Source organism: Arachis hypogaea, chromosome 13 (assembly GCF_003086295.3).
Source record: "Arachis hypogaea cultivar Tifrunner chromosome 13, arahy.Tifrunner.gnm2.J5K5, whole genome shotgun sequence".
Lineage (NCBI taxonomy): Eukaryota > Viridiplantae > Streptophyta > Magnoliopsida > Fabales > Fabaceae > Arachis > Arachis hypogaea.
This window is the reverse complement of record NC_092048.1, coordinates 1533572-1605660: the sequence shown is the minus strand read 5'-3', so window position 1 is coordinate 1605660 and position 72089 is coordinate 1533572. Positions and strand designations below refer to the sequence as shown.

The 72089-nt window shown below is 29.4% G+C and overlaps 8 protein-coding genes across 9 annotated transcripts; 4 read left to right on the top strand and 4 right to left on the bottom strand.

Moving 5' to 3' along the window:
- The first annotated feature begins 810 nt into the window (after positions 1–810).
- On the top strand, positions 811–4469 carry LOC112736309 (phenylacetaldehyde oxime monooxygenase CYP71AN24). Its single transcript, XM_025785699.3, has 2 exons — positions 811–1834; positions 3460–4469. The coding sequence occupies exons 1-2, from the start codon at positions 872–874 to the stop codon at positions 4078–4080; spliced, it is 1584 nt and encodes a 527-aa protein (XP_025641484.1). The 5' UTR covers positions 811–871; the 3' UTR covers positions 4081–4469.
- Positions 4470–13149: 8680 nt separating this feature from the next.
- Positions 13150–15001, bottom strand: LOC112736308 (spermidine hydroxycinnamoyl transferase). The gene has a single exon (XM_025785698.3). It carries the CDS (start codon positions 14761–14763, stop codon positions 13357–13359), a length of 1407 nt encoding a protein of 468 aa, XP_025641483.1. The 5' UTR covers positions 14764–15001; the 3' UTR covers positions 13150–13356.
- A 4016-nt stretch (positions 15002–19017) lies between these two features.
- Positions 19018–22858, top strand: LOC112736307 (cytochrome P450 71A1). The gene is made up of 3 exons (XM_025785697.2): positions 19018–19545; positions 20130–20585; positions 22061–22858. Exons 1-3 carry the CDS (start codon positions 19039–19041, stop codon positions 22673–22675), a joined length of 1578 nt encoding a protein of 525 aa, XP_025641482.1. The 5' UTR covers positions 19018–19038; the 3' UTR covers positions 22676–22858.
- An 8198-nt stretch (positions 22859–31056) lies between these two features.
- On the top strand, positions 31057–34641 carry LOC112736305 (phenylacetaldehyde oxime monooxygenase CYP71AN24). The gene is made up of 2 exons (XM_025785696.2): positions 31057–32052; positions 33890–34641. The coding sequence occupies exons 1-2, from the start codon at positions 31075–31077 to the stop codon at positions 34511–34513; spliced, it is 1602 nt and encodes a 533-aa protein (XP_025641481.1). The 5' UTR covers positions 31057–31074; the 3' UTR covers positions 34514–34641.
- A 122-nt stretch (positions 34642–34763) lies between these two features.
- On the bottom strand, positions 34764–41830 carry LOC112736304 (protein POLLEN DEFECTIVE IN GUIDANCE 1). Its single transcript, XM_025785694.3, has 11 exons — positions 40604–41830; positions 39834–39985; positions 39475–39578; positions 38871–38959; positions 38681–38754; positions 37933–38083; positions 37578–37745; positions 36656–36753; positions 36425–36547; positions 35635–35703; positions 34764–35537 (listed from the first exon to the last, which is right to left on the bottom strand). The coding sequence occupies exons 1-11, from the start codon at positions 41238–41240 to the stop codon at positions 35337–35339; spliced, it is 1866 nt and encodes a 621-aa protein (XP_025641479.1). The 5' UTR covers positions 41241–41830; the 3' UTR covers positions 34764–35336.
- Positions 41831–42560: 730 nt separating this feature from the next.
- LOC112736302 (manganese-dependent ADP-ribose/CDP-alcohol diphosphatase) lies at positions 42561–44409 on the top strand. Of its 2 annotated transcripts, none has more exons than XM_025785691.3 (2): positions 42561–42791; positions 43091–44409. In XM_025785691.3, the coding sequence occupies exon 2, from the start codon at positions 43112–43114 to the stop codon at positions 44069–44071; it is 960 nt and encodes a 319-aa protein (XP_025641476.1). In that variant the 5' UTR covers positions 42561–42791; positions 43091–43111; the 3' UTR covers positions 44072–44409. The 2 variants fall into 2 exon arrangements, with proteins under 2 accessions (XP_025641476.1, XP_025641477.1); XM_025785692.3 differs by having other exon boundaries at positions 42601–42791; positions 42967–44409.
- LOC112736303 (high-affinity nitrate transporter 3.1) lies at positions 44361–45949 on the bottom strand. The gene is made up of 2 exons (XM_025785693.2): positions 45766–45949; positions 44361–45185 (listed from the first exon to the last, which is right to left on the bottom strand). The coding sequence occupies exons 1-2, from the start codon at positions 45893–45895 to the stop codon at positions 44686–44688; spliced, it is 630 nt and encodes a 209-aa protein (XP_025641478.1). The 5' UTR covers positions 45896–45949; the 3' UTR covers positions 44361–44685.
- Positions 45950–61860: 15911 nt separating this feature from the next.
- Positions 61861–64103, bottom strand: LOC112736301 (uncharacterized). The gene is made up of 2 exons (XM_025785690.3): positions 63209–64103; positions 61861–62675 (listed from the first exon to the last, which is right to left on the bottom strand). Exons 1-2 carry the CDS (start codon positions 63768–63770, stop codon positions 62164–62166), a joined length of 1074 nt encoding a protein of 357 aa, XP_025641475.1. The 5' UTR covers positions 63771–64103; the 3' UTR covers positions 61861–62163.
- Between the last annotated feature and the right edge of the window lie 7986 nt (positions 64104–72089).

The window sequence follows — 72089 nt, the reverse complement described above, 5'->3', positions numbered from 1 at the left end:
CTATATTTTTTTTTAAATTAGGTTCTTACACTTCTTTTTTAATTTTATAACTAGATCTTCGCCTGTATAAAAAAAATATTAGAATTAAAAAAAATATTTTTTCTCAAATTAAAAGTATCTATAATTAAAAATTTAATTAGATCTTTAATCATATATTTTTTGAAAAGAATATTTTATTAATTTTATTTTTTTTTATACGAAAAGGACCTAATTACAAAATTAAAAGTAGTGTAGAGATCTAATTAAAAAGAAAAAAAAAATAAAAATCTAATAAAAAAATTAGTAAAATTATAGAGACAAACAAAATAATTAATTTTTTTTATTTCACATATCCGATCCAAGTAATAATTTAACTAGGAGAAATGTTAGGGGACTATCTGGATTTATTATTTTTGGCCATCACTTAACCATCAACTCATTAATTTTTTTAGTCTAATTCTTTTAGTTTAATAATTCAAGAAGATACTTTATCTCATATTTTTAAAATTAATCTCGCTACATTACCAACAGTATATTTGCCAACTTCTACCAACTATTGTTTATAATTGTATTTAATAGAAGTGTCTTTGTAGATGTGTCTAATAAAAATATCTTTTTTATAATTGTGTCTAATAAAAATGTCTTTATATATATTTCTTAGATGTATCTTCTTATACATATATTTAAAATATAATAATTAATTATTGTTAGTAATAAGTTGATAGGTATTATATTAATACCCTATATTTTTCCTTTTAAAATTGATGCTAACCAATAACTAAAAAAAAATAAATTCTAATAACCCTTTAACATTATTCTTTAACTAGTGACAAATTGGTTATTTCAATACATAGATATCCTAAAAAATTTTGGAAGAAGTAGTGAAGGAAGAATGGCACCAATTGCATATGTTCTAAAGCAATTGCCATGTGAGCTTAACTCAACCCTTTACCTTTCAATTCTAGTTGGCACCATTAGCATCCTTCTTGTGCTTAATCTCATCATCACAAGAAAAAGAAACAAATCCATTAATCTTCCACCATCACCACCAAAGCTACCTTTCATTGGAAACCTTCACCAATTAGGAACCTTGACACACCGTTCTTTCAAAGAACTCTCCAACAAGCATGGCCCTCTCATGTTCCTTCAGCTAGGGCAAATCCCAACACTAGTGGTTTCGTCGGCGAAAATAGCCAAAGAAATCGTCAAAAACCAAGATATTATTTTTTCAAACCGTCCCCAAACTACGGCCGCAAACATCTTTCTTTATGGTTGTAAAGATCTAGGGTTTATGCCCTACGGCGAAGAATGGAGACAGAAAAGAAAAGTTTGTGTTCTCGAACTTCTAAGTCTCAAAAGGGTTAAATCCTTTCTCCCAATAAGAGATCAAGAAGTTGTAGAACTGGTTGATACTATTAGTAAAGCGTGTTCAAGAGACGACGAATCGCCGTCATCTTTTGTGATTAATCTTAGTGAGTTGATGATTGCTACATCAAACAACATTGTTTCAAGATGTGTTCTTGGACAAAAGTATGATATCCCAGATGGGAGTGGACATGGAAGCTTTGGAGAGCTTGGGAGGAAGGTGATGGGGCAACTCACTGAATTTTGTGTTGGTGATTTCTTTCCTACATTGGGTTGGATTGATGTTGTTAGAGGCTTGATTTCTGAATTTAATGCTACCTTTGTAGAATTAGATTCTTTCTTGAATGGGGTAATTGAAGAGCATAAGAACAATAAAAAGAATGATGGTGAGGATGATAATAAAGACTTTGTGGATATACTTCTTCATCTTCAAGACAAGGGTTTGCTTGAATTTGAACTCACTCTAGAAGATCTCAAAGCAATGCTAATGGTTTGTTCTTCTCTTCCCTTCTCGTGAATAATTATTAATTTTTTTTAAAGATTTTCTTATGAAAAATGAAAATAAAAAACGAAAATAAATCAAGAAAAATTAGAAGGTCAGTAGATTTTGTGATTTGTAATTATTAATTAGCTATTATAAGTATTTTTAATGGTGTGAGATTATATCTAATGGTATGAGATTATTCACTTTTTCTTACAGATTAAGGGTTGGCTAATTTTTAATAAAAGTATCGACCTCTAAACTTTTTTATAAAACAATTCATAATTAGTGCAGTTTCTATCGCTTTTAAGACTTTAATTAATGCCTTAATAATACTAGTAAGCAAACGTATTAAATCATTGCATATGTATAAAAAAAACATAGTTTTGTGGTAGCTAAGTTACCCTTATTTTTTAAAGTTTTTTGGTTGAATTTTAAATAAATTTAGGTTGATCTAATAATTAGTTATTAATTTATTTAAATAAATATTAAAAATTTAAATTTTATTTTGTGTATGTAACAATTTGTTGATACAACAAACTCTTAGTTAAATAAAGTTTAGTTTTATGATAAATTAATTTTTAATTTGTCAAATTAAAAAATACATCATTGCACATGTATGTGTACACTCCTAGATGTGTAAGTACACCTAGAAATTGGAGGAAGTAACATGCAATACACTTATGTAATTATGACATATTTTATAAAAACCTATTGTCTAAATGATTTGTTGAAGCTAAATAAAAGAAAAACTCCATATTAGATTTGCTGTTAATCTATTATTTACGCGTTGGTCATGATAACTGATATTTTTTTAACAGCCAATACATTTTTTTATTTTATTAATTAAAAATAATTTAAATACATAATTAATTAATAACAATTATTTTTTTATCAGTAGTGTCAAAATCAAATATTTGGTGTATGATCAGTATATATTATTATAACACTTTTTATATTTTGTTCCATTTTTCACTTTATTCTTTATTATTAAAAATCTATTTTTATTACCTTCAATAATTTAAATTATGTGTGGTGTTTAACTAACAACTACTTTAAATGTCAAATAACATCATTTTCTTTAATGAAAATATTTGGTAATAAAAATAAATTAACCAAAAATAATAAAATTTTATTTTATTTAATATTTATTAATTCTAACAATATTTTAGGGTAAAGTATACTTTTTGTCCCTAAAGTTTAATAAAAGTTTCAAAATTATCCCTAAGTTTTATTTTGTTTCAATTTTGTCCCAAAAGTTTTCGATTTGTATCAAATATGCCCTCGATGGCTAAATTTTCAAAAAATTTAAGACCAATCTAACAATAATGCATGAAAATTATGCTTGATTTGCTTGTATTGAGGGTTGTTCTTATGAAATTGTTGTTGAATTGATCTTAAATTTTTTTAAAAAATAACCGTTAGGGGTATATTTCATGCAAATCGAAAACTTTTGGGACAAAATTAAAACAAAATAAAACTTAGGGATATTTTTGAAACTTTTATAAAATTTCAGGGACAAAAAATATACTTTACCCTAATAAATATTAAACAAGACAAATTCTGTCTGTTGTTTTTTTTTTTTCTAATATTATGGTTTCTATAATTAATTTATTTCATTTTATTAATTGTAGGACATGTTTGTTGGAGGGAGTGATACTACTTCAACAAATTTGGAATGGATTTTTACTGAGCTCCTTAGGAACCCAAATACCATGAAGAAAGTTCAAGAAGAGATAAGGAGAATTGTTGGTAACAAATCAAAGGTAGATGAAAATGATATAAATGAAATGAAGTATTTGAAATGTGTGATCAAAGAAGGTCTTAGGTTACATCCACCTGTTCCTATCTTGGTTCCTAGACAAACAACATCAAATGCAAAAGTAAAAGGTTATGATATTCCTTCAAAAACAACTGTATATTATAATGTTTGGGCAATTCATAGGGACCCTGAATTATGGGAGAATCCTGAAGAGTTCATTCCTGAAAGATTTGAAAATATACAAATTGATTATAAAGGACAAGATTTCCAATTATTGCCATTTGGTACCGGAAGAAGGGGTTGTCCTGGAATTTCATTTGGAATTGCTTCCACTGAAATTATTCTTGCTAATCTTTTATATTGGTTTGATTGGAAGCTACCTACTAATGAAAATGGTGAACTAGTGCAAGACATAGACATGACTGAAATGTCTGGGATCACTGTTAGCAAGAAAGTGCCACTTCATCTTCATCCCATACCATTTTCTCTTTGATTAAAATCAAGATATGTTTGTGAGGGTCTTGATGATTTTTAAGACTTTGTTTTATCTTATTTATTGTGGAAATAACTTTGTTACATGTAATAGACTTTGTTTCTCGGTGGAAACTCAGGTACAGTCGACTTTACGTGAAGTTGATACCTGAGAGCCGTTAAATAATTTGACTGATTTGACTAAATTTTCATAACAGCTTTCAGGTATCAACTTCACATGAAGTCGACTTCAGCTGAGTTTTTACCTTGTTTCTCTTGTATGGTGGTGAAATTTATTATCGATAATGCTACAGAAAAATAAAAAAAAAACAGTTAAAACTTGTCTTATTTATATTTATTAATTGTTGTAGTAGTAATTAATGAATATTAAATAGAACAAGTTTTGGTTGATTTTGGTTAGTTAAATTTTTTTATTATCAAACATTTTCGCTTGTTATATATAAAACGAACGTGATATTTCATTTTTGTACCACTAATAAATGTTTAGTTTTGGTAACTCAAGGAAATAATAATTGCTTATTATTGGAGTAATTTATCATTTTCTTACCATGAAAGATTAATACGATGGTAATTCTAATAATGAAATATTAAAGTGTTCATGATTCTAACTAAAATATATATAAACTAATATTCTACTAATAAAAGATTAGGTTAGTTTGATAAAGCTACAAATGAATAATTACTCATATCTTTTTTTATAGATCTAGTTGGAGTTAACCAAAAGGTGTCAATTCATTTGTCTGTTAATACATTTTTGTTTTGAAGTTGTTAGATTTTCATCCATTTCAGTTATTTATGTATGTTATTATATGTGATATTAATTGCTTGAAAATAAGTGGTTCTATATGGTGAATTTTTTATGCAATAATTTGATTAAGGATAGTGGTTAACAATTTGTAATTAACTATGAACTTAGTATTGTCGATTTAGTGTACCCTTATGCAATTATCTTAACTTTAATTAATCATGTATAATTTATAGTAAAAAAAATAATACAAATTATTTTAGTTTATTATCAATTTAATTTTAATATCATGTAAAAAATTGCAGCAGTTTAAAATTGTCGTAATTTAAAAAAATAAATTGCAGCAATTTAAGATTACTGTAATTTTATTTTTTAAGACCAATAAAAAAATAGCAACAATTATACTACGAGTTGTTAGAAATCACTGCAAATTTGTTTGTCGGCATCTTGAAAGGTATTCATTTTTAAAGCACTACAAATTTATTTAGTGACGGTTTGAAACTGTTGTAAAATCTTAAAAAAATGTCATTAATGTCTTCTTTCTTGTAGTGACACTAATTAAAAAAAAATGAAGAAGGAATGAAGAAGAAGAGAAACTGAATTGTATGATTGTTCTTATTAGTTATTGTAAAAGAATGTTACAATGCAGTATATAAAGAACTAAGACGTTCGATGTTCCAATCTTCGATTAATTCATAGTTCCTGAATTTGATAGCCAAGACAACGGAGAAAAGTTACGTAAATCTGAGTTAGAATTCTCATTATGAAAACCAACAAAAGAGTTGGTAAGATATAAGAAAAAGATTTCTCAAATTGAAAGGAAGAGGATACCTATCTCTGAAGATTACTTCAACGAATTAGAATCGGATGAACAATCAATAAAGAGTTAGTTACCTTTTATTGGATGCCTTGCTGACTAAGTAACCGAATCTCTCTTATAACTAACCAAATCAGATTATGTTTTGGTAACACTCCCATCAATTATCAAAGTAGTAGTAGATACATGTTTTTTTCTGTATACATACTAATTAAGTTAATTAAACATAAAAATGGTAAAATTTTAAGGTGGAAATAAAACATATTCCCGAACATAGAATATTGTTAGCTTGAGCAATATTTAATATAATGTAATATTGTAATAAAAATTAAGGTCTTACAAGACAACGAATTATGTTAACTTAATTATCCACGTGCACACAACTAATAAAATGATCTACAAGTGAGTTGTACTAGATTATTAGCGACAATATATTGAAGAATTAATGAAGCAATTTTACGGTAAAATATCTGAGTTTTTATAATTTAAAGATCTAAAATTCAATTTTTGTTGATCTAAAAAAAATAATTTAGCATAAATAAATAAAAAAACATACATAAAAATTAAAATTCATACAAATTTAAAATAAAACTTTTATACGAAAAATTGTATTAAAAATATAAATATTTATGTACTTTTTTTTCTTTTAATTTAGACTTTTTGAAAAAATGACTTCATAACAAAGGAGAATTGAACTTGAGGGGTACTGTGTAGTTTTAGGAAGAAGATAATTAGTTATTAGGGTTTGTAGTTTTTATATTACTTTTGTTTCTTTTTTTAGTATGATTTTTATAAGAGATTTTTTAACAAAAAAAATTTTAATTCAGATGTAGAATATTTATCTAGAAATTTTCGTAACTCAATTATGTATGATAAAATCATCAAAGATTTAACCTTTTCGAATTCTGTCTGTAACTCTCTGTAGGCTCGAAAAACAAAAAAAAAATATGTGTACGAACGAGATATCCAACAACAAGAAAAAGGAAAAAAATTGAGAGTTCACCTTTTATTACTTGAAAATTTTTGTGAAACTTTATATTATTGAAGAAAATAGTATTTTGAAAGTTTTTTTTGTAATATGCATTTAGAAAATTAATCTGTTTATTTATTTATTTCGTTTTTCTCCCAAACTTTTTTTTCCAAACAAAATAATGGGTTTGGGAGGTTATTTTCTCAATTCAAATAATCTTTTTTGGTGTTTTTATGTGAGTTCTTGGGTGTTAGAAAAAATATTGCAATAAAGGTAGAAAGAATAAAAAATGTTGTGCAATTTATTTTTGAAGAAGCTATAATAATAGTAGAAGAGCTTGTCATTGTTACCATGAGTCAAATCTTGATACATTGGTCAACAAACAAAAACTTCAAGAATTGATATCTCAATTTTGAACAAAATAGATTGATAAACTTGATAAAAAGTCTTGAATCATTAAAAATTAAGTATGGAGTATTAAGAAATTTTAGCCACATAAATAAATAAGTGGAGAAGCATTGCAAGAGTATAAAAAACTATGAGAATATTAACATGGTATAATAATTTTTAATTTTATCAAAAAAAGATAGTATACATGGATGAAAATAAAAGAACGTAAACCAAGATTGTTATCTGCTATATGATATATAAAGTGAAATGTTTAACTCCTCTTAACTTGGAACTATGACTCTGGAATTAGATATACTATTTGGCAGAAGTGTATGGAATAATGGCTTATATATATAAGGAGAGGATATTGTTTGGTGTTAGCAAAGAAAATATGTCAATGAAGGATGTTAAGAGGAGATAATGCATTTGATGTGAATAACTTCTATTATTATGAGTGTTAATTTCTGCATGAAGATAAGATATGAATATTTGATTTAGTACTTATCATTGAAAGTCTATGAATTTTTTGAAAGATAAAAATCTTGCTATGTTAGTAGCTCAAAGGTAAATATTTAGTGTGTTTAAATTTAAGTGGGGATAAACTCTTTTTTATGTTTTAGTTGTTTTTTTTTTTTTGTGTTTTTGTAATTTTTTAAGTCTTGCTTTGATGTTGATGTAAGATGTTTTGTGTTTGACTTTGACTTGATTAGTTTTGATTGATTATTTATTTTTGATGATAATACTAAAAAAATTTTAATTAATTAAAGATCAGTTTCTTTTACGTTTCTTCTGTTTTTTAGTTGAAATTGTAACTTAATAGTAAAAAAAAAAATAATGAGATAAGACTAAGCCTAATCCACAACACCAACAAACGAACCTTACATATATAAGAGTAGGTGAGTTCTATGGTGTTTTTTATTATGGTGCTTAAATTATCTAATTTACTTTTAAAGATAAAAAATAAAATATTTAAAATAAAAAATAAAATATTTAAAATTTATTAAATATTATCTATTTGCTTTTTTTAATAAATTAGACATCATTTTAAAGGCATCATACCATTCACTATAAGAGAAATAGCATTATTGGAAGATACAAAATTCAAACTCTCTTCGCTTAATTGAATTAAACACAATAAAGAATAAACTACCTCTCTTTTTTTTTTTTGGTCGTTGAAAAGGATCATGGGGATCTTTGTTCTTTCTAACACGGTTTGCAGATTTTATAAAAATTTTAAAATATACTTTTAAAACACATTGACAAAACTTAAATTTTATTAAAACCCCTTAAGATAACATTTTTTACATTCCCGATCTCAACCCTGTCTTCCAAGTGTGGGAAGATCAAGGAGACCAAGGCCCACTTCCAAAGAAAATTAAATTTAAGAGAGGGCCAACAATGGGATTAAATTAAAGGATTTATCTATGGTATTCTAGAAGTATATATTAAATTTATAAATTAAAAAAAATATTATTAAAAATATAAAAATTTAAATTTTAATATATTTATTAAATAAAAGTATTTAAAAATTTTTATTAATAATAATCTAAGTAGATATCCTTAAAATACATATTAGCTAAATTCTAAATTAAATTAAGAAAGACAGTAAGTCTAACGAAACAGTAAAACTTAGGGTGTGGTTGGCAAATGCATTAGAGAAGAGAAAAATGCGTTTGAATTTCTTAAATACTTTATTTATATGTTTGGCAATTTTTTTATCATCTAAATACAGAAGTGATTCTATTCTTCAACTCACCTTTATCAAAAGCTACAAATTCTTACTCTTGTGTTCACTTTTTCATATTGGAGTGAAAAAAATTTTTATATACCAATTGTGTTTTTCATTATTCATATATTTATTACTGATTTTATGATTTTTTTTTTCAATACTCTTCCATGCATATTATTTTTTGTTTATATAAATTTTTTAATTGTTATTGTTTTTTTTTTTGTATGAAATATTTTTTTTGTTTTATATTATGATTTTATTAATTCTATTAGAGTAAAAAATACTGAGAATATTAAAAAAATATTAAAATTTATTTAAATATTTAAAATAAAATTATAAAATAATATAAAATAATTATTTAAATTTATGTCTTTTTTATAATTTTTTATCTAAAAATAATTTTAAATAATGTAATTCAAACAATAATATTTAATTTACTATAAACTATTTTAAATAAAAATTATCAAACATAAATTATATTAATATCAACTCACTTTTAATTAAAATTAATTTGACAAATTTAATTTTATACAAATTTTCATTTACAAACATAATTCAAACACACATTTATGGGGAGTTGGATTTAAATTAATGATCAGATTCGCAAGTTAATTATCTGAGCATATGGAACACGATCTAATATTCAATAAATTTAGCCGACAAACTAATTTTTAAACCAAGTTTAATTAAGTAAAGTTTGTTAAATGTAATTTTTTTTTTTCACACTACTTCTTCTTCTATGTAGTTTTTTTTAACAAAGTTGTTGACAATATTGTTGTTTTGTCTCCTTCTTCTTCTCTTATTTTTATTATAATTCATTCACATTCTTATTTTTATTATAAATAACACACCACATAAAAAAAAGTACAAGGACCTCCATGCTCCATGATCTTTTTCCATGCCAGCCCCATTAAACATTAATAATTAAACTCATTTTTATTTTTTGGTCAGTGGTAGTTAATTAATTTGATTCATCATTTGAGGCAATTTATTATGAAAGGTCCACCCTATGTGTCACTTTCATTTTAATGAATCCAACATGTCTGTCTATAGGTGTCGCCTAAAAAACGTAGCCACTAGAGACGTGGCTTTATATATATATATTATAACCCAATCATTATCATTTACGTTTTTCATGAGAAAAAAAATAGTAAAATAAAATATTCAACGTTTTTCTTTTGCTATATAAAAAAATGTGCCAATATTTGAGCACAGGGTCAAAAGATGAAAAAGAGATTGTTAAGTTTACATTTTATTGTGATCCCACATACACTTTTTAATTTAGACATTGGAGGGGGAAGGTATAGAACGTAAATATGAAATGTACAGGTGTTTTACGTAATTATGGTGTTAGGAACAAAAATTGGATCGTCCGATTTTTTAGTACACAAATCGGATTCTTCAATTACCTTCATCAAAATTTAAATTTCCTCTTCTACACTAATCGGATTGTCCGATTAGTAAGTTTTTTTTTTTTTTTTACAAAAAAATCAAATGATCCGATTTCTTCATCCTGTTTTAGAAAAAATTGTTCCCACGTCCATGTCTAACACTCACATTTTCCACAATAATACACAACACACACATGTTTCTCATATTCAAAAAAATGATCCAACCAACTCAAGTAGATTATTACAAGCTTTTTAAAAAAATAAATTAATTAAATTTTATATTTATACTTATACATTTTTTAAATTGTTAATATATTTATATTATATTATTTATCTCATTATCACTGTAAATAAAATAATTATATATTATTTATTTATTTATTTATTTATTTACAGTATGTACTATATATATAAAAAATAAATAATACAGTACAAAAGTATATATAATTTTAAAAAATATATAAGTATAAATATAAATTTTAATTTATTATTTAAAGAAAAGTCCTGTAGATTACACCTAACCTCTTTCTTAAATTTATACAAACACTATATATATGCTTATTATTATATATAAAAGATGTGTTGCCTTGCTTATAATATGTACAAATTAAACAGTATAAGCCATAGACGGCACGGGCTCTTTACACTAGTAATGCCATGTGATTGTGAAGTTCCAAATATATCTATTTTAAAATATCAATTCCCAAGCACAACAACTATGAAAACAAGGAAATGATGATATTAAAAAAAGAAAAAAAAAGGGTCATGTATGTACACGCCAAGTGGCTAATTTTTTTTATGAAAGTAAAATTTGTGATATACTTTAACATTGTATTTTTTTTGTTGTTTTTTAAGATTGTGGAAAGTACACAAATTTTTAGGTCTGATTTCTGTACTTAAAATTTTTTAATTTTTTTTAACATAAATCGGACGGTCCGATTTATGTATCTCTACAAATCAGACGGTCCGATTTGTGTATCTCTAAAAATCAGACGGTTCGATTTCTGTACCTCTAATAAATCGGACGGTCCGATTTCTATTTCTCTAGTTAAATGATTCCACATTTGAGTATAACATCCCAACAATCTACATTTAAAAAAAACATCACTACCATTCCAATATTAAAAATAAAAAGTTCTCGTGTTAGTAGGGAAATTTTTTTCTTTTAACTAATAGTAAGTCTAATAAAGTAAAAATGAGTGTAGATTAAATGAAGTGAAAAATTTAAAGAAAAAAAATAGTAGTTCATTATTAGCTTAAAATATTAGTTCATAATTTTTTTTCCTTGCTCGAATTCGTAAAAATTCTTAGAAAATTGATCGAGCATGGCTTGATTTCGTACGTAACCAAATCAAGTTAAAGATACACAAAGTCATAAGTCATTAAAATAAAAAAAGGTTAACAAATTAATATGGTAATAATATGTGTTTTTAGGACACATGATAAATTTATTATTAATAAATAATTTTTAATATTTTTAATAAAAAAATTTTAATTTATAAAATTAATGTGTTATTAAAATACAAAATAAATAAATTTTAATATTTTCTATCAATAATATTAATTGATATTTTAAATTTATATTTTATTTTTATATTATTAAAATTATTTAAAATTAAGAATTTATGTTTTAAAATAATTCAACTTTGTGCGATAAATTAAGATGCATAGTTTTATTAGAAATAACATGGGATATATGCGGATACGCAAATTTTAATTTTTTATAAGATATATGAGGATATAACTTATATATAAATATAGAGTATTTTTTATATCAATTATAATAATATTTTAATATTTTTTAATTATATAAAATAAATTTTTAATTGATAATAAATAATAATATATATTATTTTTAATTTTATTTTAAAAATATAAATTAAAAATAAAATTAGATACGATTAATATATAATATTATTGAAATATGTTTAAAGGTATATGAAAAAATATATGTATCAAATAAATATTAAATAAATATTATATCTAAAATATGGTGAATTATATGGTAAAGATGTAAGTTTATAGATTTTTTTTTGTATGAAATGAAAGAGAAATTAAAAAAAGTTAGGATCTATATTTTGAATAATAATAAAATAATAAAAAATAATTATAAAAAAATTATATTTTCTCTATACAACTTTAATCTATATAATAGAGTGTCTCCTAAAATATTCTTAATATACAAACACATTAATTCAAGGAAGCATCCTGCTGCATAAGTTGTTAGGTTTCGTATGGAATAAAGCAAGGTATATACGCATCGAAAAGTGCGAAAACTTATATCAGTGCCCCACCTCTGTGATCATACTGGAAAACGATTATTAGTCTATTAATTACACGACATAGACATAAGTGATCTGCATAGCGTCACAGTCATTAAATTCATATCTTACGCCCATACCAAACTGCGTACTGAATACTCTAGGGTAAGTTTGTGTTTATGTGCATTTAATCGAGAATGGAGTGGGTAACATAATTGGAGCTTCACACAAAACAACGATCACTGCTAGGCAAGACAGGGAAAGAAATTAAGAATAATTATGTGTGGGCCACATTTTTTTTTTTGTTTTATTATAATTAATTATGTGACACTACCCTAGCTAGGAAATATTATTTTATTTTTTCTGCTTCCTAAGCCGTACACGTTCTTTTTCTTCCATTCCATTTTATTTTATTTTATTTATTATGGCCTTTATGTATCATTGTATCAGAACAAACTATACAAAGTTGAACTACATTATTTGCTTTACCCATAATATCCTCAAATTAAATATAAGGCATGGAAATAGACCATTTATTCTTTAATATGCTTGCAAGTGTCATAAATACAGATCCATCTCAATTTATTTAATCTAAAACATCTATCAACTCTAGCAGACAACTATCAATGAGATGACAACCTGGCAAAATCAAATAAGAAAAAAGAAAAGGTCACTTTTTTACATCTTTATTTGGAAAAGAAAAAGTTCCCTAGCACAAGTCAAATAGAAGAAGGAAGAGGGAGAGGCACATATACTATAACAATTAATTTCAACCACAAATATAATATGAAATGCATTAATAATAAACTTTATTTTGTTAAATTTGAATATCGAATATTTGTTTCCGTTGGAAATACAAAAGTGCATGAAAATAATAACATAACTCAATTCTAGAAAACTGAATTTTATCACACTAGCTAGTGAATCAATAGGTAGATTAAATTATTTTGAAAGAGCTAGCTATCTCTTAATTTTCAAATATCTTCCCAAAAGTACTTGATGAAATCTTTCATGTGTTCCACCTGAAAATGCATGTACACCACCACAGCATATCCATTATCACCATCTTCATCTGGCATTAGAGCAATAACAGCTCTATCATAAGGGCACACACCACCAGGACCAAAATAAAACGGTTTCCCCAACCCAAAATCAGCTTCATAAAACGGCATACTCATCCAACTTCCAAGTATAATATTAGGATTCCCAAAGAAAGGCACATCAGCTCTATACTCACCTTTCTCCAAGTACGGTGTCCTAATCAGATCCCAACGGTTTTCAAACCCTGCCACGTAATCCATTTGTGATTTAACAAACTCGTGATTCGACACTTTCTTAACGGCTTCTCTTATTTTCTGCGCCGCGTAACTAATCGGTTGAGTGGTGATTTCTTTGAGGTAGCAAGTTGGCGTAACCGTCGGACCCAACGCGTTTCCGAAGTAGTTTTGAGGAAGTGGCGGATTCATTCTGTTTCGTATATCGACGTTGAATTTAACCACCGTTGGTTGATTCTCTTTAAGATTACGAGCTTTGCAAGCGCATCTCCATATATGCGCGCTGATAACTTCGAATCTGCTGTACGGTCTCTGAGATTCGTTATGAGGACCGTTACCGTTACCGTTTCCGTTTGCGGTTACGATTGCATTCTTTTTGAGCTTCTGGACGTGTTCTGATGTGAGTTTTAACAACGCGAAGGTCGTCTTCTTCTTTTGCTCTTCGATATTGTCGGTTCTTCCGAGGATGAGCGGGAGAGGCTTGAACTCCCGGTGGTCGAACCGGGGTGGAGTTAATAGCTCAGTTGATTTGAGCGCCGTTCGGTCGAGAAACGGAAGCTCACTTGGATCTAACTTGGCTCCTCGAGTGAGCTTCGCCCATGAGTTGATGAAGCGAATGGCGGCCAGGCCGTCGCCTAACGGATGAGACCAGAGGATTCCGACTGCGAAACCGCCATTGCCGCCGTGGAACTTCGTCACCTGTGCCAAGAACAAAGGAAGCTCGTTCATTTGACGAGAGTAATCAACGGCTGGGATGAGTTCTTTGATGCCGGGTTCGTTTGGTGTGAAGTCTCCGTATTCCGCCATTGATTTCGTGGATTCGGCCTCGAGAAGCAAGGCTCCCTTTGCGTTGCAATCGAGTTCCAAACGACCGCCGGCCGTCCAGTTGAGCCTCCCGGCCAACGGATAGTAATGAACGAGAATCTCGCTGAGAGAATCTCGCATTCTCTCAACGAGGACAGTGTTGTTGTTCTGTTTTGACTTGTAAACGTAGATTGAAGGTGTATGACTCCATCGCCAGAGTTGGTCGTTGTCTGATAGCCATAGAAGACCCTTTGGAGTTTCTTCTTTTGGGATCACTGTATGAGTACCTAAGATTGTTACCATGGTTTCAGTCTCTCTGTGCCTAAAACCTTGGTTGATTGCTATATCACACTATGATAGCCCTGAATATATACACACAATATTTTTAAGAGAACAACTAGGGAACCAAAAGCATATCAGCCAAAAACCAGCCAAAATGTGTCTGGGCTCTATAAAAATTAGGTTTTGGTTTGTGATCCGTAATCCTAGGAGCAGTTTTCAAACATATTATTCAAAAAGTGATTATAATTAAACGGTTTTATTTACTTTTTGGCTGATCACCTTTTGGTTCCATATACTTTTCCTATTTTTAATATATACATCATAATATGATGTATATTTTTATATAAAAAATATTTTATTATTACTTTTTTATTCATGATTAATTTTTAATATAATTTATATATTTAGGAAAAAGAGAAAATTATTCAACTTTTTTTATCCGGCGAGAACAACAAAATAAATGAATATGGAGATAATAATAAAAAATTATTTAATCTTTTAATATATTTAAATAAATTATTTAATATTTTATGTATTGTCATGCATGGTGTGTTACTTTGATATATGTCCACGTGATAGTCACCTTTTTCATTAAAAAATATAAACATTCTCACTTTCTTTTCATTATTAACCTACCTACCCCAGTTGTAACCATGTGCAATTGTGCCTTTGAGTCAATGACTAAAACGCCCCCTTAAAATAAGGGTTTCTGCCATGCAGTATATAAATATGTAATGATGCCCCTCAGATCTCTGAAAGAGAAATAATATTTATACCCCTTTTTTTTTGCGTATACTATTTATATATTATTTTCATATTTTGTGATAATAAAAAAATATTTTTTTATTTTTTATTAATTACATTCAATGTAAAAAGTAAAAAGTTAAAAAAAAAATTTATATGCCATGATGTTTATATGTTGTGTGGCGGTGATAATTTTAATATTTTTAAATTTTAAAAATAAAAAAAAATTGTTATTCAAATATAAAAAAATATAATTTTAATTTTAATAATATTTATATAATTATTTTAGCTATTATTATCATAGATACTATAGATTTCACTTATATGACACATTCCTCTAGAAGAACTAGAATTTTAAACATATTATTATAAATGGTCGCTTTTGTTAATTAAGTTTTTTAATGACGTTCCTTATTTCCTTGATAGCAATTTTTTCATAATTTAATATTGAACGTGTAACACATTGTATGTTGACTAGGAAATTTCCTCTTTGATTTTGGTGGCTTTCACAAGATGATACACTTAATCATATATAAGACAATATAATGTACGAGAAATAATCAAAATCAATTTATTACAATGTCGTCTTCTTCTGTTTTCCATAATCAATGGCCTAACCAAGGAATCATACTGATAGTGATGGAAACTTAGAATATATTCTGCAGCGTGGATTCGTTAGCTAGTGGGTTCTAGCGAGATCCATCCCCTTTCTCTCATTTTTGGATTTTATAGTCCTTTTTTTTTTCTGATAATTCATAATTTGTTAGGTTCTCGATCTCTAGAGAAAAAGTTCAATTCGCACATAATGCAAAAAGCAACAAATAATACAGTTAAATTACAGTTTATACACCTCATCTAAACACTAATTCAAAACAATTGATAGTGTATCTAGATTATTATTTTATTCTAAACAATCAAGTAAAGTTTTTGCACTACTTGTAAAATAGGAATACCATTCTGAAATAAAATAAAAAAGTTTTCCGAAACAATTAAAACTTTTGTTTTTGGACGGGCAATTAAAACTTAAAAGCGCATTATCTATAAATATCCAACCTCGTTTTTGGATGGAATAAAAACCAGCCCAAGAAAAGCCCATTTATGAAAAGTTGGATAGAATCGGAATCAGCCCAATAAGATCCCATTGTCAATTTGTCATGAAAGATCAATATTTTACTTGACCCTTTGGACTATTCTAGCTTTGTTGTGTAATTTTGGACTCTCGTAATATTTTGTGTCCCAAAACAGAAGAATTTTTGAGACTTTGACCTAACATAACAGAACAAGAAATAAAACACTGAAAACAAGGTATAAATGATAGAAATATAAAATTTAATATTTTTATATTTTATTTAATAATAAAATAGAATAAATTATAAAAATTTAATTTATTATTAATTTTTTTTATTTAAAAGTTTAAAAAAATATAATACTAAAAAATATAATTACAAAAAATATAATTATAAAAATATAACATTCAATATTTTTTTATCAACTAACACAAAATTTCTAATTCAAATTCACAACAATGGATACCTTAACACTAAAAAATAAATAAAAAATATTTTATTCACTGCATGTTTAGGGGACTTCACGAGGAAGCTTTGCTCCTTCTTTTACCGATTTTGAGCCAACGATGAGCAGGTTTCGATAGTCTCCAATTTGCGTCACCACAAAATCCCTCATCAGGACTAGCGAATCCCAGTGTATGGGACTTTCAGTTCGAACGAGATGAAGAAGATGAAGTAACAAAGTGATCTCTTTAAATATGGGTTTTTTTTTTGTGACAAATATGGGGGTTTTAATTAACTTTTGGTAACTCCTTCCTACTTGAAACGGCGTTGTTTTCTTATTTTAACGCTAAAACTTAATACGACGTCGTTTTTCATTGTCTAGCGTGGCAAAAATTTGTCACATTACTGCTGCTGGAAAGGAGTTTGGACGGAAAAAGGAAAAAGGATCAACTAAGTGTATTTTTTTCAATGTCAAGAATATAAATAATGCAATTGAAAAATCAAAGATTAAATTAATGTATTTTTTAAATTTCAAACACTACTTTAAGGTTTAACTCAGTTGAAATGGAAAAGTAATTATCGAAATTAAGGTGACAATATTACGGATAAAATTGGGTCTAATAGAAAATAATGAAAATTGTGTTTAGACAAAAATATAGTATTATTTGAATTTAAAATATTTATTTAAATAATTTAATCCGGATAAGCATGCTTGAATTCTTTGTGCATTATTATTATAAGGCTACATCTATGATAATTATATTTTATTTTAGGTGACTAAAAATAGTTAAATTTTGACCGATGAATAGACAGACAACACATGACATTACTTAAAGTTGTGACTAAGTGTGAATTATAATGATTAGACAGAAGATTTTATGTCTTAGTAGGGAAGAGAAGAGTAATTTCACTTTCCTTTGTTTTATTAAACAATTTTTTCGACATTGTCATCAAAATTGATTACAAAACAAGTAAATACATAATCCAACAAACAAGAGCTATTTTTTTTTTTGTTGAGTAAAGATTTAAAAAAAAACTACAGATATTTTGATTAAAACACTGTCTCTTTCGACCACACAACATACTAGAGATTTCGATTAAAGCACCATATATCTCCTGCTCCTTTCAAGGGATGTAAAAGCAAGTTTGGCTTTCTGAATCTCTGCCTTTATCAATAATAATTCCAACAGACAAGTAGTCAAACTAATATAAAAAATATTATTTATATATTAAAATTAATTATTAATATATATATATATATATATATAATTTAATTTATTTTTAATATATATTTATATTTTAATATATATTTTATATTAGTAACCGATTCATTTTAGTATATACATAACGTAATCGAAAAATATCTATTATTGAAATCCAGTCATATACACCTGCCATTTTAGACTCGTAATACGAAAATAACTTATGAAGACTAAAGCATCGGGGTTATCATACTTAGTATACATTATTAAAAATTTTATGATACATTCCAAATTTAAAATCAATTTTTATACCTTTTTAAGAAAACCAACTATAATTATTTAGTTGTGGCGAGACTGCATAATCAAAATGTGATAAATTACTACTCGATGACAATTTTCTAAAGTGCTTTGAGAAAATACTTTAGGATTTTGAATTTATTAAATAAAATTTTATGCAAAATTATTTTGTATTGATTTTAAAAAAATTTTATCATTAGAATTGATATTGGTTAAAATTATAATTTTTTATCAATAAATTCATAAAATTATTTATTATAATTTAGCTATACTTTTTAAGTGCAGGTAAAATTATTCATAAACACCATAAACGCCGTAATTATATAAAGACATCTAGAAATTACACATGTTTATGTGTACATTTATTAAAATTAGTTATTAAAATTAGTTATTAATATAAAATATATATTAAAAATAAATAAACAATATATATTTATATACAAATATATAATGTACTAATTTTGGAATATAAATAATATTTTTATTATGTATATATATTACCTCGTTGCACCATAATACTTGCCACATGAAGTTGAGAAATAATGGAACTTGTCTCAGTTCTAAAGCAATTGTCAAATGAGGAAAACTCAACTCTTTACGTATCAATATTATTTGGCATCGTTATCATCACTATCTTCTTGTTTCTTAATTTCACAAGGAAAAAAAACAATCAAAACCTTCCTCCATGCCCACCAAAGCTACCTTTCATTGGAAATCTTCATCAACTAGGAACACTTCCACACCGTTCCTTCCATGAGCTCTCCAAAAAGCATGGCCCTCTAATGTTGTTGGAGTTGGGACAAGTCCCAACTCTAGTGGTTTCGTCTGCAGACGTGGCCAAAGAAATCATCAAGAATCATGATGTTGTTTTCTCCGATAGGCCCCAAACTACGGCTGCAAATATTTTTACCTATGGATGTAAGGATGTGGGTTTTGCACCGTATGGTGAAGAGTGGAGACAAAAAAGAAAAATTTGTGTTCTTGAACTTTTAAGCGTCAAAAGAGTTTGTTCTTTTTGCTTTGTTCGTGAACAAGAGGTTGCCGAACTGGTTAGTAGACAAATAATTATATTTTTAACATATTTCCTCGTGTAAAATTATTTTTTTAGCATAAAATGTAATTTATGTTTAGATTAATAAAGATCATTTTAAATTTTTATACACATATTCATGTTAGTCATCATTAGTAGAATTTTTTATTTTGCAAATTAATAAATTCAACTATAATTAACATATTTCTGTCACCAGTGATTATATTTATATATTTATATACCTCTAAAAGGTTGTTTTTAGTGAATTTTCGTTGTTTGAATAATTAAAATAAAAATTATATTTTATATGTATATATTTACTTTTAGAAAAAAAAATGAAAACTAGCAATTTTGATTTATATTGGTCAATATTTTCCAGTAGTCCAATACTTTTAATCCGACAGCCTAATACTATACTTTAAGTCAATATTTTTAAATATTATTAATTAATTACTGATAAAAAATAATAAATTATGTTAATTTTATTATATTATTTTTAAATATATATATATTACCATAGTTAGCTTGTATCCAACATTTTTATGTATATTATTTGACCGTATTTAATTTAATACATTTACATGTTTCGATACAACATATTAGGTGGGTGGAATACGTGAATCATATGTAAGAAACAAGGGATCTTGTGTGAATCTAAGTGAGTTGCTAATTTCAACATCAAACAACATAGTATCAAGATGTATTCTTGGACAAAAGTATAATCCTCCAAAAGATTGTAACGACAAAAATTTCGGAGAGCTTGGAAGAAAATTGATGAGACAATTTTCGTCTTTCAGTGTGAAAGATTTCTTCCCTTCATTTGGTTGGATTGATTCTGTTAGAGGTTTGATATCAGAAATGAATGCTACTTCTATAGCATTTGATTCTTTCTTAGAAGATGTAATTGAAGAACACATCATCAGGAGAAGGAATAAAGAGAAGAAGAAAGGTGATGATCATTTTGAGAAGAAAGACTTTGTTGATATACTTCTTGAACTTCAAGAGAATAATATGCTTCAGTTTGAGGACTCTCAAGATAACTTGAAAGCAATCTTAGTGGTATCTCTTTCTCTCTCTCCCCCATTTATTTTTATAATTTTATTATTACATGAGCTTTACTACTAGGGAAAGTCTCGAGGGCTAGCAATTTTTTAAAAAATTGGTCAGTACTTAACCATCAAAAGAAAATTGAATGATTTTCCACCATTGGATTTAATCTCCCACCATTAAAAACACTATTGATAACTAATTGATAGTTACAAAACACAAAAATTATTGACCCCTAGCACTCCTCTTACTACTACATGAGTTTTATCGTAGTAATTCTAGAACTAATATGTACAACAAACTTTAATTTCTAAAAGAATATATTTATTAGAAAAAAGATTAATGCAGGTTTTTCTTATTATTTTGATAGTTTATAATAGAGTAAAGTAATAAATAAACCTTTGAGAATTTATATTTTGAATATATTAGTCTGTAAAAAAAATAAGGTTAAAGTATATTTATTATCCCTGAAGTTTGACAAAAGTTTTAAAAATACTCCTAAGTTTTATTTTGTTTCAATTTTGTCCCAAAAATTTTTTATTTGCATTAAATATACCCTTAACAGCTAAATTTTCAAAAATATTAAGTCCAATCTAACAATAATGCATAAAAATTATGCTTGATTTGCTTGTGTTGAGGGTTGTTCTTATGAAATTGTTATTGAATTGGTATTAAATTTTTTGAAAAATTAGCCGTCAGGGGTATATTTGATGCAAATCGAAAATTTTTGGGACAAAATTGAAACAAAATAAAATTTAGGAATATTTTTAAAACTTTTGTCAAACTTTAAGAGCAAAAAATATACTTTACCCAAAAAATAAGTATCAATAAAGTCCTTTAAAATAATAAATGTAGGCATAATATCCTTAAATTATCTCCTATAATTAGAGTGAAAAGTTATAATTTAAACTAACTTATCTACATTTATTATCTTAAAAAATTTTATTAATATTTTTTTTTAAAGACTAATCTATTCAAAATAAAAATTCTCAAGAATTTATTTTTCATTTTATTTGTTATAATAACTCGTTGTATTGCACTATTTTTATGCTAGCTGTGTATAATTCAATTTGAGAGTGCTAGAGGCAGCACTTTTGTTAAATTCTGGCCAACACTTAAAGAAAATTGAATGATTCTACATCATTAGATGCAATCTCACACCATTAAAAACATTATTGATAGCTAATTGATAGCTAAAAATCACAAAATCTACTGCCCCTAGACTTTCTCATTCAAATTTATGTTCAATCAATTTTTAATAGTACGATAGTGACCTACCATAATAATAACATGTGACAGAATTTTTTTTATTAATATCAGTAATTTTTTTAAATTTAATTTTTATTCTAAATTCTAAACTTTCTAAAAGATAAGAGTTAAAAAAGTTATTTTATTATTATAATACAAATTTAATTAATACTAACTAATTAAAAATTAATTATTTTATTGATGATTATACAAATTAAAAGTTTTTCTAATAATTTCAGGACATGTTTGTTGGAGGAAGTGATACTACCTCAACAACTCTAGAATGGACTTTTGCTGAGCTCCTCAAGAATCCAAAAGCCATGAAGAAAGCTCAAGAAGAGGTAAGGAGAATTGTGGGGAGAAAATCAAAAGTGGAAGAAAATGATGTGAATCAAATGAACTATTTGAATTGTGTGATCAAAGAAACTCTAAGATTGCATCCTCCAGTTCCTCTCTTAGTTCCTAGGCAAACAACTTCAAGTGTGAAAGTACAAAGTTTCAATATTCCTCCAAAAACTAGAGTGTTTATAAATGCTTGGGCGATTCAAAGAGACCCAAAATTGTGGGAGGAGGCTGAAGAGTTCATTCCTGAGAGATTTGAAAACAACCAAGTTGATATAAAAGGGTTGGATTTTCAATTAATACCATTTGGTGTTGGGAGAAGAGGTTGTCCTGGAATTTCTTTTGGGCTTGTTTCTACCGGATATGTTCTTGCTAATCTTCTATATTGGTTTGATTGGAAGCTGCATGGTGAAGATGAAGGTGACATAGACATGGATGAAATGTGTGGACTCACTGTTAGTAAGAAAGTCTCACTCCATCTTCAACCCATACCATACTCTCTTAGTTCTTAGACTTAATGTGTTGTAACGATAAGAGGCGTAAAATATCGTTTTTGTCCCTAATATTTGGGGTAAGTTTTATTTGTGTCCTTAATGTCTAAATCGTTCTATTTGTATCCCTAACGTTTGTAAGAGTGATTCAGTGTTATTTTGCTATCAATTACACATCATGAGGTTTAGTTGGAGTTCTAAAAATCTCTTCTTGAAGTTAGAATACAAATGTGTAGGTCAAAACCGATGATCCACTTCAAATAATAACTCATTAAAAGTTGAATCTAATTCCTGCAACATTTACATAATTTACTTTTTAAGGGACATAATTGAACCTGAACATAAATTTTGGGTACAATATTAAAATCGAACACATTCAAGTGAGACTTAATTGAAAATGAATACATCCAAGTAAGAATAATTGATAAATACAATCTAATTTATTAGTATACTTGACGGCAGGATAACAATGAATTATTTTTATAAACGTTATATAAGGATACAAATAAGACGATTTAAACGTTAGGGATATAAATAGAACTTATCCCAAACATTGAAGACAAAAACAATACTTAAGAGTAGATACTTAAAAAAAATATTTTTAGTGACAATATCTATTACTTTTAGCGACAATAAAAATAATCGTTAATATATTATTTATTGACAACTATATATTGTTTGCCTTATTTTTTATTGTTAAAAATATTGTTTGTCTTATAATTTGTTATTATGATAACATATAATAATAAAATCAAATATATATGAATACCACAAAATAATAAATTAATTAAAAGAAACAGTGACCATATATATATGTTATTATAATGTCATTACTATTGTTAAAAATTTGTCACAACCTAATTTCTTTTGTAGTGTATGTAATAATGGATATGTTATTTGTAATTATTTTTATTACATGATAAAGAGATGAATGTGAAATTAATTAGTGTATAAATAATATTTTCATTCTTTTCATATACTTGGTAGATATTTCATTCTCCAACGTCTTATTCCTTTTGATATTTTCACGAGAAACAAACAAGGGACACCGATTAAACCTCATCACATGCATTCCACTATAGCAATTAGCATGCACCTTGCTTGTCAAATGTCATTTTCCAATTTCATTCATAACATTACAATTATTGGACTATATATACTATTTGGATTTTTTATTATATACAACAACTTGTTTATTAGAGAGACCTAGGAATTTTGATGTCAATTACTAAACGATTATGACTATATATATCGGGTAAGCCAGTCGTATATTTAATGCTATTCAGATAGGTTTCTAAGTGCGATAACTGTTTTCCATTTTAAATAAAGTAGGTTTTTCATAAAGAAGATTTAGCTCAGCATGTTCTATTCGATACGGATAGGAGAAGAACCCAATTCGATATTCTTTTCTTAAAAAAAAAACTCAATTTTATTTTTTATCAGTTTTATTTATCTTTATTTTCACTTCTTACACTACAAGAAAAAAGGCTTATGGCCACGCTTTTTTCTTGCCACGCTTCAAAAGCGTGGCCAAAAATGGTCAATGACCACGCTTTTATGAGGGTGGCGATTAAATAGAGATTTGGCCACGTTTTTTCTTGCTACGCTTTAAAAGCGTGGTGAAAGAGGTCAACGGCTACGCTTTTATGAGGGTGGCAACTGATTCGAAATTTGGCCACGTTTTTTTTGTCACGCTTGAAAAGCGTAGCCAAAGAAAGAAACAGGCACGCTTTCAAAGCCTGGCAATAGGGTTTTGTTATAGGAGCGTTTTAAAAGCGTGGCCGTTTCCTGTAAATCTTTTGGCACGCTTCAAAAGCGTGGCCAAAAGGTTAAAAAAAAAGCTTTCCTTCGTATATGAACAAAAAAGCTTTCGTTCTCTTAATCATTTATGACATCCCTAATCCCTAGTCCCTAATCCCTAATACTCCTAATAACAAACCCCTAACCCTAAGTGACTCACGCAGCGCCTCCTTCAGTCTCTAACCCCTGTTCTGAAATCTCCATCCTCCTCAATAGCGCCCCCTCCATCCGTAGAATCGTAGACCGTAGCGCGTCTCTACCTCCTCCTCCATCCGCGGCGCCCTTCTCCTTCCCCGCCATCCTACTCACGCAATCTGCGGCGGTGGTGCGTTCCTCGTCGCCAAGTCACGAGTCCCTACCGCGGCGCTCTTCTCCGTCGTAGAGAGCGCCATTGTCCAAGAATCCCTCACCGTCACCAAGCACCTCTCCGCGGCCAAGAGGACCGCCGTCACCAAGCACCTCCTTTGTCTCTGTCACCAAGCAGCCCTCTCCGTCACCAAGAAAGACTGTAAGCACTTTATATTCAGTTGCCATTTTGCAATTGTTGTGGTTGAGTTTGTTATCTAAAGATTGTAAGCACTTTATTTTCTAAAGTTCTCTAGTATTCTCTTGGTTGCTATTCTTGATTCTTGATTTTCGTTATGATTTTTTACTGCTTCTATCTTTTCTTGTTTTGTACTTGATTTTTAGTTCTTGATTTTTCCCTGCATCTATTTTTCATTGCTCGTTTCTGTTCTTGATTTTTGTTCTTGTATTTTGTCTACATCTATTTTTCACTGCCAGTTTCTGTTCTGTTCTTGATTCTTGATTTTTGTTGATTTTGAATTTGTTCTCTAACTTTTGTGGTTGCAGTTTTTTAATTATTTGATTTTAATTTGTTGTTTGGTGTTCTCATGTCAATTTTGGTTTAGTGCTCTCTGTTCTTATTTTATTTTATTTTATTTTGATCACTCAGACTCAGGTTTTGATCCCAGAATTGTAGAATGGAATAGGTGATAAGCTTCCTAAATTTTATTATTCTGTAGGTGGTCGTACTGCTGAGATGCTTAATCTATTGGCAGCGTTACAGAAAGATAAGTTCAATCCCAGATTCTATGTTGCTGCTGCTACTGATAATATGAGTCTTCAAAAGGCTCAGTTGCTGGAGAATTCCTTGGTAGATCAGGTGAATTTTTGTTTGACTCTAGAACCTCTGTTTATTTTATTTTATTTTTTGTGAACTTTGTTTCAGTTGTGCCATGTGTGTGTTCCGAGTTTTGGTTAACTTTTTCTTTTTTTGATGGGTGAGGGTTTTGGAATTGTTCAATGTATATTATGTGTTTAGTCAAATTGAATTGCTGATATATGCAGAAAGTGTGCTATCCTGCAATACTAGATGGCCAATCTTTGGTGCCTTTAGATTTTAGTGCTAAATTTGTCGAACTTACAAAAGATAAATATTAAATATTTAAAAATATTTTTTTATATTTCTTAAATTAAATATTAATTTTTTTTAACCTTTTTTGCAAATTAGGCACTAAACTTTAGACAGCATAGTGATCAGCTTCCACAATTTGTGACTTTGTGCACCTTTGTTGTTGTTTTCTAATTGTATGTTTTAAATATTAATGGACCAAAAGAGAAGATTCCAAAAGACTAAGAACTGAGAGAGTTTTATCCCAAGTTAGTTTTTATACTTTTATACATGTTAAAAGTTTTTTCTTCTTTTCTAAACAAAAAATTCTCTCTTAATTCATGTGATGGTAATGTGTCTTTGTAAGGAAATTCTAGCTCACATATGCTTTTTCTTTCTTTGGATGCATGTAGTATTTTTACTTCTATGTTAAAATGTGATATATATGTTGAAATGCAGTATTCTTTTTTTGGAGGCAATATTGGAAGAGATGGGTCGTGCTACCCGACTGTTAGGGGTTGAGCTGCCAATAGTGCAAGCAAATATTCTCAGTCCCAGTGCTACCCGACTGTTAAGGGATAGATTACTTCATTGAACTTGAGATTTATTTTGTATTTGAGTATTAATTTTTTAATGTATAAAACAATTATAGTAAAAATTATATATGTCACTAATTACTGTTTAAGTTGTCTTGTAATCAAAATTGCATACTATATTTATCGGTTTGGTAATAAAAAAGGACTAAATTTATATTGTGCAGTGATGAAGGTAAAATAAAAAAAAATGAATTTTTTTTTTAAATTTAATAAGGCCATCGCCACGCTTTAAAAGCGTGGCCATATCTCTCTCCATTGCCACACTTCAAAAGCGTGGCCATATCTCTCATATACGGCCATGCTTTTAAGCGTGGAAATATGTAAAAAGCATGGCGATAGGTCACAAAAAACGTGGCGATAGAGCAACTGCCACGCTAGCAGTTGTGACCCTTTCAAAAATGTGGTGTAGCTCAAAAAGCGTGGCAAAAAGTTATCGCCACGCTTTTTTCAGCTTTTCGCCACGCTTTAAAAGCGTGACAATAGAAGTATTTTCTTGTAGTGTTAAAAGCTTTTTTTTGGGTCAAATTTATTAATTTTATATTAAAGTTACAAATTATTAATTAAAAATCATCTCATGTTTCATTTTGATATATGCATTTGTGTAAATTTTATGAAAATTAGTTCTGGATATTATTGCAAGTAATTATTACTACTAATTTATATATTAATTTTGTTTTAAAATTTAGTTTTATTTATTTATTATTATTGTTTTTGTTAAACAATTTCAACAAAAAGTAATTGTTTTATATTTGGTTACATTATTGGTCTACTAAAGACATATAACTATATACATATCCTTTCAATAAATTAAAAATAAGTAAGCAGTCAAAGATATTGAAAATAAAAATTGCTTTTCAAATCAGACCACGTCATTATAATGTTCTAATTGAGAGTGACAAATGAATACGACCTTCATAGAGTTGGATAGATCGATAGATCTAGGTATGTGTGTACCACGCATAATAGAACATGATTACAAATATTCAATAAGAAAATTGATATCCCAAACTAATAATATCCACTTAAGAGAAAAAGTTTTTCGTTGCAAATTAATTAATAGTATCGTATATCTTATTATAACATCTTTTTATGTGTTTTCTATTATGTTTTTTTCTCTCAAAGTATTTGCAGGTTGTAGATTCTATTTAATTGATCTATTTTTTCGTTTATTCTTAAATTTTAGTTGTTTTTACATTTCTAATTCTAATATATTATGTTTTATTTAAAAAAAAAAGTTATTTAACACGTCAATATATGATCTACTGTCAATCAATTATACAAATTGAATTGAACAAATACAAAAATTATAATATTTATGTAATAAATAATTAGAAATTGAAAAAGACTTTTACTCTTAAATAAATTAGTGCTTATTAATGCAACTCTAGCTAGTTCAACATAATATGAATGACGCTTTCAATGTGACTCTTAAATTGTATTTGATATTTATAATCACCAAAAAAAATCTGTATAAAAATATCATTATTCTTTTTATAGTTATCATAAGCGGCATGGCACTACTCTTGAATTCTCTTTCTTAATTCCAATAAGGTACGTATCAATGCAAGTTTTTCTAATTTTCTCTTTAAGCTGCCGAATTCTATAATATTTAATCATTAACGGAGAAAGAGATGCAGATGAAGATAGTGATCCCTAATTTTGTCTTTTTATTTTCTTGGATAAAATAATATATATATATATATATATATATATATATATATATATGATCCCGAAAGAAAGGGGGTGTATTGGACGTCATCCACACGACTCTTGAAACATATGTAATTAATAATTCAACAAGGTGAATTCTACCCAACCCCTCTAAAATAATATGTAAGTTACCTTTTATGATATGTCACATTTTAATTGGTCATTATTTAACTATAGTTGGGTTATTTTGTAATTTATTATTTGAGATGAGTAATTGTATAATTTCTTAAAATATTAAAATTTTTCCCTGTTAATTAAAGCACGTTCTCACGCAATCTCTTTCTACATTGCATCATTTCTTAAAGTTGAATTTCCATGGCTCGTAACTTCCCTGTTCTTCCCAGTATAGCCAGCGCCGACTTCATTGCTATCTCTTGTCCTCTCACTCAATCTCTTTTTTTTTTTTTTTTTTTTTTTTTGCCATGAATCACTCCTTACCAACATCAACATTATTAATGGTTAGTTCAGTTATTAAATTTTTTCATTAAAAAATATATCTTTATTTAATTACAAGATGGAATATATATTCATATTTAAAATATAATATAATAAAATAAATCTATTTAAAATACTTAAAAGTATAATTAAAATCATGAATATATAAATATAATAATAAAATTTATACTCTAAACAAGTAAACATATTTTTTATCATACATAAATTATTTAAAAAATAAATATATTATTAAAATTAATAATACAAATTTAAAATAATAAAATTCAACTTTTTTAACGTATTTTTTATAATATTTTTATTCTTTTAATTTACAAATTATTAGTACTTTATTATTTAATTAATGATTAAATAAATTATTTTTATAAAAAATTATTTTTTGTATTATCTTATAGAAGAGATTAATATAGTAGTTTAAAAAATAAAGTAAAAATAAAATTTTAAATAAAAAATATTTAATATTAAAATTTTTAAATACAAAAATAATTTGTATAAATATTTAAAAGATAAATATAAAATATATGCTTAAAATAAATAAAACAAATAAAATGGGAATACTCATAAAAAATAAATAATTATTTTTGTCTCCTTTATTTATTTTAAACATGTATTTCATATTTATATCCTGAATATCTATATAATTTATTTTTGTATTTAAAAATTTTAATATTAACTATTTTTTATTTAAAATATCATTTTTACATTAATTTTTAAATTGGTATATTGGTCTCTTCTTTAAGATTATACAAAAAATATTTCTCATGAAAATAATTTGTTTAATCATTAATTAAATAATAAAATATTAATAAATTAAAAATTAAAAGAATAAAAATACTATAAAAATTACTTGTAAGAAAGTTGAATTTTATCATTTTAAATTTGTGTTATTAATTTTAACAATTTATATTTTTTTTAAATAATTTATGTATGATAAAAGATATGTTTACTTGTTTAGAGTACAAATTTTATTATTATATTTGTATATTTCTGATTTTAATTATACTTTTAAGTACTCTGAATAAATTTATTATATTATATTATATTATATTTTACATATGAATATATATTCCATATATTATTTTTAATGAAAAAAATTTAATGACCAAACTAACCATTAATTATATTGGTAAGGAGTGATCCATGGCAAAAAAAAAAAAAAAAAAAAAAAGATTGAGTGACTATACTGGGGAAGAACGAAGAAGTTACAAGCCATGGGAATTCAACGACTCGTTAAGGAATGATGCACTGTAGAAAGAGATTGCGTGAAAGGCGGGTAGAATTTTAATATTTTAAGAAATTATACAATTACCCATCTCAAATAATAAATTGCAAAATAACCCAACTATAGTTAAGATAATAACCAATTAAAGTGTGATACATCATGAAGGGTAACTTACATGTTATTTTAGAGGGGGTAAGATAGAATTCACCATGCTAGAAATCGAGAGGGTATCAGCAAAAAACCAGCTAAATATTTTTGGGTAAATCCAAAATTTCTACGTGGATGATGTTTATGTTAGATATTAGGATGTTTTTTTTACTAAGTATCAAAATGTTTTTTTTTTCATGTTAAATGGATTTTTTTATATATTTTATAAATTTTTTTATATACTAAGAATCGGAATTGTTGGAAGTTCCGTGATTCCCACTCCTATTTCTCCAACGTATCATTCAGAATTTTAATTTGGGGTGAGAAATAATTAATATCAAATATTATAAATTAAAAATAAATAAAATTAATTAAATATAATTATAAATTAATTAAATTATTTACTTTTTGGCTGATCACCTCTTGATTCCATATACTTTTCCTTAATAATTTATGAACCTCAACAGAAAAATCATCAGATACACAAGAATAAGTAAACACATACATCAAAGCAAAATAATTAATTAACCTAATCAATCATGTTTAAAAATATGAAATCAATATTCGTATGCATCTATGTATATTTGGCGGATCTTAAATGACAGATAATTTAATATTTTTAAATTAAATTCTTGTTGTGACGAAATAGTTTAAGCAAATGTCTACTTCCATTTCTCTACATTAAATAGATAACATATTTTATAAATATTTATAAAAAATATTTTCATCAATACTAAAAATTAAATACACAATCATTTTGTATTTATTTATATATATTTATTAGAGATATAACTATTTATATTATCATCTTCTATTAATTTAAATTTTTAAAAGAGTGATGTCATAACATGATATTAAAATTTTATATCTAAAAAAATTAGAATTCAATCGTATCATCTAAAATTAAAAGAAAAATGATATCATAACGAGAGTATATATTTTACATAATTTTTAACAAAGTGGCAACTATTAAAATAATTAAATTTTTATCAAAATATAAATATATAATTACTTATTTTATATTCATGTGTAGTTATATAAATAATTAATTTTTTATTTACACCTAAAATAACTCTTTATATATATATAGCAACAAATTATGAAAAGCTTTGAAGGAAGAATGGCATCTTCATTCTCAGTTCTAAAGCAATTGCCATATGAAAAGTCCTCAACTCTTTACCTTTTATCAACAATTGGCGTCATTAGCATCTTTCTTTTGCTTAAACTCACAAGAACAAGAAGAAACAAATCCAATAATCTTCCACCATCTCCACCAAAGCTTCCCTTAATTGGAAACCTTCATCAACTAGGAAGATTGCCACACCGCTCCTTCCATGAGCTCTCAAAGAAGTATGGCTCTCTCATGTTCCTTCAATTAGGGCAAATTCCAACCTTAGTTATTTCTTCGGCCGACACGGCCAAAGAAATAACCAAAAATCATGATATTATTTTCTCAAGCAGACCTCAGGTAACAGCGGCGAAAATCTTTGTATATAGATGCAAAGATGTGGCGTTTTCGCCCTACAGCGAAGAATGGAGACAGAAAAGAAAAATTTGTGTTCTTGAACTTTTAAGTCTCAAGAGAGTAAAATCGTTTCAATCCATTAGACAAGAAGAGGTAGTCGAATTGGTTAACTCGATTCGCGAATCTTGCGCTACAAGTAAAGTAGGGAGTGTGATCAATCTTAGTGAGATGATGATTGCAGCATCGAACAATATAGTATCAAGATGTGTTCTTGGACAAAAATATGATGCCCCAAAAGATGGAAGAAGCAACAACTTTGGAGATCTTGGAAGGAAATTGATGAAACATTTTGCTGATTTTTGTGTTGGTGATTTTTACCCTAATTTGGGTTGGGTTGATGTTCTTAGAGGGCTTATTCCTGAATTCAAGACCACCTTTGCTGGATTAGAGGCATGTTTTGATGAGTTGATTGAAGAACATAAGAGGATGAAGAAAAATAATGAAGAACCATTATCTATTAAAAAAGATTTTGTTGAGATATTGCTTCAAGTTCAAGAAGATAGTGTTCTTGATTTTCAGCTCACTGGAGAAGCCATCAAAGCAATCCTAGCGGTTTGTGTTTCTCTCTCTCATATCCTTTTTTCCTTAGTTAAATTATTTATCTTTTTTAATTAAATGCCTTTAGAATATTTAGTTAAGGATATTGTTATTTGCATATAGTGATTAGCGTCTTATTATAATCCTTTAACGTTATGTTTTACTTCATAAGAGTTTTCTTAAGTTTCTAAATATTCAATACATTTGAAATTTAAAATATTTCAGTGTAAAGTCTTTTTTACTCTGAAATTAAGGAGTATATATATTTCAGCATTTTTATGGCTGGGTCTATGTCTTTTTTTTTTTTTTTTTTCCCTAAATCGTAATGTTACATGATTACATGAATATACCATTTAATCATATTTTTAGTGAACATATTTTTCATTTTCTTAAATACTTTTATATATATATATATATATATATATATATCAATTTAATGGTTAAAAAAATTGTAGCTTATAGTCACCGATATGTTCAAATGAAGCTTTCCCTTTTCTCAAATTATTAAAATTATATAAGTGAAAAATACTTTTTGATGAAGAATATCCAAAAACAAATATTTTGATCAAACAAGACAAACTATTTTCAAGGAAGGATCTCGACGATACCTCTCTAGTTGGCTCCATGTGAATTTTATCTCCATCCACCCAATATACAGCGCATGCATTTAAGTATATTGTCAGAACTACATGTGTTCATATATAAATGAGAGCTAGGAAGTAACATCATAAAGCATTTAATGACATAGTTTAAATAAATTTTTTGGAAAAAAAAAATCTTTTAGAAGGAAGGGATTAATAAAATAAAAATGAACATTTAGTCCCAATTAATTTTATAATTTTTATTAGGGTAAAATATAGTTTTTATTTTTGAAGTTTGTTAAAAATTTAAAAATATGTCTAAGTTTTATTTTGTTTTAATTTTGTTCTAAATTTTTTTTATTGCATCAAATGTACTCCTAACGACTAATTTCTCAAAAAAATTAAGACCAATTCAATAACAATTTTTAATATAAGCAAACCAGAGATAATTGTCATGTATTATTGCTGGATTAGTCCTAAATTTTTGAAAATTCAGCTATCAGAAATATATTTGATATAAATAAAAAATTTTAGAATAAAATTAAAACAAAATAAAATTAAAAATATTTTAAAGATTTTTGACAAACTTTAAAGATAAAAAAATATACTTTATCTATTTTATTATGTGAATTTTACTAAATTGATTTGAGTGGGACTAAATCCTATTTTTTCACTTTAGTAATTTTTTATTTTAGAAGCGTTTGATCCAATCATTTATTTTGATAAATAATTTTGGTTAAAAAGTTATAATTATGTATATAAACTAATAGTAGCTTAAGTTTAGATACATCGAAATGAGTATATAAAATTACTCTTATTTAAATATTTTATTGTTTTTACTTATTCTCTTTATCATTTATCTCTTTTATGAATAAGGTTACTAGCAGACAAAAATTAATCAACATTGTTTAGTTTTCCAAATTGAATTTTCAAAATGAACAATTAATTTGAACACAAAAGAGTCATGCTATTTAAACATCTCTAAAAATAAATATTTGTGGAGGAATGCTTAACAAAGTCTAATCATTTTTCCAATAAATATTTATAGATGAGTTAAGATTTCTAATAATTTTTCTTGCATGATTAATGGTAGAGCATATTATACTAGGTTTTGCATTAAGACATTTGTTAAAAAATAAATAATTCATTTTATTAAAAATTAAGAATTTCAAAATTATAATGGACTTTTTATTGATAACCTATTCACAAATATTCATTTTTATATTCTTAACTAAATGCCTGTTATTATTAACTCATTTTTATGATTCCAGGACATGTTTGTTGGAGGAAGTGATACTACTTCAACAACTCTAGAATGGACTTTTGCTGAGCTCCTCAAGAACCCAAATGTCATGAAGAAAGCCCAAGAAGAAGTAAGAAGAGTTGTGGGGAGAAAGTCAAAAGTGGAAGAAAATGATGTGAATCAAATGAACTATTTGCATTGTGTGATCAAAGAAAGTCTTAGATTACATCCACCTCTCCCTCTTTTAGTTCCTCGAGAAACATTATCAGGTGTGGAAGTAAAAGGGTACGATATTCCTCCAAAAACAAGGGTATTTTTTAATGTATGGGGAATTCAAAGGGACCCTGAGTTATGGGAAAATCCTGAAGATTTTCTTCCTGAGAGATTTGAAAATAACCAAGTTGATTTCAAAGGACAAGATTTCCAGTTCCTCCCATTTGGTACTGGAAGAAGGGGATGTCCTGGAATTTCATTTGGACTTACTTCTACTGAATATATTCTTGCTAATCTTCTATATTGGTTTGATTGGAAGCTATGTGATAAGAATGGTCAACTATTACATGACGTAGACATGAGTGAACTTTGTGGGCTCACTGTCACTAAAAAAGTACCACTTCATGTTCAACCCATACCATACTACTCTGTTATTTAGGATTACTTGATGTGTAAGATTCTTGGTTTCTCTCTTATTTGTGATAAGTTTCAAATTTGCATGTAATAAACTTTCTCCACTAAGGTTATCCTATTGCCTCCTAGTACCTTAAGCTTTGTTTAATGAAATTCAGTACTTCACTTTCAAAAACTAAAAGGACACCATGATCACTATCAGTTAAATGCATCTTCCACGCCAACTTCCATGGTAAACATTACTATCACCAATTCACCACACTAGATGCAGGAAGTACAAAAACTCTGACTTCTTATGAACCCACCTGGGGATTTTGACATTGCGCCTATAGTAAGCATAATTAAAGTAGAAATTTTTACATTTTATAAGAACGAATAGCACTGCATGTATGTTGCTTCTGTGAATTTGTGTATATCTGGCATATGGAAAGAGGCCAAAATAAGAAGTGTGAAACTAAATTTTCTTTGAAGGCAATTGGTATGGTCCAATATGGCAATGTATGAATTGGAGGGGTATAGAACTATAGAAACTCTGCTGCAGGTTAAAGGGATGGGATCATGCAGCCTATACTACAACCTTGTATCGTTATTCTGTATTCATCAAACTATGCCTCATCCTGGTATCAAAATTGCAAGGTGAAACCATTCATAGGCTCGTCTTAAGTTCGAAAAACCAAGAGATTGAACAAGAATTTTCTCCTGTATGTGCTAGTTATCAATGATGATTTGAGAATTGACTTCTCAAATCATCTCCCTGTGGTCATCTCATAGATGATCGGCGGGCACATGCATGGAGGCCTTCATGGCGAAGCACCTTGACTTGAGACACAAACTTTTTCCCTTTTAACCTAATCTGCATGAAGATGGTGCTTCCTCCTCCGGTTAACATACCAAGTGGCGTGTTTCTGCAGGCCCAAGCCAACAAGGACCTTAAGGCTTGTAAGCATAACATAAGTTATTGCTGTAAAAAGCAGAATCCAGAAAAGCCTCCATGGAAGGGGATTGGGAGGAATGTTTACAGAAAAAACTGGAGTCAGCACTCGAATAACCTGAGAACAAGCAATAAAGAAGTACATAGACATTAAATTAGCAACAAATAGCAAATTAGCAGATAAGAAATGCAGCATTTAAAACATTTATGATTACCACAGATGCTGGAGCAAGGGGGACAAAAGTAAGGTTTTTCTTCACACCCTCAGTTTGCATATTTAAAGTCTACAGATAAGAAAAAGAGTCAAGTGTCAGGCTTGTATTCTTAGGGAAAGTTCCATCATAGAATCAGCTAAAGCAATGTCATTGTCAAACAAAGTGTAAACCGACTTAAAGTTGCAGAATTATACATCATTCTTTATGCAGTAATAGTTGGCTTTCTCAAGTCTCAACTAAATAGCATATTCTTGCTTTCCAACAGGAAACACCATATGCAAATGCCTATTTATATAAAAAAAACCTTCCACATGGTAAAAGTATTCTCATTTTCTTTTTCTTTTATTACTTTTGGTAAAATATGGTAAACGTGTCCACTTATAAACTGAACTCACCGGAATTAAATTATAAATCAAAGAAACAATAATAAAAGAAATCAAAGTGACAAAATCAATTGAGAAGAAAAATGACCAAGTTATTTAGAGAGATTAAACCATATTGCTAGAAAGGATACAAAGGCATATAAAACCATATTGGATTCAATATCACAGTAAAGGAAAACATATTACAACAGAAAATCACAAAAGGAATTTGGAAATTGAATTATGGAAGGCTGTGGTACTTTCAGTGTATTATTGCTCATAAAGCCACTCAAATTCTCCACCCAATGAGGGATTTGAAACATATGCAAATTAACTATGCACAGCCAGCTGTTTAATACCTTTTTAATCAGAATAAACAACCAATAAGAGTACATGGATGATATGCACATAAAATCAGATGAAAATACCTGTTTACAGAGGTCTTCAAGGAACTCAGAGTATGTAGTGGGTTTGATGTCATTGAATTTAGCAATGAATGAATGCTTGATGATATCAATGATCATTTCACATACATAAACCAATAGAACATTCTGCACCATCCAAAATGTGTTAGGAGCAAGTCTCTGTCAAGAAAGAAAACTGATTCCCATATGACGAACTTAATAAATATCATGAGCTAAAATACTTTGAAAGCTTACACTAAGAAAACTCTCAAACCAGGGACCCTCTGCCTCCAGAATATTTTGAGCCAAAACAAATAAGATAAATGCCGAAATATGGAATCTCTCTATAGAATCTGCTCATCACCACAAGTAAAAGGGAAAAGAGAAGATCAGCAAAATAAATATGAAATCTAAAGAGAAAAAATGGTCATAGTGTGAATTTCAAATCCAGAACGAATCCTAGTCAAATATAAACAGTTAATATTTGAAATGCTTTCAGTCTATTACTATACACAACGTTTTTGTTATTGCCATTCTTGCAAAAATTATTTTGATACGAATGTGATAAGGGTATTATGGGGAATTAGGAGGTAGTTATTTAGTGAGTGGGAGTTATAGGACTATGGGTATAAATAAGGGACTATCACTATTTTAATACACAAGTGAAGAATAGAATTCAGTGAATGAACCTTGGTTTATTGTGGAGTCTATCTCCTAGGACTCAAGTCTCGAAGGATAAGGAATTTCAGATTCTGACAATCAACACAATACATCATACACCATTTCTAGATTTCTATTGTTAAAATATTCGTAGTCCCTTATTTATACTCATATTCCCATAATTCTCACTCACTAACTAATTACCTCCTAATTCCCCATAATACCCTTATCACATTCATATCATATTTCATTAAAGGTTCAAAACCCATACATAAAATATTCATTAGTGTTTGACCAACTTGACCCATTAAGTCCTAACAAAATTAGAATTTAAATCAAAGGGTAATCATGGACTTCAACACCAGAACTAACTTTTATTTTGCTTAAAAAGTGAGTTTTATTCATCATATTGTAAAACTGTTTGCATAATTTTCTACTTAGCATAGGAACTAATCATCAATATACCAAATAAGCAGAAATCAAGGGAAAAGAAACTCTAGTAGGCACAATAACTTACCAAAGTAAACCAAACTGTGTACATTATCCCTGCTGTACCGCTTAAACACATTGCTTTTTATCTCAGCAAAATTATTTGATACCAGCAAAGCGAACAATGCATTATTGTGAGCAACTATACAGGTTGATAGAGTGATTGCCTGAGCTAATAAGATAAAAGAATGAACAAGTAAGACTAGTCAAGGAACCAACAACCTCTGTTTCTTACTTTTGCTTACAAAGAATAAGATAGTTAACAAAACATCTGTGACTTTTCTCTTTTTTTTTTTTTTTTTTTTTCTTTTTGTCTTGGGGGGGGGGGGTGGAGACCAAAGAATATGAGAAACCATAAAAGTAATTCCAAAGAGGAAGGATATTTGAAGCAGCAATAGCTAAAGATTCATCGGCAATAAATCTCCATATCCAGAATCTCATACTTTCTGGTGGACAACTTGCAAGTCCTTCAGCTGAATGAAAGAACGTTTGCAGTACATCCCCATTAAAACTTTGACATAATTTATCAAAAATCTGCAAGATCAGTCACAAACTTCCAGTGTAAGTTTCAAAGTGAATCACATTGATTTACAGCATTTAATCAATCAACACAAAGAAAAAGCAGTAGCAGATTTGATTATAATTCCAGTAGCTTTTGACTGGATGGTTAAATGACCAAAGGCCACCGATCCATGTTATATAACTATTACTCGTGTATTCCATTATAGAACATACATCCTGCTCTTTTTAGTTACATTTTCAATTTGCATAGCCCAAATTGGACCTAAGCCGAGGCAACACTATTATTTTTCCACATCCCTTCTTGCATATAAATTTTGAGCTTCCTGCCAATTGTCACTAATTCAGGTTTGCTACAAACAATGGTGTATGTACTTCTTTGGAAAGAGCAGGAATACTGCCACTCAAATTTGTGTTTATGAAAAATAAAAACATAGAGATAGCATAGCATATTGTCACTGATTTCTGACTTGAATTAGTTCCCTTCCATTGTCAAGCCAAGATCTTTCTCACATGAACATTCATCTTGATTGAAAATTGACAATATGGATCGACATATGGAGAACTACCTATTCCCTATAACTGAGATTTATGTATTACGAAAATGCTCACCTCTAAAACATTGTAGACCACATATAATTTGATTGTTCCTTGACCACGGATCATATGATATATTAAGCTGATATCTGAGGCAGCATGATTTTAAGGATGAATAGAACAAATTCAGTATATAGCATTATAGCTGATCAACACAAAAATTAATGATATAACATATGATCATAGGAGCAGAGAATCAGAAGACCTGTCTGCTGCAGAAGAATGACTCCACAACTCATAATAAGAAAGCAGCCAAAATCTGATAATTCCACAGCAGACAACCTCTTGAACTGCCTGCCACAAGCATGATAAGGTCAAATTATAATACTAAAATTGATGGACTATAACATGTTTTAAACTGAACACAAGAATTGGGATGAACAAGAGGATACTAATCAAAGTACAAGAACAAGTTGATTTTGTAGTAACAGAGATTGGTCTTATATTCAGCTGAAAGAGTCAGCGACTAAGACAGTCTAGATAAAGTTCAAAAATTCAGGGCCAATACCATATCCACTGTCTAACTGGATTTGGACCAACTGCTTAATCTAGGATGACACGGTTCACACATTCATTTCGTACTCATCATTCAAAGATCTACAGATATTTAAAGGCATTAGTAAGATTGTAATAGGATGGATTCTATCCAAAAAAAGATGATTGTAACAGATGGACACTGCCTAAATCACTAACTCAAATTGAAGAAATAAATGCTGCAGAATTTTGAATTTTCTATAACCTAAAATCCCACATGCATGCCCAACTAACATTTAATTTTGAGGGAAGAAAATTTTGTAAAGGTGACAAACCTTGTCTTTAGAAGCTTCCAAACGGTCAGCATGATTCTTGTTGGCATGATAGTTAATAATGAAAGAAATGAATCGAAGCAGACAAAGCAGCCAACATCAATAAGCTGCAATTACATTCTGTGTTTGAGTTGCCACAACAGAAAATGCACTAGTAGAATATGCTACTATATGTTAGCAAGGGTAAGGGAAGGTTTAATGTTTTTCATTTTTCCCTGAAACTTCTGAGTTTATTCCAACTATTGTGAAGGTAATATAGGCAGCTAAACCAGGAACACATATCCATAAACGACAACACAAAACTATAACTAGAGTCATTTCAAATTATCTTCCCATTTTCAATCGAGAAAAAGGAAGTGTACCAATTCGCATCTCCATGGCAAGCGAAAGATAGTGTCATAGACTCTCTCTCGTTCTTTTTCATTTCCAAGTGTTGTTGTACTCCGTAAAGAATTTCCGTTGTGCATTTCTTCCAAGAAGTACGATAGAGGAGATTTATCCACCAAAAATACATCTGACTTAACAAAATAAAACAGTTTTAAACAAAATATCACCACATGTTATTAATTAAGCCAAAGAGAAGACACAGTATTCAGCAAAGGAAAGCAAATATTGCTTCACATTAAGAACTGTCACACGGACTGCCAGATTAGTTTCAATACATAAATAACCAGCTAAAGTATAATAATAGAACAGACATAAAAATATTTATCAATGTCAAAATAATTTACTCTCATATACAGATATCAGTCAACGCTCAAATGGCACTGCATTAGCCATTCCATCGATCAACTGTATGTACCCTTTGGAAGCCAATGCAAAGTTTAGTTGTATTGTAACAAAAATCACAAACGAAATTGATTCAGACATGTAATATTATACATTGGTTTGGATTCAGTTTGAGCTCCACCATAATTGAAACTGCATGAAATTTGTCATCTAGTATTTTCCATTTTTTGTCTGCTTAACACCTCATATTATAATCATGCATGCAAAAGTTTTTTAAACCCTGTTTCATTGAAAATACAATTTTCATGGTCCTCATTTCCTTCAAATTGAAAATTCAATCCATATCATGAAATATAACAGATGCGACAATGCATGCAGAAGATCAAGCAACAATCTCACTCACAATTCGGATCTTCTACCATGACATGCCTCCAATCCAACGATTCCACAGTCTCCAACTTAGCAACACCACCGTTCCGATCATTCTCATTCGTCAGCTTTGGCTTCTCAGTCGGACTCGCCTTCGCACCACCATCATCCTTCCCTCCGCCGTCAACCGCCACAGCAGCTGAATTCGCTAAATCCTCAGAGCTACCACTGTTCACAGCTCTCTGCCTCAGTTCACCAAAATTAAACCCCGTCGCCGGACCAGTACAAACGCTCGCCGCACTCTCCTCTTCCTCCACCAACGTTACGCTACCGGTGGAGTAAAACTTCCGAGCCACGAGCTCGAGCTCGAATCCGTTGCAAGCGCTTCCATTCTGAAGCGGAAAATGCGGATCGGATGTAACGGAATCCGAATTAAGAGTTCTGGAATCCTCAACGAAGGAACACGGATCAGCACCCTTTACAAAAGAAGATTCTAGAAGCTTCTGGTCCTTCTTCTTCTTATTCCTTCTCTGCTTGCGGCTCTTCTGCGTCGTCGTCGTTTGCATCGGGTCTGATTCTGCTCTGTTGATCGGAACAGCAGCGTCGTCGTCGTCGTCACGGTGGCGGAGAACATCGAAGGAGAGTTTTCTGCCAGCGGTTCTCAACGCCATCGGAATCTACGAGAAGCGTTGGTGAATGAATGGGGGTAAATTAGGAATTTTGTAATTTGCATGTGAATTGAATTTTGAAGTCTTTATTATGGTTTGGGAAGAAGAATCGCGTTGGTAGCGTGTGTGATAGTTTATGAATTATGATATGATGAATTGATTGGTGTGTGAAGGAAACAGAGACGCTCTGTTTTTCGTTTGTTCACTTGTTTTGTTCCTTTGCTCCAAAGCAGAGTCCAGCAGGACTCGTTTCATTCGCGCTTTCCCATTCCTCTGCTTTTGTGTGTGAGCGTTTTCTTTTTGGGTAAGTATGAGGAGCCAATGGAATATTTATACAATACAATGGAAGTTTAGAGAGTATTAGAAATATAATTATTAATGTTACCTTTTCTCATCAGTTGAAGCTTTTGGGATGAATGATATCATGCATGGTATTAGAGCGCTAAATTCGAAAGATCAAGAGTTCGAGCCTTGGTGAATCCCAAAATCAGTTTAAGCTTTTATTATTGCTAGTACTCGGATGGTTATTCTAGATAGTATGAGAGATGTTCATTTTGTAACTCAATAGCCCATTGTACAAATAATCCATTGTCTCCCTAGCAAGATCCTTTCTTTTTTAAATTTTGATTTACTCTTATTGTTTTATAAGAAATGAAAATTAAACATTCATGAATTCGTATTATAAATTATTTTGATTTTTTATGTACCGATAATATACATTATTTAAAAATAAAAAATATTATGTATATACTAAACAATTTTACATTCATATAAAAATATAATTATTATAGAATAATTATATATTTAAATTATTATTATTAATTAACAAAATAAAAAATAAATATTTAATTTTTAGAAAAATATTAATATCAAAATAGTATTTATTAAAAAATATATAATATTATTAGAATTGTTTAAAAATTATGCTACGTATTATATAAAAAATAAATTATTATTTAAAATATAAAATATACATTAAAAACATTTAAATACATAGTAATTAATTTGTATTTAATGAGTCAAACATGAGTTAATTTTTATTAGTTATTTAATATTATTTTTTTGTTATACATTTAATTCGTATTGTGAAGTTAATTGAATCACACTTATTTTATATTGGATTTATTTTGACCCTATAGAATGCCCAAAAACTAAAAAAATTTATAAACATAAAAATAGAGATTAAATTGAATATTATTTTATTTATTCCATAATATCTATATATTTCTTAAATTTTATAATATTTATTTTATTATAATATTTAATTAATATTAATTCCTTATAAAATTTATTTATAAAGTTATGTAATTTTGGAAAGAAAATAAATATATATTTTTAAAGCATTTTTCTTCTATGAACAAATGTGAACCAAAACTAAACTAAAACAAGTGGCGCTCAATAATTGATGCAAAGTGAGTCGAGAGAAAGAGAAAGAACTAGTCACAACTCGCAACTCAGAACTCAGTAACAAAAGAAGAATCACGTGATTCTCCCGAATTCCAAAATCCAAACCCTGACGAAACGAAATCCAATTCATGCGTTCATCTTCTTCGTGTAAGTTCCAATTCTTCATTCCTCTCTTTCTAATTTCTATATTTAAAATCTTATTTGCAATATTCTTCTGTAGCTGCCTCATTTCAGTAGAAAAAAACGGAACCCTGTTCTAGTTTTACGATAATTTAGGGACAATTGAGCTAAAATCGTTAATTAGAACTGTATTCTGTGTTAGTTTATGTTCTATTTTTAGCTCGGGAAGCTTCATCTTGAATTTGGAGGGTAAATTTTAAGCATTAGTAATGAAGACCATGGTTCTGAAAATTGGAATGGCTTTGTTCTTGTTGTATGCATAATAGGAGCTTGCAGAGAGGTCTACCATGGGATCTCCTAGTGGACTAGCCACAGTGCAAGGGAGACAACCTCTATTTTCTTTTGGATTGATTTCCGATGTCCAGTATGCTGACATCCCCGATGGTCGCTCGTTCCATGGGGTTCCGCGGTATTATAGGCATAGTATTCTTGTTTTGCAGAGAGCAGTTAAAGAATGGAATGCTCTTCAGAAGCATAAGTTTGTGATGAACTTTGGAGATATAGTTGATGGGAATTGTCCAAAAGATCAGTCTCTAAATGCTGTAAAGAAGGTTGTCGATGAATTTGCGAGGTTCAGGGGACCCGTATATCATATGATTGGCAATCACTGCCTGTACAATCTTCCTCGCAGCAAGTTACTTCCAATATTGGAGATCCAAAGTATTGATGATGGATGTGCTTACTATGATTTCTCGCCAGTACCAGAATATAGATTTGTAGTTCTGGATGCCTTTGACATCAGTGCCGTTGGTTGGCCTAAAGACCATCCAAGAACATTGGAGGCCTTGAAGTTTCTGAGGGAGAGGAATCCGAATAAAGATAAGAACAGTCCAAGAGGGTTGGTGGGCCTTGAAAGAAGGTTCCTTATGTTCAATGGAGGCATTGGAAAGGAACAAATGGAATGGTTGGACAGGGTTCTTCAGGATGCAATGAAATTGAAACAGAAGGTGGTGATATGTTGCCATGTGCCTCTGGATCCTGGTGCGACGGAGTATGAGGCATTGTTGTGGAATTACGATGAAGTGATGGATGTGATACACAGGTACAATTGTGTGAAGGTTTGTCTTGGAGGACATAATCACAGAGATGGGTATTCCATTGACTCTCACGGGGTCCATCATCGAGTTTTTGAAGCTGCTCTAGAATGTCCTCCTGGCAGGAACGCATATGGAAATGTCGATGTCTATGATGACCAAATATCACTTGTTGGAATCGACAGAATTGAAAGTATAGACATGCAATTTTAATCCTGATGGGGATTTGTAAAGACAATGTATTGATGTTAAGAAGAATAATAGTAGTTTAGTGCTGATTTATAGAGTGATCTTGTTTGAGTCCTTCCCACAGGGAATTTTCTATTGAAAGAAGGTGACCCCGCCATGGTTTGTTTTTTCAGAGGCAAGGATGCAACCTGCACAAGCAGTAAGCATGATTGAAGGTTACCTTAGACATTATTTACCTTTGAAATGTAATTGCTGTTGTAAAACTATTGCACACTTTTGCTTGAGATACATTGCATTCACATTTTGCATGGAATAGTGACCAAATGACCCGGCTTTTATTATAGATTCTGAATTACCTCAAATTGTAGACCTTGTTTAGATTTGCATGGTTCTTCCCTATCTTCCTCTGTTTAATATGTTAACAAATATTCATCCTCTTAAAAGTGCCTCAGATGTTTAAGAGGATAAAAACAGGGCCACTTGTGATTATTTATAACTTATCATATGTTGTCCCTGTAAGCTAAGACAATGAATTAAGCTATGCACTCTCTTCTGCGAAGCATTTCTCTAACTGCAGACCAAATACGTAGCATCTATAAGTATAACAGCATGCTTTGGATTACTTGCATATCACGTAATCACTTTTGCTCTATAGAAGAAGCAACCTTTCCTTTTCTCTTCTCAATATAGAAGAACACAGAAAGTGCCACCACAGAGAAAACACTAAAGCAAACAGAGGATATGTCAAGTGAGGTATGTTTTCCAGTGACTCCATTTATCTCAAACAAATTGGTACTCTTCTCGTTCGTGGTTTGACCATATGCCACTTCCATGTTGTTTTGATCATACGCGTAGGCGCGTATGAAGTAAGTGGCCGTGGGGACGTCACGCCCAATGGTCCACTCAAAGCTTTGCGTTGTCTTGTTGGAGGCATCGTAGGGCTTCCAAACAATCTTATGCTGGCATGTCTTGTCCCTGGAGAGATTATCCTCCGTCTTTCTCCACGGGCGGTCATGTTGGCTAACCAGCGCATAGCATAGCTTCACCTTGATGGTCTTGTAGGTGGAGTCTATTCCATATGGTTCGGTCTTGTTAAGAGCCCATGTTACAGTGATTTTGTCCACTCCGGCATTAAGAACTGCATTATTTTGGTACAACCAATTCAAGTAGAATTTAGCATTTTTGAACAAGAAAAAAAAAATTGCTGAATTTAAGTTCCATTATGGTTTTCATTATATTTACTTTGTTCCAAGGTGTTCTTAGTATAGCTAGAAAGAAAAGGAAAGTGGTAAACATGTTATCAGGACTAAACCCCTTAACTAAACAACAAATGTCTGGTTAAATGAAGTGATTCATTCAACACATAGTTCTCTTAAATAACATCTTGATTTTGAGTCTTGAAAAGAAAAAAAAGGTAAGAACTGAATAGAAAAATTCAGTATTCAACTGCAAAATGGTATAGAAATTAGTACATGAACAAAAAAAAATATGACTACTCATGTGAAGATGTCTTCGGACAGCGATGATAGCTAAGGTGTTGATATGTATTATATTAAACAGTTTAACCAAATCATCTAACCATTTCTAACTATTATCTTTACATGAAGATATCTTCATGTGAGTAGTCACCGTGAAAAAACTATGTGACCAATACTAGGAGCAAAACTTTTTTTTGACGGAGAAATTTGGAAGTAAGATAAAGGTTTTCATTTCATTACCTTGTACCTCCTTGGGGGAAGCGGTGACAACAATGGTTCTTTGTAAGGATGAGAATAGAACACCACCATAACAAGTTTGTGCTAAGCAACAAAGAAGGAATGATGCTACCACAACCCATTGTGATGCCATAGCCGTGAATGAAAGTGAGTGAAATTGGTGATCTCAATGGAATGCACTTTAGAAGAGTTCAATTGCTTGTATATATACATTAAGGCCATACCTATCTTATCCAAGTTAAAATATTAGATTGAAACTTGATATTCGAGTAACGCCATACATTACAAGTCAAGGAATGAATTTACTATTCAAGTTGTTAATTTTAGTGTCCCTTAAGCATGTTAAAGGGTCATCTTAGCAATATCTAGCACAAGTTTATTATAATTCCCGAGTTTGATTAGGATTTAGGAGGATATACTTAGACATTTGCAGAATTTGGTACATTTTTAAAAACATAATTTATTTGTTGACTTCGTCATTCATTTATTGTTTAGATCATTGCCTTTATGCTAAATTGGTTTGGAAATTTCTGATTTTTAATGATGCTGATAGAGACTTCTTCATGTTAGATCATAAACAAAAACATTATTTTAACATTGCCGGGTTTTTTTCACTTTACTGGGTTGTAGAGAACCTAATTTAGAAAGAAATTGTAAGGACCTAAAAGAATTTTGGACTCATGTCAATAAGTTTTATTTTGGATTGTATGGGCCCAAAATAAAATTTAAGACGTACTAAAGTCATATATGATAGTTTCAATATTAGGTCCAAAAAAGGAAGAAAGAGTAGCTGGTGACATCATAGCTGCACAAAACATCTTAGTCGTTCATAACATATTAACATAGTGGATTCATACCCAAAAAGTGGCATGACAAGCTCTCAAATCGACTTCTTCTTGTTGAGAAGAGTCGACCGAAAATTTTGTATTAACTGTAAAATTATCCCGGGAGAGAGTTTGACAACACAACATAGGGTGCTCGTCATGGATTTTCGCGTTGAGAAAAAGTTGAGGAAAAGACATCATACGAAGAACCCAAGGACGAGGTGGTGGCGGATGAAAGGTGAGGAACAATGAAGCTTCCTAAGACGGGTAGGAGAAGAGGCAAAGTGGGATGGGAATGGAAGCGCGGAAGAGATGTGGAGGGAGATGGCAGAAGTTATTAGAAGAACAGCAAAAGAAAGTTTTGGTGAATCTAAAGGAATAGGACCAAGAGACAAGGAGTCCTGGTGGTAGAATGTGAGTATACAAGAAAAGATAAAGATAAAAAGGGAATGCTTTAAAGAGTGGTCTTTATGCCGCAATGCAGATAACTGGAAAAAATATAAGGCGGCTAAGAAAGAGACAAAAGTTACTGTAAGTGAAGCAAGAACAAGAGCATATGAGGGTCTCTACCAGTCTTTGAGCACGAAAGAAGGAGAAAAATGTATATATAGAATCGCAAAGAGCCGAGAAAGAAGAACGAGAGATTTGAATCAGGTTAAGTGCATAAAGGATAAGGATGGAGAGGTGTTGGCTCAAGAGGAGAAGATTAATGAAAGGTGGAAGAGCTACTTCTACGAGTTATTTAATGAGGGACAGAAGACTCTTCCGAGCCTTGGTCGATTATGCACAAGGGAAGAAGATCAAAACTTTGACTACTATCGAAGGATTCGAGACTTCGAGGTAAAAGAGGCTCTAAAGCAGATGAAAAATGGCAGTGCAGTAGGACTTGATAATATCCCGATTGAGGTTTGGAAGGGTCTTGGAGAAAAAGGCATCAACTGGTTAACCAAGCTTTTTAATGAGATTTTAAGGTCAAAGAAGATGCCTGATGAGTGGAGAAAGAGCACATTGGTACCTATCTACAAGAATAAGGGGGATATACAAAGTTGCGAAAACTATAGAGGGATTAAGCTTATGAGTCATACTATGAAGTTATGGGAAAGGGTAATAGAACGGAGGTTGAGAAAAGAGACACAAGTAACAGAGAACCAATTTGGATTTATGCCGGGCAGATCTACCACTGAAGCGATATACCTATTAAGAAGGATGATGGAGAGGTATCGTAGTAATAAAAGGGATCTACATATGGTGTTTATTGATTTGGAAAAAGCGTATGATAGGGTACCAAGGGAGGTTTTATGGAAGGTTTTAGAAAAGAGGAGAGTAAGGATCGCATATATTCGGGCAATTAAAGACATGTATGATGGGGCCACAACTAGTGTGAAGACTCAAGGTGGTGTGACAGAGGAATTTCCTATTGGTATAGGTTTACACCAGGGATCATCCTTAAGTCCATACCTTTTCACATTAGTCGTGGAAGTACTCACAGAGCACATCCAAGAGCCTGTGCCATGGTGCATGCTTTTTGCCGATGATATCGTCCTTATGGGAGAGTCAAGGGAAGATTTAAATAAGAAGTTGGAGTTATGGAGAGAAGCTCTAGAAGTGTATGGTCTGCGCATAAGCCGTAGCAAGACGGAATATATGGAATGTAAGTTCAGTCTGAGAAGGGAAAACCCCAATATAGAGGTGAAGATTGGAGAAAACATCCTACGAAAAGTTAAAAGTTTTAAGTATCTTGGGTGCATCATACAGGATAATGGAGAGATTGAACAGGATGTAAATCATAGGATCCAAGCAGGTTGGTTAAAATGGCAGAGTGCATCTGGTTTTATATGCGACAAAAAAGTGCATTTAAAACTTAAAGGTAAATTCTATCGCACCGTTATAAGACCGACTATGCTGTATGGTACGGAGTGTTGGGCGGCTAAAGGGGAGCACGAACATAAGCTGAGTGTGGCAGAGATGAAGATGTTGAGATGGATGAGTGGTCATACGCGATTGGATAAAATAAGGAATGAAGATATAAGGGAGAGAGTTGGAGTAGCACCCATTGTGGAAAAGATTGTTGAATCGCGTCTCAGGTGGTTTGGACATGTGAGAAGAAGACCGATAGAACATCCAGTCAGGAGGGTGGATGAGATGGAAGATGGATAAAGGGCGAAAGGCAGAGGAAGACCTAAGAAGACCATCCATGAGGTGGTCAAACGAGATCTACATGTAAACGGTCTCTCTGTAGACATGATACATGACAGAGCACAATGGCGTCGTTTGATTCATGTAGCCAACCCCACTTAGTGGGACAAGGCTTTGTTGTTGTTGTATTCATACCAAAAAAAAAAACATTAACATTGTGGATGCCGTCTAGTGGGGATTAGAACCTCCCCTTGAATAGAGAGCACATTCTATGATAGTCATGTTAAATACATATTAATATTAGAAAAAAGGACAAATAAGTTTCTGACTCTTTTTTCTGTGGATATTTTCGTTTTTGACCATTAAAAAATACTTTTAAGTCTCTGATGTCCTTAAAAGTTGGACGGATCAGTCCCTCCGTCCAAATGCCTCCGTCAGACCCAACGAAAAAGTCTGACGTGGCTCCCGTAATGTTTGTCACGCAAACACGTGGGTCACGCGTACGCGTTGCCTGACAGACTTCCCTCTCACACGTACGCGTCGCTATGAATTCAGCAAATCCTCATTTCTTCTTGAATTCTCCACTTTGCATGTTTTTTTTTTCATTTCTTTCAAGTCATTCTTACTTTCAAAATTTTAAATAACTCAAACAAACATATCAATACATCGAATGGAAAAAAAATAAATTAAATTTAGCAATTTAATAGCCTAGAAAGCATGTTTTCAATCATTAAGCACACTTAGGAGAAATTCACAAAAGTTTATTTTTCTCCCATTCGATGCTTTGGTATATTTGTTTGAGTGATTTAAAGTTTTGAAGGCAAAAATGGCTTGATAGCAAGTGTGCTTAAAGATTGAAAACATGCTTTTTAAGCTATTAAATTGCTAAATTTAATTTACTTTTCTCTCATTCGATGCCTTGATATGTTTGTTTGAGTGATTTAAAGTTTTGAAGGCAAGAATGGCTTGAAAGAAATGAAAAAAAACATGCAAAGTAGAGAATTCATGAAGAAATGAAAATTTGCTGAATTCATGGCGACACGCGTGACAAGCATTACGGGACGTCAGACTTTTCTGTTGGGTTTGACGGAGGCATTTGGACGGAAGGACTGATCCGTCCAACTTTTAAGGACATTAGAGACTTAAAAATATTTTTCAATAATTAAGAACAAAAATGTTTACGAAAAAAAAGGTCAAGACCTATTTGTCATTTTCTCCTAATATTATGGATCCAACAACAATACTAAGATACAAATATATAGATTTTTATTTATTCTTTCTTAGATTTTATTATCCAATATGTTTTGTATGTTGGCGTGATATATATGTTCTATAACTAGAACCCCATCTATAAATTGTCCATATTTGATGATATTTGTTCCACAAAATTTGTATCATATTCTCATATGAAAACATCAGCGCACAATAATATATTTGAAACAATCGTAAGCACCAATATAAGGTTGCAAGTTGCATCCCCTAGAATTTTAATTGTATTTGTAAGTTTTTTTTTGTATATTTATTCTTCTTAAATTATTTTATTGTAGTTAAATACGTACATCCATACATACGTGCATACATGGGTTAATTATTATTGGGTAAAAATTTAGGTGCAGGTAATTTTATATGATGTTGATAATTAAGAGTCATTATATAATAATTTAGTCAAATTTATTAAATTATTTAATAACTTTCAACTATCAACTTCATATAAAATTAACTTAAGTTTTCACCTTATTATTAATACAGTAAACTTTTATGAAGACTTATCAATATATGAATTACTGAAAGACTTATCAATATATTAATTATTGAAACACTATATAATAATAATAATAATAATAGTTTTTTACAATTAAAAAAATAATGTTTTAATATTTTATAAGTTAAAACAATTTTTTTAAAGTTTTATTTTTTATTTTTCTGTCGTTGGTTAATAGACTACTGCATACACAAAGTAAAATTCAAACTAAACTGACCACTTGATTAACCTAAGTTTATTATATTTTTTTTAACTTAACTCGTTCGTACATACATACATATATATATGTTGAGAATTACATGTAGAGAAGAAGTTGAAAGCAGAGACAAACACACCTAAGTATAGAAGACATAACTAGCGGCCACATCCAATCATCTCATCAACAATCAATATTAACCAACTCTTTATTTTTTTCACAAAAAATGTTGGCCCCTAAAATTATCTTGGGTTTTGCTAGGAAAGCAACATACTCACATTTGATTGGATTGAAATTTTGTGAGCTAGAGCAGGTGTTGTTGGTGTAATAGACTCAAATGAGAACAAAGAGAAACTGCAATGAAAGTGGTAGTAATTGATTATAGAACAATTAGTATATTACATTATGTGTGTAGAGACTATATCTTTTATACTCTCACAAGGCATGCAAGTCATGCACTCTCACTAACAAACTCCCGTAAAAACTCCAAATATATCCGTTATAGAACTCTCTCTCTCTCTCTCTCTCTCTCTCTCTCTCTCTCTCTCTCTCTCTCTCTCTCTCTCTCTCTCTCAACGACTAGGAGATATTCCTATAGCCCCCCGCAAACTAAGTGGGTTCTTGAAGACACATGCAGTTTGTCTCGGAAGTGTTCAAAGCTAATTAAGGACAGGGGCTTCGTCAAGATGTCTGCTACCTGAGACGAAGTTGGGATATGAACCACATATAGCTGCTTACTCGTGACTCTGTCCCGAACTAGATGAAAATCAACCTCGAAGTGCTTCGACCGATTGTGAAGAACCGGATTTGCGTCAGTATAACAGCACCTAAATTATCGCAAAATATCGTAAGAGGCGCTGCAGAAGTGACACGAAGTTGTTGGAGCAACTTTTGCAGCCACATTATTTCTGAGTGGGTGTGTGCGAGCGACCGAAACTCCGCCTCAATGGATGACCGACTCACAGTGGATTGTTTCTGGCTTGACCATGACACCAATTCGAACCAACATAGACACAAAATCCACTGGTGGAGCGCCAATAGTCAAGGTCATTCGCCCAATCGCTATCTGAAAAAACCAGTATACGAAAATAAGTATTTGGTGTGAATAATAGGCCATGAGTGGCACACCCAAAAAGATATCTTAGTATGTGCTTTGTGGCAACCCAATGACTTTGGAGAGGTTTTTGCATAAACTGGCTAACACGGTTCACAGAGAAAGTTATCTCTGGATGTGTGAGAGTGGCGTATTGGAGACTCCCTATTATAGAACGGTAAAGGGTGGATTCTCAAAGAGGTCATTCCCTTTAGAAGTCAACTTTTTAGAACTGAGCATGGATGTAGGGACAGATTTAGCTTTATTCAACCCCGCTCTTTGCAAGAGATTAGTTATATATTTGGCCTGTGACACATGAAGAGTGTTTTTAGAGGGATACGTGACTTCCAACCCCAAGAAGTAGTGTAAAAGGCCAAAGTCTTTGAGGAAAAATATAGAGTTTAGTTGTTGCACCAAATCTGCAATCTCATCATCATTAGATCCTGTAATAATAATATCATCCACATAAACTAATATAAAAATGCTTGATATAGGAGTAAAGCGGGTAAAGAGAGAAACATATGATCTAATGTTAGTAAAACCATATTTGAAAAGGGTAGAGCTCAGGGTAAAGAACCAAGCGTGTGGCGCTTGTTTGAGATCATATAATGCCTTGTGAAGCCTGCAAACGGAGTTGGAATTAGTGTTATTAAAACCTGGAGGTTAGTTCATAAAGACAAGCTCGTGTAATTCTCCATTGAGAAATGCATTGTTGAAATCATACTGTCGAAGTAACTATCTTTTTGAAAGAGCAATGCTTAAAACCACCCATATTGTAGAGGGTTTGATTATGGGACTAAAAATTTGATCATAATCCACGCCTTCAGCTTGACAGAACCCCTTTACCACTAATCGTGCTTTATATTTGATGATGGAATTATCAGGGGCTGCTTAATGGTAAATACCCACTTATAGCCGATAATAGTTGCTTGTGGTGGTGGTTCCACAAGTATCCAGGTATTATTTTTTACCAACGCATCATACTCATTCTGCATGGCTCTAGCCCAATGAGGACTTGACAAGGCTTGTTTTATTTTCTTTGGGATCTCTTATGTAAGGTCTAAAAAGGTGTTGTGATAATGTTTTTGTGGTAAGGTATCTGTTTTTGACCGTGTGGTCATCGGGTGAGTATTGAGTGATGAGGGGTGAGTGGGGAGTGTGGTGGTGAAAAGGGAAGAGCAATCTCTATAGCTCCAACAGGAATAGTACCAGGGGTTGAAGGATGTAGTGAGGAGGATATAGGATTAATATGCACGGGAGTGACGGGTCCAGGGGAAAGTGTAGATGTAAGTGTGAAAGCGTGATAACATGTATAGGCAGAGGGTTAACAGAGGGTGATGAATTAGAATATAATGGAAAAAAAGAAAGAGGGTGTTAAATAATAGTTGACGGTGGAGAAGGAGAACCAAGTTTTTGTAGAAAAAGAGTAGGATAAGGGAAAGAACCTTTATCAAAGAGGACATTCCTTGCAATATATATCTTGCCACTAGGAGATAGGCACTTGAATCCTTTGTGTTGGGGTGCATACCCAATAAAAACATATTTCTCAGACCAGTAGTCAAGTTTGTGTTTATTATATGGTCTAAGATTCGGATAGCAAGCACAACCAAGGATTCGAAGCATAGAGTAATTTGGTTTGATCCCATGAAGAAGTTCATATGGAGACTTGTGGTGAAGAGTAGGAGAGGGTAGGCAGTTGATAAGAAAGGTTGTTTTGAGGAAGGAGTCTTCCCAATATTCAAGAGGTAGTGAAGCAATGGCTAAGAGAGCAAGACCAATTTCAGTGATATGTCGATGCTTGCGCTCAACAACTCTATTTTGTTGATGTGTGTATGGACAAGCAAAATGGTGAATGATGCCATTAGTTTGTAGATGTTATTTGAACTGGTGTGAGATAAGTTCTCGTCCATGATCCGATTGAATGGCTTTTAGTTTGAGTCCAATTTGGCGTTCCATGAGTGTTTGGTATTGAACAAAACAATTATAAACTTGTGCTTTAGAGGAAAAGAGATATAAACACGTATAGCGTGTAAAGAAATCAACAAAGCTCACATAATATTTGAAACCCAAGCGGGACAAATAAGGGATTGGTCCCCAGACATCTATATGAACTAATTCCAAAAAAAATTATACAATATATCAAAAGATGGAAAAGGTAAGGAATGCATTTTTGCTAACATACAAGCATCACATAAACCATTGTTAGGTATGGAATTATTAGAGGTAGGCAAATTACAATGTTGAAGCACAATTTTTATAATATTAGAAGACGGATACCCAAGTCTACGATACCACAATGAGTAGGTGTTGGCGAGGGAAGCTAACAAAGAGTTAGGAACTACAGGGGAGGGTAAAGAGCCAGGGATCCGTATATCTTGAAAAACATAAATGCCATGCCTAAGAAGTCCTTGGAGTAGTATTTCCTTGGATCCCTGTGATTTGACAATGCAATAAAATGGGTGAAATAAAAAAAGACATTATTATCAAGACAAAACTTAGAGACACTAATAAGATTCTTAGCAATTTTAGGTGCATGCAATATATCCTTTAATTGAAAAGTTCTTTTAGAGGGAAGATGTTCAAGAATGGAATTACCAATCGATTTAATGGGAACACCATTACCATTGGCAATAAACAATTGGTCATGGCATGTATATTCTGAAGAAGAGATTAGGCTCCTAGCATCAGATGTGAGATGATGGGACGCGCCTGTGTCATGGTGCCATCTTGAATCAACGGCGATGGATGGCGTTGCAAGGTATGATTGAGGTTTATGGAATGAGGATGGTGGTGGTGGTGGGTAAGTGGTTGATCGATTCTAAGTTTGAGATGAAGATGCACCATGAAAATTTTGATTGAATCAATAGTAGCAAGAAAGCACAGTATGTCCAAAATGGTTGCATAATTGGCATTGCATGTGAGAACCTTGTTGCCAATTTGATCTTCCGCCTCACCAAGAATAGCTACCACGGCCTCGGTAAGTTTGATATCCTTGAGAATATGATGGTTGAGTGGGTAAGGTAGATTGAACAAGGCTTGCTTGAGCATCTCCGAAATGTAGGTTCTTGTATTTTTCAAGAAGACTCTCATGAGTAATTATAGATGCTTCGGCCTCCCCTACGGTGAAGGCATCGGGTTTCGATGTAACCAGGATGATGTATGAAGTGTATTCCTCAGGAAGGCCAGCACACAAAGCATCAATGTGTTCTTCATTAGTGAGATTGCAGCCAATGGCACAAAGAGAGTCTACCAAATTTTTTTATCTTGGCAATGTAGTCAGAGACAGAGAGATTGTTTTTTTTTTTTTTTGAGTCTATAGTTGAGCCTTGTATTGCTTGATCTTTGTGCGTGTTGAGGCAGCAAAATATTCTTGAAGCTTGCTCCAAACTTCATGAGCGAATTGGCAATCCACCATGCGACTTTTGAAGGACTCGTCAATGGAAGAAAGAAACCAAGAAACTAGAGAGTAATCAATAGTATGTCATTTGGTGTATGCAGCGGAGATAGTGCCTCAGCGGAATCAAATTGTGCAGGGACTTTTTCAGCAAAGAGGTGATCTTGGAACTTTTGCCCATGAATTGTAAACAAAGCTAATTGTTGCCATGTGATGAAATTCTTTTCATTAAGTTTATCTTGTAAGGGTACAAGAGCACCTTTTGTGGTTGAGAATGTGACAAGAGCCATGAGAAAAAGAAGAATGAATGAAAGAAAGAAAGATCTCCTGAATCAGTGACCTAGCTCGATGATACCATGTTGGTGTAATGGACTCAAATGAGAACAAAGAGAAACTGCAATGAGAGTGATAGCAATTGATTATAGAACAATTAGTATATTACATGATGTGTGCAGAGACTATATCTTTTATACTCTCCCAAGGTATGCAAGTCATGCACTCTCACTAACAAACTCACGTAACAAACTCCAAATATACCGTTATAGAACTCTCTCTCTCTCTCTCTCTCAACGACTAGTAGATATTCCTATAAACGTCAATGGTGACGGCGATATGCTATGCATATAGTTATTGAGTTACAAGCATAGGGAAGAAGGCACAGCGGAGATGGCAACAATGGTGCCTGTAATGAACATGAGGCCCGGTGGCAAATATCTTGGCTCTTTCACCATACGAGTCTTGATGTTATTGCCTTGGTTTTCTGCGATGACGTAATGTTAAGGAGACAATAAAAAATTAATCCAAACAGTCTTAGTTTGTCTTATTTAGTATTTATTATAATTCTAGCAATAATTAATGAATACTAAATAAAGTAAATTTGGACTTTTTTTAGCTAATTTTTTTATTATCAAAATACATACAATATACATACTTGATGTTTCTTTTCAACTTGCTTTACCATTGCATGTCTATTAATTGTCGAATAAAAAATACTATTTATATACATAAAATCGATCGTCAAATTAATCAATGTATATTTGTTTTGTAGACATTTCTAAGGGTTTTAAATTTTACAAACATAATATTAGTATATATGGTCTCTTTATGAGGAATTATATAATTTATAATTTTTGGTTAGGTTGGATCTCAATGCACCATTTTTACTGATCTTTTTTACATGAACTACTTCAAAATTCTCTACTGAAGAAACTATTGGTAATTAAGTTGAAATTTTGCAATAATAATTCTTCTCCTAAGTTCTAGACTAGCTAGCTAAGGTGGATGCTACGATACTAAATTAAATTGCATTATTTTTCCTTATTTGCACCACTAGAATATTTCATATTATCGACAGATTTTAGCGACAGTTTTTATTTTTAACAACGGTTATTAATATTAGTGACGGTAAAAATTTGTCACTAACAATTTTAAAATCTGTCACTAATTAATTAATTAATTTCAAGAGACTTTGTTTTGTGGAATTTATTGGGTTACTCCAATAATTGCTTCTTTAATTAATTATTTTTCCAGCTTAGTGCTATTCTACTAGACACTCAAAATCTAAAGGCATCTACAACGGTAAAAGATGAAGAGGCAGTGCAGTTGCTATTGGTTGGGTCAGCCAAAAATTACAGATATACCCTTTATTATCAATGTGAGGTTCATGTCTCTCTTTCAGGTGAAAATTCCAAATTACAGATATTATTATCAAGTTTATGCAATTAAATTTTTTTTTTCTTTTGTTGGTTGCATATATAAAGTGATGCAAGACCATAAGGCTGGTTCTTTTGTTGAAGTTCTAACACATAACAACGGAAAGCCTCCTAAGGAAGGTAAAAATATCATTATCATACACCACAAATCAAACACCACATCCTATTTTATCTTAAGCAATATTTTTATGAAATTTTTTTTGGAAAAGTCTAGGGCCAGTAATTTTGTTAAATTTTGGCCAACATGTAATCAGTAAAGAAAAGTGAGCTATTGGATGAAATCTCACACCATTAAAACCATCATTGATGGCTATTTAATGGCTACAAATCACAAAAGTTGCTGGCCCGTAGCATTCCTCATTTTTTTTATGGATTAATGATAAAAAAAATAGTCCTTAAAATTATACATAAATCGATATAGTCTTCAAAAAAGATTCAATACCTTTATTTTGAAAGAGTCTAGCAGTGAAAACAATACAAATATCCAACACAAGAATAATATGGAAGCATTCACAACACAATATGGCAGCAACTATAACAAGCAAATATAGCAAGTAAAGCAATAACAATAACACATCGAGATTTTAACGTGGAAAACCCTCTCAATGTGAGAGGTAAAAACTACGAGTCGTCCAGACCAATGAAATAGCTCCACTATAATCAAATGAGGTACAAGAATGAAGAATAAAATGAGAGGAACACGCAGTTCAAATTTCAAACCGATCCAACGGTGAACAAATGAGAAACTATCATTTGAAATTTACTGCTTTATATAAAAACAAAAATTTTATTTTTTCTCTTTTCTCTCACTTGGTAGCTACACTCTCTCTCTCAAATTAATCCCAAAATTTAAATAGAATTGTGACACTAAAGTGTAAAAATACACCCAAAAAATTAAATTTGGACCTCGCAAAAGAAAAAAAGAAAAACAACATATTTTTGGGTCTAAGAGATGCTAATATGAGTCAAATTATTTTTATTAATTTTTTTTTACGTGTGACTATTAGCTCCTACCGTGTAAAGTAAAATCTGTGACATATAATATTCTTAACATGTCATATGATACTTAATTGACTCATATTTAGGTATATAATTTTGGGAGACCGGAAGTAGTAATTAGCAGCAGTAGTGAGTGGCCGATGATAAAGAATAAAGGATAAAATATATATTTTATCTCTAAAATTTAGTAAAAATTTTAAAAATATTCTAAGTTTTATTTTATTTTAATTTTGTCTTAAAAGTTTTCGATTTGCATTAAATATATTCTCGACGGCTAAATTTTTAAAATAAATTAAGACCAATCTAATAATAATACATTAAAATTATGTTTGATTTGCTTGTATTGAAGGTTGTTCTTATGAAATTGTTGTTGAACCGGTTTTAAATTTTTTGAAAAATTAGCCGTCAAGATATATTTGATGCAAATAAAAAACTTTTGAAACAAAATTAAAATAAAATAAAATTTAAAAATATTTTTAAAATTTTTGTCAAATTTTGGGGATAAAAAACATATTTTATCCAAGAATAAAATTGTGATGTTAAAAGGAAGAATAATGAAAAAGTAAGAAGAGATAAAAATATAATTTTAAAAAACAGTCTAATATAAAAAGAAAAATAGTTGGTTTTCTATGGTTAAACAAACCGGTTAATTAAAACAAGAAATGAAGAAATGCATTATCTCTTATATGTATGTATCCAATAAAATTATATATACGACCATTATAAAAGGATATAACGACGCTACCCAAAAAAAAAAAAAAATGAAGAGTGAAGAGTGAAGACTAAAGAGTAGAATACATAAAGTTTGTTTGAGTGAGTTTCTAGAAAAAGATTTTTTTTTAGTTATCTTTTTTTAAAAGATCTTATAAAAAAGTAGTGATAATTTTATGTTTGGATATCTCATGCAAAAAGATCTTTTTATCTATCAATTATGTTTGGGTATAATAATATAAAAGTACTTTTTTGTTTATTTATTACATAAAAAACATCTTTTTTTTAAAGAAAAAAGATCTTTTAAAAAAATGTAAATTAAAAAGATATTTTCTTTATTTTTCTAGTACTTTTACTTTTACTACTAGAAATTTGCCAAACAAACTAAAAAATAAAAAAAAATCTTTTTTTATTAAAAAAATATCTTTTTTTATCAAAATAATAGCGCCCAAACAAATACATAACCTATTTGTTAATAAGATACAATTTGTCAATAGAACTTCTAAATAATTCAATTTGATAATTGATAAATATAGTTATGAAAAACCAGTATATATATATATATATATGATTGGGACGTGTTACTGAATAATGGAATAAAGCAGCTAAGCAACATTAACAACATTAGCGAATAACAAAACTGTTTTGATAAAACCAAATAGAAATAATTGAGAGACAACGACGCCTATCATTAATATTCGTGAGGTGGATTATATAGTTATTTATTGGTATATTTTATATTATTTATTGGATGTAATCTTATTTGAACCATTATTGAATACTTTCATAATCTTTCAACAAGAATTAAAATCATAGCGTCATATGTTGGGGATTATCCAATATATATATATTGTTTTAATTTCAATTTATTTGTCATAAAATTATTTATTTTAAAATTTAGATTGATAGATAGAATTACATAAACGATATATATATTTTCAGAATGTTTTTTTTAATACAAAAAATTCTGTCGGGCTTGAAATATAAATTTTGTCACGGGTTTTGTTTTATTTTTTTATTTTACTTTTTTTTAAATACATTCTTTTTTTAGTACATGTATTATAAAATAATTTATCTCAAATTAACAAATAAAATTAATTAGATAAATAATTATATTTCTAATGTTATTTATTGATATCAATTTATAATTTATAATTATATTATAACCAGAAGCAAGTTAAGGATGGCAAGGTGAATTTTATTAAGGCAGAAGATAACTCAAAAGAAGAGAAGGCAGTTAAAGATTAGCTCAAGAAATAGTTTTCTGTTTATAAATAAGGATTATATATATAATTTATTTATACTCACAATATCTTAAAATTAAATTGTTCCTGTCCGGCTTAATAAGAGTCGGAGATCCATTCTACAAACTACTGACTCAACGGATTTTCGACTCGTGCACAAAGATGATCTGCGCGTCATTTTATTCTTCAAAAAATACTTGAATAGTTAGCAGAAATTTTTAAACGGACAGGCCCAATTCAGAGGACCTACCCGAGTACAAGGTATAAATGGAGAGGGACCTATCCCTCTTTAGAGATACGTCATTTTTACCCTAATTAACCGCCACATCGTACGGACGCTTACTTTAACATTAAAGTGTCTTTGCAGGTGACCTCATCCGCCGATCCACCGACAATCAGCACAATACCTCTTTATAAAATTCGGGTTCAGGTCCAGATACCACCTTCATTCAACTTGTTACTCACAATCCGACATCTATTCGATCCACCACTCTAGCGAACAACTGAACATAAATTAATTTTATATAACAACCTGTTTTAATTTACTCAAAACACATGAATGCTATATGTATAACTCTTATTAATCATTTTTTAGTATTAAATTTTTTGCTTTTTACACTATACTTTCCTTTTTTTTCAAGATTTTTGTGAATTCTTGCCGTGAAGCATGGAGACATGGAGAATAGAAAGAAATGACATATATTCTGACCCATTGTTATCCTTAATAACCAAAACATGCATATATTTCATCTTAGAATAATGAAAATGAAAATAAAATGAAAAATTTTGTCAATATCTCCAAGCTAACAATTTTAGGATTATTTTGCACTGATTTTGCCAATATTCTAATTTTTCAATTTCTTTATTTATCATCATCTTCACCAAACACTGGTCCTCTTTCTTGGTGGGATACCACCTCTCTAAGTCACATGCATGAATATTTTGTGGGCAATGCAAATGCAGACAATCAGTTCAGTAAAACTATTTTCTATAATTATGTTATATGTACACTAAAATTAACTATTAAAATTTATTATTATATATATTAAAAATAAATTAAATTATATATATAAATATATTATTGATTAATTTTAGTGTACGAATAATATTTTTATTTTTTATATATTATTAGATATAATGATTTTTTATAGATAACATAAACCTTTAATTGGTTGGTTCAATAATTTTGAAAGAACCAAAGAAATATATAAAATTAAATAAAAATAAAAAATTAATGCAAGCTCAGTCCTCAAGATCAGATCAAGAGTAAAGAGTACTCAAATGTGAGTAGATGACAGATATGTAAATATATATCATAGATGCCTCCAGAAACAGAATTATTAAGCATGTGTTGTGTGACACTATCTTTCTTGTCCACATTATGTGCATTATTTCAACCCTAGCTGTAACTAATTCACACATACACCACCTTATATAGGCCCCACAATATAAGTGAGAAAGAAATGTATATTTATTTTTATACATTTTAGTAATAAAAAGAATATAATAAATATTGTTTCTCTAAATTGTATTAGGTGTACTTATTCTTTTCCAATAATATAACAATCTAATTATTATCCATTAATTATTAGCATATGGGAATTTCTTAAGTGAATAGTACAATTGAAAGAAGAATAAAGATTATAACTAAATAATATAAAAGATTATATATTATACATATATTTTTTTTTTCATTATCTTCGTCATAGCATAATTCTTTGAAGGTTTTTAGGTTTGAATTTGTTAAAAACTATCTATCAGTAGTGGATAAATCACAACAATATAACTTATCATAGGAAATATTTCTCAAATTTAATAAATATCTTGAGTGTAATTTTATGGTAAATAGTATATTTTGACCTAAATAATAAAGCCGTTAGTATAGAATCCATCTCAACTTTTTTCTTTTTTACAAAAAAAATTACAAAAAAATCTTCACCAATCTTATATAAATAAAAAATTACGTACAATTATTTTTCTGTGAAGTTATTTAAGAATTGTTAAATAATTTGATAAATATAACTAAATTATCGTCTAACAATTTTTAAATATCAACTTCACATAAAAATAATTACACGTAAATTTTTATAGTAGAAATTCATGTGCAGTCAACTTCACGTAAAACTAATAACTGAAAGTCATTAGATAAAAATTTAGTCAAATCAGTCAAACTATTTAACGACTTTCTGACTGAGTTTTCACATATTGCATTATCACCGTCTTCAAAGTTGTCTTCTTTCTCCAACCCTATTTTGGATGATGACATCATCATACCGTTATGCTGACATATACATGTTCATCAATAATCACTCTTCTTCAATTCTTCATTGTTATTCAACTTTCCAAGCATAGATAAACAAGCAAAACTCAGAAGAAGAAACATTACTACTAACACTATTCAATCCCTCCAACATTGATGATGATCCAGCAGAACTACCTGTGTTACTTGATAACGGAGTAGAAGACGGAGACGAAGACGATAACGGCGACGGCGACGGCGAAGACGATGAAAGTGACGATGATTTTGATGATGATAACAAAACTGGCTTGAATATGAACAATGCATGCTTCAAACCATGATTGAAGAGCCAATCATGAACATCCCAATATACTTCCACTCTCATCTTGTTCATATGAACTCGTTCATTCCCTCTGAATTTCCATTGCAAGTGCTTCACATGAATCACTAAGTGCCCATCAAATCTTATCTCCAATTCTGGTTGATGATGATGATGATTATGCTGAACAACTCCATTGTTGTTATTGTTATCTCCTCCACCATTGTTGCTGCTTCCTTTGATGTTATTGTTCTTGCATTCAATTGAGATCTCATGGCATCTACCTGTATGTTGCACCCAAATTCAATACAATAATTAAATAATATTCGCATAAAATTAAAAAAGTAAAAATTAAAGATACAGTAAAAAATAAATTTAATTAAAAAATAAATTTTTTAAATTTTAATCCAAATCTTAAAAAATAAAAGATAGTTTTATAATAAAAAATAATTATTGATAATTAATTAAAAATTTGTTTTTTATATTTATTTTTAACAAAAAGGAAGTGATTTGATGGACAAAATTATATCTTAAATGCTTTAATTAACAAAATTTCTACCCAAAAAAGGTTTAGCCTAAGAGATTTGTTTAGAGATAAAAATACAGAACTTAAAATAAAAGTAGAAATTCACGTGCAGTTAACTTCACATGAAGTTGATAACTATGAAAATTTAGTTAAATCAATCAAATTATTTAACCGCGATTATCAACTTCACGTAAAGTTAACTGCACCTGAGTTTTCGTCTAAAATAAATGACTATTGTTACACGAATATATATCAACAAATTTTGAAGAATCTGAGAATCATAGAACCTACCCTTTTCATGAAACTTTGCTCTAGTTGAGAACTTCTTCTTCCCAAATATATGCTCCTTCTTTGAAACTAAAATGGGATCAATTAGCGAAGGTCTGCACCTTGTTCTTCTATAAGCTTCTTTCTTCATATCACCAAGAAGAAGAACAACCTCTTGATCACAAACCACAGCAACATAGTAATCCGAACTCGGTTCCGTTTCACCATGGAACTTTGCATTCTTAAGATCCCAAAATATCTCAATATCTTTATTACTACTTGTGTCTTCAATGACCAAGCGCTTCGATCCTTGTTTTCTCCAAAAGTACCATGGTTTCAACTCAACCTTGCAGCTATAATCAGTTTGTCCCTCGGACCCTGGCACGGACACGGACAAGCCGTGAAGCATCAAGTTTTTGCACCATGTGATGCTGATCAGTCGACACTGATCAGCAACTTTGGTTCTGTATACGGACATGAAAATACTCTGACCTGATCGGGTCAGAGCAGTTTCATGTCCGTTACTAGTACTTTGTAAAGAAGGAGATGGAGAAAAGCAAGCGGGGATACTAATTGCATCTTGCATTGTTGTTCCTCTTATTTTTGCAAGGAATTAATTAAAAAAATTGGAAAAGAAAGAAGAAGAAGGAGGGAAAAATAATAATGGGTTTAATAATTAAGAAGATGGGAAATGAGATGAGAATGGTGAATTTTAAGATGAAAGAAAGTGAAGAGAGATCTTAGTGACAAGCTGTACGAAAGCTATGTGCCGCCAGAGGTGTGTCCTTGAAAGCATTAATGGAGGTTTTTTGTTTTTGGAAAAATAATAAAAAAAAATTTATATGTATTTGCAATTTGCCAAACTGGCATATGCACTGGCAGTGACTAGTGACGATGAGTAAGTGAGGAACGACCCTATTATATATATATATATATATATGTTAATATATATTATTAAAGGGAAACTACGAGGAGTCAATGAAATATTTATACAGTGTATACAATAGAGATTTGGGGAGTATTAGAGATATAATTATTAGTGTTACTTTTTTTTATCAGCTGAAATTTTTGGGATGAGTGGTATCATGACATAGTATTAGAACCTTAGATCCGAAAGGTCAAGAGTTCAATTTTTGGTGAATCCTAAAATCAGTTTAAACTTTTGGGAAGATATTTATTATCGTTAGTACTCGAATGGTTATTCTAGATAGTACGATGGATGTTCATTTTGTAACTCAATAGCCTATTGTATACATTGTACAAATAATCCATTGTCTCCTTAGCGGAATCCATTATTAAATTATGTTATCAATATTTTTTGTAAGTTCTCTTACCTGTCACCATTTTATAATAGGTTTTGTTAGTAAATAAATGTTTTTAGTTAAAAATCATCCAACAAAATAAAAAAAACAAGCTAAGTAAGAGGTTAATATTTGAGTTATTATTACAAAAAGGAAAGAGTAAATTATATATATTCAAAAGCTGGGTAATTCATAAATGAATAAAATTAATTTTATAACTATAAAATATCTTTGAGTTATAAAAATATTTAATTATTAATTTTATTAATAGGTAGATTTGTTACCTTTTGTTTTTATGTTAAATAAATAAATAAATTTTGGTATTAAATTCAAGGTGATTTTGATTGGCTATAGTTAGATGAAAAAGTGCATACTTCCAGGTATAGTTTGCAGCAGAGATGGAGGCTATTCAATTAATTAATTAGTATTTATCAACAGATTTGATCCATATATTTAGAACCATTTTAATAGAATATTTTTAGAATATTATTTTTAATATTTATAAAAAATAAATTAATTTAAAATTACAACTTGTATTAAAAATAATTGATAAAATAAGACCGACTTTATGTTAAAAAGACAATATTACTTCGATAAAAAATTAATATAATTTTATTTAATTTGTATAATTATCTTAACAGAATAATTAAAAGTAATATAAAATTTAAATTAAAATCCAATATTAAAGTGAAATTTTATATTTAATTTAAATTATTATTTATAATATATAGTTTCATAAATATTAATGTGATATTTTGTAAAATCTAAAATAAAATAAAAAAAACTAATATTAAAATTGCTATTAGTATTAACATTGAATTTGTCAACTGTTAGATCAATATATTTTAGAGAATATATATTGTTATTTTTATTTTAAAATATGATTTATTTTTTTATTATTTTAATATAATAAATTTAAATTTTAGTGACTAAATTAAAATGATCAGAAATTACAAAAAAAATTAAAATAGTCAGTTCTCTCAATAAGATTTAAATATCTAAAAAATAAAGCCCCATGTATATGTAAAATTTTATAAATTCAGCACAGGAGTTTCAACTATATAATTCATGACAGCACATAAAAGATGAGAGTGAATAATAATTAAGGTCAAAACTATAACGAAAATTTGATGTTTCAATTATTAAGGGTTCGCTTCCCAATGCAAAAGGATAGAAAATCATGCATGTTTTGATGCATCTACATACCATTTTCTTTGATTGAAACTTGAGAGAGTAGTCTTCTATATATAAAGGTTAGCAAATAGGCCAACATCTATGATCTAACATCTAAGTTAGTTGAATCTTGCTTAACTTCTTCCCATACTACCCTCTCTCATCTTTTCTTGTCTAAATTCATTTGGAAATATATACCAATACCTTTTCTTTCATTTTTTATCTTGAAAATTTCATGTCCTCCCTACTCATGTTCTTTGTGGTTTAAACTTTTAGAATAGAGGAAGTATAGAGAGCTAATGGAGTATCTATACAATATATATAATAGGGTATAGGAATGTTCGATTCAGTAGAATATCAGATGTTTATTATTCTTGGTATTCGGATGGTTATTTTGGATAATATGGGTGTATTGTATTTGAGAAATTAGTAGTATTTTATCATGGATGTTTATTTTTTAACTCATATTAATCCAAATAAATAGTTTATTGTACACATTGTACAAATACTCCATTAACTTCCTAGCGGGATTCGAATGAATAAATTCTCTTTATTTTTTTTTCATTTAATATGATAAAATGTGATTTTTTGCACATTTTTTAATTGGAACTAATAAAAAAATACAAAAGAAGATGTTGAATAATAAAAAATTATACTTGATAACACCACTTAAAAAAAATTGAAAAAATTTATTTCCAAAAATTTTTGCTATGCCTTAATGCTAGTGAAATATATTAATATAGTATATGTTTTATTAATGCTTTTTTTTTAAATTAATTATAAAATCAATTTTTTTTAATCAAAATCAATCATTTTTTTAAACTATTTTTTTACTCTAAATTATAAATTTTGAATTTTAAAATATAAATATTAAATATTAAATTTTAATTTAAAAAAATTTACAATAAAAAATATTATTAATATTAATTAATTAAAAATTATTTTCTTATTAATGTATTTTGTTAATCTGATCTTCAAACTTTAACTTCGGAATCCGGGCAGAAAAAATGGAATAATTGGAGCGTTAGTTGGTGAAAAAAGTCAGAGGAATCTAATTGTTGCTGTTGCAGATCTAATCATTTTTTTTTTTCTTTCAATAAAAAGAGTATAGACTAATTCATCATCAGCATTTTGCTTCGAGACAAAAATAGTTTGTTTTATAGTCTCAGCAACCACTCAATTTCTGAGTATAATGTAATGCAAAATTGCAAATGCAAGTGAGAATTTTTTTTAACCAAAAAATATGTATTCTGTTCATTTTAAAATTTAGCTTATTTAATTACAATTTAATATATTTCAATATGTCTATATTTAAATTATAGTTGAACACAATTTAAATTGTTAATGTATTAAAATTTAAATGATAAATATTTAAAAACGATGAGAATAATATAATACATTATTCCAGAAAGTGATTGAATTTTACCTTTGCTAGCTTATGAAATTTAGCAATCCGAATTGTTCACATGCAAATGGATAATGTTTCAGTTGCTTCAGAGTTCAGACCCACATGCACTACGTCATAAATATTTTTTTAAAAAATAATTAAATGAAAAAAATTAAAAAAAAATATTATGCTATTACATGGATAAGTGGTGAGGCATATATAAAATAATTTGTGTAATTAAAGACACGTAATACAATTGGCAAAATATATTTATTGATTTATTATGTTTATATTTATTTTTTCCAGAAAATATATAAACGTTATGTTTGTAAAAGAAGTCAGCATTTTATAAAATATAAATACTAATTAAATATTATTACATATATAAATTAAATCCACTTAAAAACTCAATGTATACTTACGCATGGAAAAAAATCGCTTATAATATCATCTAATAATATTATAAAAAAGTTAGTTAAGTTACCCATATATATAATCTTTATTCTACTCTATGGAGATAATAATAATAATAATAATAATAATAAACAGATTTAATTTGTTCATGAAGGTGGAGAAAAAAAAGTGAATTATATATATATATAAAGCGTGGTCCTTTGAAACAAGATATGACATCCCTATCAATGAAAGGGATGTTCTAATAAAAATAAAATGTCTTTTTGTAAAGATATTTATTTGTCGTATTATTATTGGACGTATTAATAAATTAATTATTTTTGAATTTTTTAATAAATTAGAATAAAATTGATTTTTTTATAATAATAACAATAAATCTAATTTTTTTAGGGATTTAATTATATTTTTAAATTTTTAGAGATTTAAATGTTCGAAAAACAAAAAGTCAATGATATAATTATCTTTTTATCAAAAATTTTAAAGATATTCGGTTTAGATGGTATAATTCGATCGGATCAAATCGGGTCTAATAATTATAATGTAGACAATTAAATTTATTATTGTTGCTATAATAAACCGATTTTGTTATGAATTATAATAACCGATTTAATAAGAATGTTCAGTAATAACATAATATGTATAAATGTCTTTAAAAAAAAAGACATTTTTAGTGTCTTTATTAAAGTGATCTCCATTAATAAATGGGTGTTTGAACGGCACCAGAGTGAATCAATATACAAGAAAGAAGATCAAATTAGCAATTATTGAAAAAATAATGATTATATATAAGCTAACCAAAATTATCCACATGACAAAGGAATAGTTACGATATGATTTCCTTTTGATATGATATATAAGCTAATTAATCGTTTCACTTATTATGTCTTCCTCACAAGTTGTTTTATCAGTATAACCTTTATATATAGTTAATTTTGTTAGTGTTTCAAGTGTGAGGAGTATTAAAGTTAGTCCCACATCAAAGAAAGTAAAGAAGAGTGAGGAGTTTATAAGATGAAAGACCCATTAACTTGACACCTTAAGGTTTTGAGTTGGATGTGGTGTCTTCTCATTTTATGTTCTCTCGATTCCTCCCCGAAATCTTCCCGGTGGTCGAGAGCTCTCCATGGTTGGCCCAACAAATTTTATTATTATATTTTTAATTGAAATTTAAATTAATTTATTGTTAACAAAAAAATAACATCAAATTTTCATAAAAGCTTTTTTTAAAAAATATATATATACGGTATATCACGTATATGTTGGCCATGAATTACTCTCCATGGATAATCATAAAAAAAAAAAAGCTTTTATTTTACTATTTATAGTGTCTACTTTTTAGCTATCATGCACAAACAAGAAAGCAGTTGGAAAGATGGAAAAGCAAGATTCTAAAATGATGTTTGGTTTATAATTAATCAAGGTTGTAAATTCCGTGAATTTATATAGATATGTGAGTTTGCTCGGATTTTTTGGTGTTGAGATAAATTTGATTTGAAAAATCATAAAATAAAACTAAAAAAAAAAAACTTTTTAATATATATATATATATATATATATATATATATATATATATATATATAACGAAGTCGAGGAACCAATAACAAATATGTGTAATAACATACACCAAAAGAAAAATAATTAGGATAACAGAAATTTTAGGAGGTCAACACTTTTAATAATTTTAATTATCATTTGATCATTATAAATATTAAATTATTTTAAATAAATAAAATTTATTAATTTATATATAAAATTTTTAAAAATATTTGTATATAAATTTTAATAAATATAAATATAAATTTTAGAGAAAAGGATAAATAGGTCCCTAACTTTTTGTTCTGCGGACATTTTCGTCCCTGATCATTAAAAAATACTTTTAAGTCCCTGACCTTCACAAAATTTGGACGGATCAGTCCATGACGGAGACATTTGGACGGATCCGTCCCTGACGGAGGCATTTGGACGGAGGGACTGATCCGTCCAAGTTTTGTGAAGGTCAGGGACTTAAAAGTATTTTTCAATGGTTAGGAACGAAAATGTCCGCGAGACAAAAGGTCATGGACCTATTTGTCCTTTTCTCTAAATTTTATATTTATATGTATAAATTATTATAAATATGAGTATAAATTATTATTAACTAAATACTAATCTAAAATAATAATATTTATTAGTTACATAATATTACTGTTAGAATAATTTTGTAGTCATTTATGGATAATATCAAATTTACAAACTAAAAATTAAAATGATATATAAAGATTTTTTTATAAAAATACAAGTTAATGGGGAAAATTGGCCCACTAATTGTGCAATGGAATGGACAAGGAAATGATTGCCAGCAATATAATCCATTGGGTTGGGTCCACTAATATTGTTTGAATCAATTCAAGTTTGCATGTCCAGCCTGGTCTTCTTACCCTCATTCCTCTGCTTTTAGTCTTTTACACGACACAAACAAAATGACACATGCATTTGTTTTTTATACTTTGTTTAGGGTTTTATATAAATTATGTTATTTTGGATTTTATAAATATGATTATATTATGGTGGCTATATTAATTATGTAAGTGTTACTAAAATTAGAGTAAAGTATCGTTTTTGTCTCCAATATTTAGGGTAAGTCCTATTTGTGTCCATAATGTTTAAATCGTCCTATTTGTATCATTAACGTTTATAAAAGTGATTTAATGTTATCCTACTATCAATTATTCTAACAAATCAGATTATATTTTTTAATTATTCTCACTTGGATGTATTCATTCTCAACTAGGTCTCACTTGGATGTGTTCGATTTTAATATTATATCCACTATTTATGTTCAGATTCAATTATATTCCTAGAAAAGTGAATTATGTAAATGTTGTAGGAATTAGTTTTAACATTTGATGAGCTATTTTTCGGAGTAGATCATCGATTCTATCCCAGACATTTGTATTCTAATTTCAAGAAGAGATTTTTAAAACTCAAACTAAAGCGCTCATGATGTGTAATTGACGACAGGATAACATTGAATCACTTTTACAAACGTTAGGAATACAAATAGGACGATTTAAACGTTAGAGATACAAATAGGATTTACTCAAAACGTTGGGGACAAAAATAATACTTTACTCTTAAAATTAAAGTTATATTTTTTTATACTTTAGTAATATTTTTTTTTAAACAATATTTTTAAAAAAATATTATTTAATAATAAAAAATATTATTTTAATTTTAACAATATTTTTTAAAATGCCATATTAGAATGACCTTTTATAAATTTGGCGTCAATATAAGTTTTAGTTGGTTAGGATCGATAAAAAAATGTGTCCTAATGGCATGGAGATAAGATAACTAAACATGTCATGTCATGTCATGTTGGGGTCAATTTTTTAGTACATATCATATCGATGTCTGATAATTTGTTTTAATAAAATATTTATTTATAATTTAAAAATATTTAATTAATTTTTAATTATCTAAACAATTAGTTTAATTTAAATAGTTTCTGTTATTACAGTTTAAACTATTTCTGATATATTATCAAATCACAATTTATAAGTATGGTTTAAATCAGTTATTTAGATAGTTGGAACTTGTAAGTCGATTAAAATATTTTAATTGTAGAAAAACGTTTTATTTTTTGAACAAATAATTAAGAACCGAAAATAATATTTATTCTATATTTTTTATATTTTTAAGGATCATGATTTTTTTAATTTTTAATTTTTTATTTTATATATAAATAATGTTTTTTCTTTATGTTGGAGTTGAATTGAAGAAAAAGTTTTTGAAAATGCATAAATTAAAACTTAAATTAATATATTTAACTCGAGATTTTAGGCCATGTAAGCAAGTGGTATGTATGATTTTCAGAGGTTATGTACAATGTTAAAGGATCAACCAATTAAAATTAAACATGTTACCACGTTCTGTTTTCTAATGTATTACCCCTTAATGTGAAACTAATTTTGATTAACTTCTAATCTTGAAAGTGAAAAAGGGTTAAACAGCATATTTGGAATATGCTTAGCCAACACTCTCTTTGCATGTCACCCAAGGCCAATATCTTTAACATATATAAAAGTCAACTTAATTTGTGATATGATGATGGAAATTAAAATGCAGTAAATATTAGAAAGAAAATTGTAAAAAAAAATTATGTGTTATATCTTTATATTTATTTTATATATTAAGTCATTAGTTATTTTTTAATTAAAAAATTAATTTTGTATTTTTGGTTTTTTTTTTTTTTTGTTTATTGAATGGAGTGTTTATACCATTTAGGTGAAATATTACAAATTAGTACTTTATATTTATGTGTCAGAAATTTAGTTTGGGTAGAGTGGTTATCGAATTAGAATCTCTCTTAAAAGAATTTAGTTAAGGTGAGTAGCTAGCGTCGCTAATTTTTACTTTGTATCTTGTTAAAAAAATTAGTTATTTGTAATTTCTATATTATATTTCTTTAATAAAATATTTAATATTTTCTTTATGTCAATTGAATAAATTGTATGCTTCCATTTGCTAGAAATTAATTATTGAATGGAAGTAAAAATGGTGTTGTTCAATTATATTGTTATATGGTGTGTAATTCACAAATGTGGATCTGCAAGATTCAGTAATCTGTAAAACATAGGTTACGTTTTGA

What these genes read in the sequence shown, in the direction of transcription:
- LOC112736309 (XM_025785699.3), top strand. Translation starts at nt 872, where the DNA reads ATGGCACCAATTGCATATGTTCTAAAGCAATTGCCATGTGAGCTTAAC. An exon ending in ATCTCAAAGCAATGCTAATG is followed by an intron (nt 1,835 to 3,459) that starts GTTTGTTCTTCT and finishes TATTAATTGTAG; the next exon opens with GACATGTTTGTTGGAGGGAG.
- LOC112736308 (XM_025785698.3), bottom strand. Translation starts at nt 14,763, where the DNA reads ATGGTAACAATCTTAGGTACTCATACAGTGATCCCAAAAGAAGAAACT.
- LOC112736307 (XM_025785697.2), top strand. Translation starts at nt 19,039, where the DNA reads ATGGAACTTGTCTCAGTTCTAAAGCAATTGTCAAATGAGGAAAACTCA. An exon ending in AACAAGAGGTTGCCGAACTG is followed by an intron (nt 19,546 to 20,129) that starts GTTAGTAGACAA and finishes ACAACATATTAG; the next exon opens with GTGGGTGGAATACGTGAATC. An exon ending in ACTTGAAAGCAATCTTAGTG is followed by an intron (nt 20,586 to 22,060) that starts GTATCTCTTTCT and finishes TAATAATTTCAG; the next exon opens with GACATGTTTGTTGGAGGAAG.
- LOC112736305 (XM_025785696.2), top strand. Translation starts at nt 31,075, where the DNA reads ATGAAAAGCTTTGAAGGAAGAATGGCATCTTCATTCTCAGTTCTAAAG. An exon ending in CCATCAAAGCAATCCTAGCG is followed by an intron (nt 32,053 to 33,889) that starts GTTTGTGTTTCT and finishes TTATGATTCCAG; the next exon opens with GACATGTTTGTTGGAGGAAG.
- LOC112736304 (XM_025785694.3), bottom strand. Translation starts at nt 41,240, where the DNA reads ATGGCGTTGAGAACCGCTGGCAGAAAACTCTCCTTCGATGTTCTCCGC. An exon ending in TGGAAGCTTCTAAAGACAAG is followed by an intron (nt 38,960 to 39,474) that starts GTTTGTCACCTT and finishes TGCTTGTGGCAG; the next exon opens with GCAGTTCAAGAGGTTGTCTG. An exon ending in CATTCTTCTGCAGCAGACAG is followed by an intron (nt 38,755 to 38,870) that starts GTCTTCTGATTC and finishes ATGCTGCCTCAG; the next exon opens with ATATCAGCTTAATATATCAT.
- LOC112736302 (XM_025785691.3), top strand. Translation starts at nt 43,112, where the DNA reads ATGGGATCTCCTAGTGGACTAGCCACAGTGCAAGGGAGACAACCTCTA.
- LOC112736303 (XM_025785693.2), bottom strand. Translation starts at nt 45,895, where the DNA reads ATGGCATCACAATGGGTTGTGGTAGCATCATTCCTTCTTTGTTGCTTA. An exon ending in TTCCCCCAAGGAGGTACAAG is followed by an intron (nt 45,186 to 45,765) that starts GTAATGAAATGA and finishes AAAATAATGCAG; the next exon opens with TTCTTAATGCCGGAGTGGAC.
- LOC112736301 (XM_025785690.3), bottom strand. Translation starts at nt 63,770, where the DNA reads ATGCAAGATGCAATTAGTATCCCCGCTTGCTTTTCTCCATCTCCTTCT. An exon ending in AGCAAAGTTTCATGAAAAGG is followed by an intron (nt 62,676 to 63,208) that starts GTAGGTTCTATG and finishes TGCAACATACAG; the next exon opens with GTAGATGCCATGAGATCTCA.